Source organism: Tachyglossus aculeatus, chromosome 7 (genome assembly GCF_015852505.1).
Source record: "Tachyglossus aculeatus isolate mTacAcu1 chromosome 7, mTacAcu1.pri, whole genome shotgun sequence".
NCBI lineage: Eukaryota > Metazoa > Chordata > Mammalia > Monotremata > Tachyglossidae > Tachyglossus > Tachyglossus aculeatus.
Genome location: NC_052072.1, coordinates 18111258 through 18172205, shown reverse-complemented (window position 1 = coordinate 18172205; position 60948 = coordinate 18111258). Strand labels below are relative to the sequence as shown.

At 51.8% G+C, this 60948-nt stretch overlaps 2 protein-coding genes across 7 annotated transcripts; one reads left to right on the top strand and one right to left on the bottom strand.

Moving 5' to 3' along the window:
• Positions 1-578: 578 nt before the first annotated feature.
• PACSIN1 (protein kinase C and casein kinase substrate in neurons 1) lies at positions 579-48782 on the top strand. 5 transcript variants are annotated; one of them, XM_038749585.1, is made up of 10 exons: positions 644-706; positions 31733-31861; positions 36125-36281; positions 37899-38134; positions 38236-38391; positions 38615-38790; positions 43036-43156; positions 44131-44258; positions 46003-46190; positions 46834-48782. In XM_038749585.1, exons 2-10 carry the CDS (start codon positions 31736-31738, stop codon positions 46941-46943), a joined length of 1398 nt encoding a protein of 465 aa, XP_038605513.1. In that variant the 5' UTR covers positions 644-706; positions 31733-31735; the 3' UTR covers positions 46944-48782. The 5 variants fall into 5 exon arrangements, with proteins under 5 accessions (XP_038605516.1, XP_038605513.1, XP_038605515.1 ...); XM_038749587.1 differs by having other exon boundaries at positions 684-702; XM_038749586.1 differs by lacking the exon at positions 644-706 and adding an exon at positions 24371-24389.
• Positions 48783-54777: 5995 nt separating this feature from the next.
• SPDEF (SAM pointed domain containing ETS transcription factor) lies at positions 54778-59501 on the bottom strand. 2 transcript variants are annotated; one of them, XM_038749811.1, is made up of 5 exons: positions 59063-59501; positions 56665-56862; positions 56063-56110; positions 55348-55491; positions 54778-54956 (listed from the first exon to the last, which is right to left on the bottom strand). In XM_038749811.1, exons 1-5 carry the CDS (start codon positions 59499-59501, stop codon positions 54778-54780), a joined length of 1008 nt encoding a protein of 335 aa, XP_038605739.1. The 2 variants fall into 2 exon arrangements, with proteins under 2 accessions (XP_038605739.1, XP_038605740.1); XM_038749812.1 differs by lacking the exon at positions 56063-56110.
• Positions 59502-60948: the final 1447 nt, after the last annotated feature.

Sequence of the window (60948 nt, the reverse complement as noted above, 5' to 3'; positions counted from 1 at the left end):
AATAAGTAAATAGAGTAATAAATCCGTACAAACATATAGACATATAAACAGGTGCTGTGGGGAAGGGAAGGAGGTAAGACGGGGGGGGGGGGAATGGAGAGGGGGACGAGCACTGTACTAAGCGCTTGGGAAGTCCAAGTTGGCAACATAGAGAGACCCAACAGTGGGCTGCCAGTCAAGAAGCCCAAGGAGGAGGAGGAGGAGGAGGAGGAGGAGATGGGGGGAGGAGGAGGAGGAGGGGGAAAGGGAGGGAGAGAATTTGGGATGCTGGTTAGGAGAGGGAAGAGGCCTGGGGTGGCGCAGGGCAGGATGCGGGGGGTCGAAAGAGGGGTCAGCGGGGGAGCGGGGGGGACTCTCCGCCCCCTTGGGCGCGTCAGGCCCAGCCTGGGCCCGCATTGGTGGCTAAAAATAAAATCTGCTCTGATCCGGGCCGCCCCCCCCCTCCCCTGTCCTCCAGCCCTCCCTCCGAGGACCCGGGAGCCAAGGAGGACCAGCCGGGACCCGCCGGAGGCCGGCTCGGGGGAGGGACACCTGCCCCCCATCCCCCCCCCTCCCCCACCCGGGCAGGGGGCAGAGAAAGGAGAGGGACCCCCCCCCCCCAAAAAAAACCCACAGCCCCCCTGGGACGCGGCCTCAACCGCTCCTGGACGGGGCCAGGGAAGGGGACGGACCTGCCACCCCCTGCAAGACTCCCTGCCGGAGGTGGGTGAGTGTCTGGGGCTCTGTCTGGGTCTGGGGGTCTGTGTGTGTCTGTGTGAGTGTGTGTCTGTGTGTTTCTCTATGTGTCTATGTGTGTGTGTGACTGTCTGTGTGCTTATGTGTGTGTCTGTGTGTTTCTGTATGTGTCTATGTGTGTGTCTGGGGCTGTGCTTGTCCGTGTGAGTGTCTGTGTATTTCTGTATGTGTCTGTGTGTGTGTCTGGGTCTGTGTGTGTCCGTGTGAGTGCCTGTGTGTTTCTGTATGTGTTTATGTGTGTGTCTGTGCGTGTCCGTGTGTCTGTGTGTTTCTGTATGTGTCTATGTGTGGGTCTGGGTCTGTGCGTGTCCGTGTGAGTGTCTGTTTGTTTCTGTATGTGTTTATGTGTGTGTCTGTGTCTGTGTCCGTGTGAGTGTCTGTGTGTTTCTGTATGTGTTTATGTGTGTGTCTGTGTGTGTCCGTGTGAGTGTCTGTGTGTTTCTGTATGTGTTTATGTGTGTGTCTGTGTCCGTGTGAGTGTCTGTGTGTTTCTGTATGTGTTTATGTGTGTGTCTGTGCCTGTGTGTGTGTCTGTGTGTCTTGTGTCTGTGTGTCTTCGTGCCTGTGTGAGTGTGTGTCTGTGTGAGTATCTGTGTGTGTGTGTGTGTGTGTATTTGGGGAGGGGGCTACTGCACCCAAAGCTGGGGAGCCCGGGCTGCCGTTGGGAACCCCCTTCCCCCCACCTCCATCGGGGCAGCAAGGACACCTGGGTTCCCCCACTCTGCGGTCACCCGGGAGGCAGAGATCAATCAATCAATCAATCGTGTTTATTGAGCGCTTACGGTGTGCAGAGCACTGTACTAAGCGCTTGGGAAGTACAAGTTGGCAACATATAGAGACAGTCCCTACCCAACAGTGGGGAGATGTGCGAGGTGGGCCCCGGGGGTCGTTTAAAGCAGCCCGCCCCCTCCCCATCCGTGATGGACCACCGAGGTGGGGGATTGGGCCGGGTGGGCCTCTGGCAAGTGCCAGGGGCGACCGCCACTCCTGTCGTGACATTGACCCGGCACCCAAGGGGTGGAGGGCAAAGCGGGCACTCGGGGGGCACTGGGGTCACTCACCAGGAGGGAGCAAGGGGCTCTAAGCACCTCTTTCCCTCCTCCCCCTGTGCGTGTCCCTCACATCCCCCCTAATCCTGTAGGATCACCACATGCCCCAGTCCTCTCTCCCACCAAGATGATGGTGCTGGTATTTGTTAAGCGCTTACTATGTGCCAAGCATTGTTCCAAGCGCTGGGGTAGTTACAAGGTAATCAGGTTGGCCCACTTGGGGCTCACAGTCTTAATCTCCATTTTACAGAGGAGGTAAGTGAGGCACGGAGAAGCGAAGTGACTTGCCCAAAGTCACACAGCTGTTAAGTGGCGGGGCTGGGATTATCACAGCCAGCTCTGGGATGCTGGACGGGAGCAGACGGGGGAGGCAGTAGGAGGACCCAGGAGCAGGGGACTCTGTTTCGGGCATAATCATAATAATTGTGCTATTTGTTAAGCGCTTACTGTGTGCCAGGCACTGTACTAAGCGCTGAGGGGGATACCAGCGGTTTGGACGCAGTCCCTGTCCCACCTGGGGCTCCCAGTCTCAAGCCCCATTTTACCGATGAGGGAACTGGGGCACGGAGAAGTGAAGTGACTTGCCCAAAGTCACATTCCAGACAAGTGGTGGGGCGGGGATTCGAACCCATGACCTTCTGACTCCCAGGCCCGTGGTCTATTTGGGCAGGGCCCTGCAGAAGAGGGAGGACTGGGGCTACTACCTTCAGGAGGACAGTTGGGCTGATATGGAAGGTGCAGGCTCAGGGAGTTGTTAAGTCATTCAATGGTATTTACTGAGCGCTTACTGTGGGCAGAGCACTGTACTAAGCACTTGGGAGAGAACAAAATAACAGAGTCAGTAGACATGTTCCCTGCCCACAATGAGCTTACAGTCTAGAGAAGCAGCGTGGCTTAGTGGAAAGAGCATGGCCTTGGGAGTCAGAGGACCGGGGCTCCGATCCCGCCTCCTCCATTTAATAATAATAATTATGGCATTTATTAGGTGCTTACTATGTGCAAAGCGCTGTTCTAAGCGCTGGGGAGGTTACAAGGTGATCAGATTGTCCCATTTGTCTGCTGTGTGACCTTGGGCAAGTCACTTAACTTCTCTCTGCCTCAATGATCTCATCAGTAAAATGTGGATTAAGACTGTGTGCCGTTCATATTAACGCCCGTCTTTCATATTAATGTCTATCTCCCCCATTAGATTGTAAGCTTATTATGGGAAGGGGACAAGTCTGCTAGTTCTGTTGCCTTGCATTTATTCTTCCAGTGGTTAGTACAGTGCTCTGCACATAGTAAGCACTAAATAAATTAACAAAAATACAATAGAGGGAGAGCAGGTTAATATACCAGTCAGAATCTTGTGTTTGGGCCAGGGAGGAGAAACTGAAGGTCATGGTTGAAAGAGCAGTTTCGGAGGGGAATTTTAGGCCCAGAGTGCAGGGTGCTGGGAATGGGAAGAGGCTGAAATTAAAGAACCCGGAAGTCTAAGCGGGAGGGGACTTGGCAGAGAGGTTAAGGCGGAGTGGGCAGAATGGAGCAATTTGAAGGAGAAGGAAATTCTTGGATTTGGTGACCCATCTGTGAAAACCCGAGGCAGCAAAGGTGGCCCTGAAGTTTGGGGTGCAGGTCTGCCCACGTTAATGGGGACTCCAGGGAGGGCGGGGACTGGAGTCATCCTGGAGGCAGTGGGCGAGTCTGGACTAGAAGAGCTAGGTCAGGCATAGACGAAGAGTCTGGGGTCATTTGTACTGGTTCTAGTGTTAGAAGATCAGATAAACTCCCATGAGAGAGGTAAGGAGGCCCCCGGCCTTGGGAAAAATCACACTGAGCAGAGAGAAGAGAAGGGGAGGAGGTGGTTGTGTATCTTCCCCGATGGACAGATTAAAAACTGAGAGGAGACCTAAATTGTGCCAGTGCCATGAAAACCAAGGCTAGAAAAGGGTACCCGGGAGGGTTGAACGCTGAAGGTGGAGGAGGTTGGGAGTAGGTGCCCCTCCCTGCCATGAGGAAATCATGATTGACCTCCAGCAAGGATGATGTCTGCAGAGTGGTAAGGAAAGACGTCAGGCTAGGGAAGATCAGGGAGAGAGCGGAATCAATCCATCAGTTAATCAGGGGTATTTATGGAGCGCTTATTGGGTGCCGAGCACTGTACTAAATGCTTGGGAGAGTAGATGATAACAGAGGTGGTAGTCACGTTCCCTGCCCACAATGAACTTGCAGTCTAGCTGAAGAAGACGGCAGGGACTTCATGATGGGTGAGTTTAGATTTAGGTAGGAGGGGGGAGGTGGGGGCCAGGGGTGGTCTCTTGGGCCCCCAGGGTGAAGCACCATGGGTGTTACCCCACAGCAGGGAGTCTCCCTGATACCTCGCCTCTCCCATCTCAGGTTATAGACCTCGATCGAATCAATCAATCATATTTATTGAGTGCTTACTCTGTGCTAATGAATTGAATACTCAGGTGACTGCCCCTGGCCTGTCCGTGCCCCGGACCAGAACGTACCCGGGCAGGAGGGCCTAGTGTCCAGTCTAGGGCTAGGTGCACATGCCCAGTGCCAAGGTGAGAGTGTCAGGTGCCAAACCTGGCTGAGGAGTGGAAGTGTGATTGTCTCTCACCCCTTAACTGCCTCTCTGGGTGCCCCAAGATAACAACTTCTCACCAGGGTTTTGGGATGCCCAACACAAGCAACCAGTCTCTGCCTCTCCACCACCTCCGCCTCCTGTCCTTTCCACCTCCAGCCCAAGACATCCAGGTCATCAGCAGGGAAACTGTATGGCTGAGCAGGGCTGGTCTCTCCTTAACCTTAACCTCAGGAAACGATTTCTGGCACTTCTTTGGCGCTTTTTTTAAATGATACTTGCTAAGCGCTTACTACGTGTCAGGCATTGTACTAAGCACTAGGGTAGATACAACCTAATCAGGTTGGACACAGTCCATGTCCCACGTGGGGCTCACGTTCTTAATCCCCATTTTACAGGTGAGGGAATTGAGGCACAGAAAAGTGAAGTGACTTGCCCAAGGTCACCCAGCAGACAAGTGGTGGAGCTGGGATTAGAATCCAGGTCCTTCACACTCCCAGGCCCATGCTGTATCCACTAAGCCATGCTGGGAAACTGCAAATCAATCAATCAATCGTATTTATTGAGAAGGCTCTGGGGCTATCAGTCAGAAAGAGGATGGAGAGAGATCATTCATTCATCCATCCATTCAATCGTTTTTATTGAGCACTTTCTGTGTGCAAAGCACTGAAAGAGGATGGAGAGAGATCATTCATTCATGCATCCATTCAATCATTTTTATTGAGCACTCACTGTGTGCAAAGCACTGTACTAAGCACTTGAGAGAGTACAATAGAACAACAAACAGGCACATTCCTACCCACAACAAGCTCACAGTCCCTGTGGGTCTCCCTGGGGGAGTAGGCTGGAAGAGCCCTCCTTTCTCCTGCTGCCTGACCCCTCTCGCCTGCTTCTCCTCAACATGTTATCCAACCTAGGCTTCACGGACTCTGTCCCCTCCTGGTTCTCCTCATCTCTCTGGCTGTTCATTCTCAGTCTCCTTCGCGGGCTCCTCTTCCCCCTCCTCAAGGGTCAGTTCTTGATCCCCTTCTATTCTCCATCTATACTCACTCCCTTGGTGAACTCATTTGCTCCCAGGGCTTCAACTATCACCTCTACGTGGATAATACCCAAATCTACATCTCCTCCCCTGTTCCCTCTCCCTCCCTCCAGGCTCGCATCTCCTCCTGCCTTCAGGACATCTCCATCTGGTTGTCCTCCCGCCACCTAAAACTCAACATGTCCAAGACAGAGCTCCTTATCTTCCCTCCCAAACCCTGTCCTCTCCCTGACTTTCCCGTCACTGTGGACGGCACTGCCATCCTTCCCATCTCACAAGCCCACGACCTTGGTGTCATCCTTGACTCCGTATCCAAGCCGTCACCAAAACCTGCCGGTCTCACCTTCACAATATCGCTGAGATCCGCCCCTTCCTCTCCATTGAAACCGCTACCACGTTAGTACAATCATTCATCCTATCTTCACTGGATTACTGTGTCAGCATCCTTTCTGAACTCCCAACCTCCTGTCTCTCCCCACTTCAGTCTATACTTCACTCTGCTGCCTGGATTATCTTTCTACGGAAGTGTTCTGGGCATGTCAAAAATCCCTCCTCAAAAATCTCCGGTGGTTGCCTATCAACCTCCGTATCAAGCAAAAACTCCTTACTGTTGACTTCACCTCCATCACTTTGCCCCCTCCTACCTCACCTCCCTTTTCTCCTTCTACATCCCAACCTGCACACTCTGCTCTTCTGGTGCTAACCTTCTCACCGTGCCTCATCCTCACCTGTCCCTCTGTCGATCCCTGACCCGCTTCCTACCTCTGGCCTGGAATGCCCTCCCTCCTCAAATCCACCAAACAATCACACTTCCCCCCCTTTCAAAGCCCTACTGAAGGCTCACCTCCTCCAAGAGGCCTTCCCAGACTAAGTCCCCCTTTTCCGCAGCTCTTCCTCCCCTCCCCATCGCCCCGACTCACTTACTCTGTTCTACCCCCCGCCGCACCACAGCACTTGTGTACATATGTACATATCTATAATTCTATTTATTTAATATTAATGCCTGTTTAATTGTTTTGATGTGTACATATCTATAATTCTATTTACTTATACTGATGCTATTGATGCCTGTTTACTTGTTTTGATGTCTGTCTCCCCCCTTCTAGACTGTAAGCCCATTGTGGGCAGAGATTGTCTCTCTTTATTGCTGCTCTTTATTATTCCAAGCGCTTAGTACAGTGCTCTGCGCTCAATAAATACGATTGAATGAATGAGTGAATGAATACTCTCATGGTAACCATGGTAACCTGTATCCATCGTCCCTCAGGCTCACCCCCGGGCCCCCTGCCATCTTCCTTCCACAGACGGAAGCCCCGATCTCTGGCCTGAGCTTTCCTTTCCTTCTCCCACTCCCTTCTGTGTCACGCTGACTTGTTCCCTTTATTCATAGGCCACCCCCCCCCGCCGGCCCCACAACACTTATGTACATATCATCATTTGTTTATTTATATTAACGTCTGTCTCCCCCACTTGACTGTAAGCTCTTTGTGGTCAGGGAATGCGTCCGTTTGTTATTTTATTGTACTCTCCCAAGCGCTTAGGACAGTTCTCAGCACTGAGTAAGCACTCAATAAATATGATTGACTGACTGACTGACTAATTTTTCAGGACTCTCCCCTGCCAGAAACCAACCCCCACCAAACAGTGAATATTTAGGGTCCAGTCCTATATTGATTGATTGTAAGTTTCTTGGGAACTCAGGTAAAGGGAGTGAAGCCCCTTTAAATCCCCTCCGGGGCCCAGGCTGTATAATAAGTAGAGTAATAACAATAATGGCATTTATTAAGCACTTACTATATGCAAAGCACTGTTCTAAGCGCTGGGGAGGATACAAGGTGATCAGGTTGTCCCATGGGGGGCTCACAGTCTTAATCCCCGTTTTACAGATGAGGTAACTGAGGCCCAGAGAAGTGAAGTGCCTTGCCCAAAGTCAGCCAGCTGACAAGTTCAAGGATTTGAACACATGACCTCTGACTCCAAAGCCCGGGCTCTTTCCACTGAGCCACGCTGCTTCTCCTGTATCCAGCGTGGGGTAGCTGCCCATGCATCAGAAGCCAACCCTAGGGGTAAACACAGATTTACTTCTTGATTTGAGGCTTTTTACCTCCACCAATCCTGGGGTGCGGGGTTACCCCCCTCTAAAAAGGAGATTTAAAAGGGGAAATGACCATCCCGTCCACCTTGACCACTTCAGGGCAGAAGGGGCCTAGCTGGCAGTAGGGGTGAGATCTCCCGCATCCCAGGAGCTGGGCCTGACAGGCCGATTCGAGCCCAGGGCCCCGTGGCAGACCCGGAACTTGCCTAGCAGGGATGGGAGAGCACACAGCCATGCCCCCGCCCGGCCCAACGCCCGCCCCAAATGACGGTAAACAAGGCCAGTTGAGATCCGCAGCGGATTCCTCATCCGACCGCCTCTGATGGGACAGGATGGGACTTGCCGAGTCTGGGGCCAAGTAGACACTTGCTCTAGCCCAGATCCCTTCCCTCCTCTCCCGTACTGGGCCGACCCTGGGCTTGCCACTCTCCCGACTGTCGGGCCGGGCCGGGCCGGGCCGTCCACCCCTCATCATCGCTTTCTCTCCGGAGCCTGGGGAGGCCTGGGTGCCCTGTTACTCTCCCTCTCTCCCAGGTGTCCGGTGTCCGTGCTATCCGGCTCCATCCGACACCACGGTGGCCTGCTGCTGCCGCCGGCCGGGCATTGGGTGTCAGGCCGCCGTAACTTGGATCTGGTTACTACCCAACCCGGTTCCCCTCTGACTGTCTGCACTCCGACTCTTAATAATAATACTAACTGCGGTATTTGCTAAGCCCTTGCTATGTGTCAGGCCCCGTGCTAAGCCCTGGGGTGGATCCAAGCAAATCGGGTTGAGCACGGTCCCTGTCCCGTGTGGTGCTCACAGTCTCAATCCCCATTTTCCAGATGAGCTAACTGAGGCACAGAGCAGTGAAGCAAATTGCCTCAGGTCACACGGCAGGCAAGTGGTGGTGCCAGAATTAGAACCCGTGACCTTCTGACTCCAGGCCCGTGCTCTATCCTCTGTGCCATGCTGCTCCTCGAGCAGCATCCCTCCACCCTGGGGCTGCGGGCTCTGCTTCTAAAAATAATAATAATAGCAATAATAATAGTGGTATTTGTTAAGCGCTTACTTTGTGCCAAGCCCTGGGGTAAGTATATGCTATTTAGACTGTAAACTCCCCCTTAGACTGTAAGCTCGTTGTGGGAAGTGACTGTGACTGTTATAATTGTTATATTGTACTCTCCCAGGTACTAAGTAATAATAATGATGGCATTTATTACTAAGTACTATGCTCTGCACTCAAAAGGGCTCAATAAATATGATTGATTGATTGGATATGGTCTCTGTCCCACTTGGGCTTACATCCTAGACTGTGTCCAACCTGATTAACTTGTATCTACTCCACCGCTTAGAACAGTGCTTGGTTTATATCTCAATAAATATGATTGAATGAATAAATACTTTATATATATATATATATAGGGAGAGAGACATAAAGAGGGAACCGGTACTGAATCCCCCTTTTACAGATGAGGAAAGTGAGGACCAGAGAAGTTGATTTGCCCAAGATCACAGAGTGGGCACGTGCAGCGTGGCTAGTGAACGTATTTATTACTCTATTTTATTTGTGCATATTTATTCTATTTTTTTATTTTGTTAATATGTTTTGTTTTGTTCTCTGTCTCCCCCTTCTAGACTGTGAGCCCACTGTTGGGTAGGGACTGTCTCTATATGTGACCAACTTGTACTTCCCAAGCGCTTAGTACAGTGCTCTGCACACAGTAAGCGCTCAATAAATATGAATGAATGAATGAATGAAAGAGCACAGGCTTTGGAGTCAGAGGTCATGGGTACAAATCCTGCTCCACCAACTGTCAGCTATGTGACTTTGGGCAAGTCACTTAACTGCTCTGTGCCTTGGTTACCTCATCTGTAAAATGGGGATTAAGTCTGTGAGCCCCCCGTGGGACAACCTGATCACCTTGTCACCTCTCCAGTGCTTAGAACAGTGCTTTGCACATAGTAAGCGCTTAATAAATGCCATCATTATTTTGTTATTATCAGTCATCCATCTCAAAATGCTCCAGATCTCAGTTTCCTCACCCGTAAACTGGGGTCTCTAAAGCAGCTTTCTCAATGGACTCTCACCCTCTGGCCCTATGGGTAAGTTAAGTGCAGATTAGATGCCAAGCGCTGTGCTAAGCAATGGGATAGATCCAAGACGTTTAGGCCGGACCAATAGTTGATGAAGTATTTTTAATTCCTGTTGCCAGGTAGACTCCATCCCCATGTTGGCTGCTGCTAGTCTCCTCTGCCCCTGGTAGCCTTGACACTCTAAGACCTCGAACCCTTCCCCTTTGACTCCCCAAGTCGCTCCAGCCCTGAGCTCTGACAGCTCTACTTTTAGTCCTCCCAGGGCAGTGCTCTTGGTCTTAAGAGCATTCCCAAGCCAGATTGGTCAGCTCTTTGGGAAGAGAGGAACAGGAGGCCGGGGAAGGGAGCAGGGCAGATTCTGAAGTCCTTATGCAACAAATAAAGAGCATGCAAAATGCAGATAAATTGGCAGGCCGACTACATGCAAATCAGCACGATTGAACTGTGGGTGTTTTTTATCCGCAGGCTGCAGACTGCTCAGACATCCCCCAGGTGTTTGGGTGATGCCGCTCTACCGGATAAGGGGCAGCAGCAATGGGCAGGGGGGAAACTGGGCATTATAATAATAATAATGGCATTTATTAAGCGCTTACTACATGCGAAGCACTGTTCTAAGCGCTGGGGAGGTTACAAGGTGATCAGGTTGTCCCACGTGGGGCTCACAGTCTAAGTCCTCATTTTACAGATGAGGTAACTGAGGCACAGAGAAGTTAAGCGACTTGCCCAAAGTCACACAGCTGACAAGTGGCGGAGTTGGGATTTGAACCCATGACCTCTGACTCCAAAGCCTGGGCTCTTTGCATTGAGCCATGCTAGATAATAATAATAATAAGAAGAAGAAGAATGGCATTTATTAAGCACTTACTATGTGCAAAGCACTGTTCTAAGCGCTGGGGAGGTTACAGTGCGATCAGGTTGTCCCACGTGGGGCTCACAGTCTAAATCCTCATTTTACAGATGAGGTAACTGAGGCCCAGAGAAGTTAAGCGACTTGCCCAAAGTCACACAGCTGACAAGTGGCGGAGCCTGGACTTGAACCCATGACCTCTGACTCCAAAGCCCGGGCTCTTTGCACTGAGCCACGCTCGATAATAATAATGATGATGATGGCATTTATTAAGTGCTTACTATGTGCAAAGCACTGTTCTGAGCGCTGGGGAGGTTACAGGGTGATCAGGTTGTCCCACAGGGGGCTCACAGTCTAAATCTTCACTTTACAGATGAGGTAACTGAGGCCCAGAGAAGTGAAGCGACTTGCCCAAAGTCACACAGCTGACAAGTGGCGGAGCCGGAATTTGAACCCATGACCTCTGACTCCAAAGCCGGGGCTCTTTCCACTGAGCCACGCTAGATCTCAGTGCTGGACTGCTCCTGAGGGAGGGATCAACAATGGGTCATTGGGGTTAGTTGAATTCTGGCAGTAAGTGCTCAATAAATACGATTGAATGAATGAATGAATGAGTCACTTGAGGGACTGGTCCCTTAGAATGGACAGATGGTGAGGGAGGGGGAGAAGCCCCTGTTGATGGGGGGGACTGACCCAGACTTCTAATTCCCAGACTGAGCCCCCTCCTTCCTCTCCCCATCCTCCCCCTCTCCATCCCCCCCGCCTTACCTCCTTCCCCTCCCCACAGCACCTGTATATATGTATGTATGTTTGTATGTATTTATTACTCTATTTATTTATTTATTTTATTTGTACACATTTATTCTATTTATTTCATTTTGTTAATATGCTTTGTTTTGTTCTCTGTCTCCCCTTTCTAGACTGTGAGCCCACTGTTGGGTAGGGACCGTCTCTATATGTTGCCAACTTGGACTTCCCAAGTGCTTAGTACAGTTCTCTGCACACAGTAATCGCTCAATAAATACGATTGAGTGAGTGAATGAATGAATGAATGAATGAATGAATGAATGATTCACCCCTCTGACCCCCTCTAGTTTTCCTGGTAGGGGGGAGGCAGAAGGGGTTTCCCAGGGGAAGAAGTAGAGTGAGGTTTGGGGGCAGTGGGGAGAAGGCTTTGGGGAGCATGAAAGCCAGAGAGACAAGTTTCCCCCACTCTAGACTGTGAGCTGGTTATGGGCAGGGAATGTCACTGTTTATTATTAATAATTATATTAATAATTTATTATTATTAATAACAATAATGATGACATTTATTAAGCGCTTACAATGTGCAAAGCACTGTTCTAAGCGCTCGGGTAAGATACAAGGTAATCGGGGTGTCCCACGTGGGGCTCACAAACTTAATCCCCATTTTCCAGATGAGGTAACTGAGGCACAGAGAAGTTAAGTGACTTGCCCAAAGTCTATTGTTGTATTGTACTTTCCCAAGCGCTTAGTACAGTGCTCTGCACACAGTAAACTCTCATTTGAATGAATGAATGAATGAATGAATGAAAGGAATGAGGGGCAGGGGGGAGAAGAATCAATCAGTCAATCTATAGGATTTCTGGAGCCCCTACTGTGTGCAGAACACTAAACTAAACTAAACTAAAACTAAACTAAACTAAGTAAAGACAAAGGCCCCTTCCTCAAGTTTGTTAAGTGCTTCCTATGTGCCAGGCACTGTACTAAACACTGGGGTAGATTCAAGATAATCAAGTTGGACCCAATTCCCTGTCCCATATGGATTTGGATTTGCTCCCTTTATTCACCCCTCCCTCAGCCCCACAGCACTTTGAGCCCACTGTTGGGTAGGGACCGTCTCTGTATAATAATAATAATAATAATGATGGCATTTGTTAAGCACTTACTATGTGCAAAGCACTGTTCTAAGCGCTGAGGGGGATGCAAGGTGATCAGGTTGTCCCACGTGGGGCTCACAGTCTTAATCCCCATTTTACAGATGAGGTAACTGAGCCGCAGAGAAGTTAAGTGACTTGCCCAAGGTCACACAGCAGACATGTGGAGGAGCTGGGATACGAACCCATGACCTCTGACTCCAAAGCCCGGGCTTTTTCCACTGAGCCACGCTGCCAACTTATACTTCCAATATAATGCCAACTCTATATGTTGCCAACTTATACTTCCCAAGCGCTTAGTACAGCGCTCTGCACACAGTAAGTGCTCAATAAATTCGATTGAATGAATATGTTGCCAACTTGTACTTCCCAAGTGCTTAGTACAGTGCTCTGCACACAGTAAGTGCTCAATAAATATTATGCTCTGCACACAGTAAGTGCTCAATAAATACGACTGAATGAATATTGAATGAATGAATGAATTTATTTATTTATTTTAATCGTATTTGTTAGGCACTTACTACGTGCCAAGCACTACTCAGCGCTGGGGGTAGATACAAGATAATCAGGTTGGACTTAGTCTTAATTCCCATTTTACAGATGAAATAACTGAGATACAGAGAAATTAAGTGACTTGCCCATTTTACAGATGAAATAACTGAGATACAGAGACTTGCCCAAGGTCACACAGCGGACATGTGGCAGAGTCAGAACTAGAACTCAGGCCCTTCTGACTGCCAGGACCATGCTCTAATGAGATAAGTGAGGTACAGAGAAATGAAGTGACTTGCCCAAGGTCACATAGCAGACAAGAGGCAGAGCTGGGACTAGAACCCAGATCCCTCTGACTGCGAGGCCTGTGTTCTATCCTTTAGCCTATACTGCTTCTCAATATTTATATAAATGTCCGTCTCCCCCTCCAAACTGTAAACTCACTGTGGGCAGGGAACGGTTCTATCACTTCTGTCATTTTGTGCTCTGTATTTAGTCCAATGGTCCGCAAACAGTAAGTGCTCAGTAAATACGACTGATTGATTGATGGGATTCACAGTATTAATCCTCATTTTACAGATGAGGTAACTGAGGCTCAGAGAAGTGAAGTTATTATTATTTTGTGCTCTGTATTTAGTCCAATGGTCCACAAACAGTAAGTGCTCAATAAATATGATCGACTGATTGATGGGGTTCACAGTATTAATCCCCATTTTACAGATGAGGTAACTGAGGCTCAGAGAAGTTGTTATTATTATTTTGTGCTCTGTATTTAGTCCAATGGTCCGCAAACAGTAAGTGCTGAGTAAATATGATCGACTGATTGATGGGGTTCACAGTATTAATCCCCATTTTACAAATGAGGTAACTGAGGCTCAGAGAAGTTGTTATTATTATTTTGTGCTCTGTATTTAGTCCAATGGTCCGCAAACAGTAAGTGCTCAATAAATATGATCGACTGATTGATGGGGTTCACAGTATTAATCCCCATTTTACAGATGAGGTAACAGGCTCAGAGAAGTGAAGTTATTATTATTTTGTGCTCTGTATTTAGTCCAATGGTCCGCAAACAGTAAGTGCTGAGTAAATATGATCGACTGATTGATGGGGTTCACAGTATTAATCCCCATTTTACAAATGAGGTAACTGAGGCTCAGAGAAGTTGTTATTATTATTTTGTGCTCTGTATTTAGTCCAATGGTCCGCAAACAGTAAGTGCTCAGTAAATACGATCGATTGATTGATGGGGTTCACAGTATTAATCCCCATTTTACAGATGAGGTAACAGGCTCAGAGAAGTTAAGTTATTATTATTTTGTGCTCTGTATTTAGTCCAATGGTCCGCAAACAGTAAGTGCTGAGTAAATATGATCGACTGATTGATGGGGTTCACAGTATTAATCCCCATTTTACAAATGAGGTAACTGAGGCTCAGAGAAGTTGTTATTATTATTTTGTGCTCTGTATTTAGTCCAATGGTCCGCAAACAGTAAGTGCTCAGTAAATACGATCGATTGATTGATGGGGTTCACAGTATTAATCCCCATTTTACAGATGAGGTAACTGAGGCTCAGAGAAGTTGTTATTATTATTTTTAATAACATTTATTAAGTGCTTACTATGTGCAAAGCACTGTTCTAAGCGCTGTTATGATTATTATTATGGTATTTGTTAAGCCGGACGCTGTACTAAGAGCTGGGGTGGATACAAGCAAATCAGGTGGTCCCTGTCCCACGTGGGGCTCACAGTCTCAATCCCCATTTTACAGATGAGGTAACTGAGGCCCAGAAAACTGAAGTGACTCTCCTAAGGTCACACAGCAGACCAGTGACGGGGCTGAGATTAAAACGCTGGTTTTCTGACTCGCAGGCTGGTGTTTTACCCATTAGGCCATGCTGCTTCTCCAGTGGAACAGAAGCTGCTGGCCCTCAAGGGAGGAAAGAAACACCACCGACTATCCGATGGAATAGCGTGCACGTGTGTAGGAGTCAGGCTGCGGGAGAGGAAGAGTGGTTTTTTAATCAATGGTATTTATTGAGTGCTTACTGCGTCCGGAGCGCTGTAGTGAACGCTCGGGAGAGTAGAGAAGCAGCGTGGCTCAGTGGAAAGAGCACGCGCTTTGAGTCAGAGGTCATGCGTTCAAATCCCGGCTCCGCCAATTGTCAGCTGGGTGACTTTGGGCAAGTCACTTCACTTCTCTGGGCCTCAGTTACCTCATCTGTAAAATGGGGATTAAGACTGTGAGCCCCCCTTGGGGCAACCTGATCACTTTGTAAATTCCCCAGTGCTTAGAACAGTGCTTTGCATATAGTAAGCACTTCCCAAGTGCTTAGTACAGTGCTCTGCACACAGTAAGCGCTCAATAAATATGATTGAATGAATGAATAAATACCATTATTATTATTATTATTATTATTATTATTATTATTATTACGATACAACAGAGTTAGTAGACACATTCCCTGCCCACAAGGAACTTACAGTCGCTCTAGACACTGAGCTCGCTGCGGGCAGGGATTGTGTCTGCTGTTTCATTCTACTCTCCCAAGCGCTTAGTGCAGTGCTTTGCACGTAGTAAACGCCCATAAATCCGATTGAATGAGTGAAGTCAGGTTTTTTTTTTTTTGTGTGTGTGTGTGTGTGTCTAGTGCCTGGTTTATTTGGAGAGGATTTTTTTTCTAACGGAAAATTCCACTTCTGCCCCACATCCACACGTTCACAGTTCACCCGTAGAGTGTTAGCAGATTGCTCTGATCAGATGGGGGGATGTTTACAGAACCTCAAAATTTATCTCCTGCCTCAGGGTGCACCCCAACAAGTCCATCTGATCGACAGCTCCTCTAGACTGTGAGCTAGTTCTGGGCAGGGAATGTGCCTGTTTATTGTTGTGTCGTACTCTCCCAAGCGCTTGGTACAGTGCTCTGCACAAAGTAAGCACTCAAAAAACAACAATTGACTAAATAGCCAGCCCTGTCCTCTGACCTACTTACATCCAGCACTTAGAACAGTGCTTTGCACATAGTAAGCGCTTAATAAATGCTATTATTATTATTATTATTATCCTATTCTGGGCAGGGAACGTGCCTGTTTATTGTTGTGTTGTACTCTCCCAAGCACTTGGTAATCAATCAATCAATCAATCAATACAGTGCTCTGCACAAAGTATGCACTCAAAAAGCAACAATTGAATGAATAGCCAGCCCTATCCTCCAACCTACTTACATCCAGTGGTTAGAACAGTGCTTTGCACATAGTAAGCGCTTAATAAATGCTATTATTATTATTATTATCCTATTCTGAGCAGGGAATGTGCCTGTTTGTTGTGTCATACTCTCCCAAGCGCTTGGTACAGTGCTCTGCACAAAGTAAGCACTCAAAAAACAACAATTGACTAAATAGCCAGCCCTGTCCTCCAACCTACTTACATCCAGCGCTTAGAACAGTGCTTTGCACATAGTAAGTGCTTAATAAATGCCATCATCATTATTATTATTAATTATCCTATTCTGGGCAGGGAATGTGCCTGTTTATTGTTGTGTCGTACTCTCCCAAGCTCTTGGTACAGTGCTCTGCACAAAGTAAGCACTCAAAAAACAACAGTTGACTAAATAGCCAGCCCTGTCCTCCGACCTACTTACATCCAGCACTTAGAACAGTGCTTTGCACATAGTAAGCGCTTAATAAATGCCATTATTATTATTATTATTATTATCCTAGAGAACTTTAGGTCAATCCCAGAATCCAGGCAGACTGGAGGTGGGGTGGGGAGGCACCTCACAGGCCACAGCTGTCAATCCAGCAGGCCGTCGGGCCAATCAGAAAGCATTTATTACTCTATTTATTTTACTTGTACATATTTACTATTCTATTTATTTTGTTAATATGTGTTGTTTTGTTGTCTCTCTCCCCCTTCTAGACCGTGAGCCCGCTATTGGGTAGGGACCGTCTCTATATGTTACTAACTTGTCCTTCCCAAGCGCTTAGTACAGTGCTCTGCACACAGTAAGCGCTCAATAAATACGATTGAATGAATGAATCCCTCAGGATACAATCTCTTGGTCAAAAATCATAGCCGGCACTGGCGGAGCCATTCCAGAAGTGTCAAGCAAAATTTCTCATTCCCACCGGAGCAAATGCAATCAGGGACAGGTGGTGATAGGGCTGTTAAGAGACAGGTGAATTTGGATTTTTTTTTTTTTGAAATACGTCAGGGGTTTATTCCAGGCTATCTTGATTATTAGATGTGTGAGTGTGTGTGTGTGTCTGAGGAGGCGTGTGAGAATGTATGTGAGGAGGTATGAAAGTGGTGTGTTGTTAGTGTGAAGATGTGTAAATAAATATGTGTGGGAGTGTGTGTGTGCGTTGGTGGGTGTGGATGAGTGAATGAATAGCATGTGTGTCAGGAAGTGACGGCACAAATAAGCAAACCGTATAACTGTCCCTTGCTCTGAATTCTCCTGCCTCGGATTCACTGCTCGCATGTCTTCCCCCAGTGTGAAGACCTTCCCCCTTCATAATAATGATGGTGTTTGTTAAGCGCTTACTAGGTACCAAACACTGTTCTAAGCGCTGGAGGGATACAAGGTAATCAGGTTGCCCCACGTGGGGCTCCCAGTCTTAATCCCTATTTTACAGATGAGGGAACTGAGGCACAGAGAAGTGAAGCGACTTGCCCAAAGTCACACAGCTGGCAATTGGCGGAGGTGGGATTTGAACCCATGACCTCTGACTCCAAAGCCCGGGCTCTTTCCGCTGAGCCACGCTGCTTCTCTTCATCTTTGCCAAACTTCATCCCGCCCCTTTTTCAAAGCCCTCCTAAAAAAAAATCCACTTCAGGTTGCTCACTTTGCATTCCTCAGTTAACACCCCCCACAAACTCTCATGGTCATAATAATAATTGTGGTATTGGTTAAACATGTACTATGTACCAAAAGCAGTGTGCCTAGTGGAAAGAGCAAGGACCTGGGAATCAGAGGACCTGGTTTCTAATTCCGGCTCTCCCGCTTGCCTGCTGTGTGACCTTGGACAAGTCACTTAACTTCTCTTTCTCAGTTTCCTCATTTGTAAAATGGAGATTCAATACCTGTCCTCCCTCCGACTTGCCCATGTGAGCCCCATCTGGGACAGGGACTGTGTCCAATGTGATTAAATTGTTTCTACCCCAGCACTTAGAACAGTGTTTGATGCATAGTAAGTGCTTAACAAACACCATTATTATTACTATCATTATTATTAGTATTTACCCAGCACTGTACTTAGTTGCTCTTCCTCACAGCGCTTATGACTAGATCTGTAATTTTATTTATTTATATTGTTGTCTGTTTACTTGTATTGATGTCTGTCTCCCTCGTCCCTAGACTGTGAGCTCGTTGTGGGCAGGGATGTTCTCTATTAAGAATAATAATAATAATAATGATGGCATTTATTAAGCACTTACTATGTGCAAAGCACTGTTCTCAGCGCAGGGGAGGTTATAAGGTGATCAGGTTGTCCCATGGGGGCTCACAGTTTTAATCCCCATTTTGCAGATGAGGGAACTGAGTGACTTGCCCAAAGTCACACAGCTGACAATTGGTGGAGCTGCGATTTGAACCCACGACCTCTGACTCCAAAGCCAGTGCTCTTTCCACTGAGCCACGCTGCTTATTACTGTATTATACTCTCCCAAGTGCTTAGGACAGTGCTGTGCACTCAGTAAAGCGCTCAGTCCGCTGCCTTCTGGTCATCCCCTTTGCCGCCGCTCTTATTCCCCACTCCCGTTCCCGGGCTTCCTCCCTGGCAACTGTCCCCACGTTTTATTCCCCACGTCTCCTCCTGCCTACCTTTCCATATCAGTGCAAGGCCACATCCTCCTGAAAGCTTTCCCCCGTGAATCTCACCCACTCTCCCATCTGCCGGGACAACCGTGCCCTGAGACTTCCTTTCCTCCTCCTTCTTCCCAGCCCCCTCAAACAGATCTAGGCGTATTCCCATTCAGTGCATGTGGCCTTCCTTCTGATCAGACCCGAGGGCTGTGGCTATTTTCCCGCGCGGACCACCCGCGAGCCAGATACCCCGTCATGTCCTTACTGTTTGCCAGCACCTCGCTAGGTGACCTCACGGCTCTGGGTGTGATTGTGTGTCCAATCAATCAATCAATCAATCGTATTTATTGAGTGCTTACTGTGAGCAGAGCAATGTCCAGTGCATGTGACCGTCACCTTTCCCTCCCTCCATCCCAACTCTTAGTTCTCCTCCACCGCAGCTTCCCAGGGCTCCGGAGACCAGTGAAGTGGGGAAGGGTGGTGGTGGGGACACTGTCTGCGAGCCACTGAGAATGGGTTGTCGGAGGTGGGGCCGGGGGGCTCCGTGACAGGACAGGAAGGCTGGACCACAGGTAGAAAGCCCAGCATCTCAGAGCTAAAGCCAGATTCCTCATTCCTTTGGGAGGAATTGCTGGAGAAGCTTAATTATCCTCTGCTCTAATGATGCCGATTAGCTAGTCAAATGAGCCTCGATTTGCATCCCTTCTTGTTGGCAGAAGAGTCTTCTTTGATTGATCAGCTGTAACCTAGGCCCCGCTGAGCGAAAGAGACAGAGGCAGGGCCCCCCCACCCTGAAGAGCTGGGGGGCTCAGGCCTGCCCTCCTGAATGTCCGTACATCCTCTTCGTCCCCCGCCCCCTCTCCATCTGCATGCCTCTTCCCCTTCAGTGAAGCGGGCACTGGCGGAGGAGAGCTTCTCTTGATGCTGTCGTGGCTGCTGCTCAGAAGTGGTGCCCAGGATGTGGGATTCTGGAATGCCAGGAGAGCTCCCAGCTACCCTCCTCCCTCCCCGCCTGCCGGGATAATAATAATAATGATGGTATTTGTTAAGCACTTACTATGTGCGAAGCACTGTTCATGGCCCCTTTTATGCCCCTCTCCTGCTTTTGTTTTAGGAGGGTTTGGTATCAGGGGCGGCTGGATTGTTACTATCAATTTGTGGTTTTGTGCCCACATGTGCAAAGGAGCAGTGTGACCTAGAAGAAAGAGAACACATCTGGGAGTCAGAGGACATGGGTTCTAATTCCGGCTCCTCCCCTTGTCTGCTGTGTGATCTTGGGCAAATCACTTCTCCTCGGTTTCCTCATCTGTAAAATGGGGATTCAGTGTCCATTCTTCCTGCCCCGTGTGAAACAGGGACTGTATCTGACCTGATTAACTTTTCTCCAGCACTACTATTCTAAGCGCTGGGGGTGATACAAGGTGATCGGGTTGTCCCACTGGGGGCTCACAGTCTTAATCCCCATTTTACAGATGAGGGAACTGAGGCCCAGAGAAGTGAAGTGACTTGCCCAAGGTCACACAGCTGGCAGGTGGTGGAGCCGGGATTCGAACCCATGATCTCTGACTCCCAAGCCCGCACTCTTTCCACTGAGCCATCCTGGATGATGGTGTGAGGCCACCATTTCTCATCTCCCTTAGGGGAGGGGCCCTGGCTGGGTTACTTGTTATGCACAGTGGCAAATCCAGGATGATGTGAAGGTGGTCCTCTAATCAGTGATGCAGAGGATGCTCGAGGTGGGTGGGGAGGATCTGGGGCTGGGAGCAGTGGCAGTGGTGATGGTGATGGCAAAGGTCTTGGTGGCGCTGGCGGGTGACGACCGTCAGGGATAGTGGGGAGGTGACAATGATGATGAGGAGAGTATTGTGCGGATGATTTTGACTGTAACCTCATCCGGGCAGGGAATGGGTCTGTTACATGGCTCATTGGAAAGAGCCCGGGCTTTGGAGTCAGAGATGATGGGTTCCAATCCCGGCTCCACCACTTGCCAGCTGTGTGACTTTGGGCAAGTCACTTCACTTCTCTGGGCCTCAGTGACCTCATCTGTAAAATGGGGATTAAGACTGTGAGCCCCCCGTGGGACAACCTGATCACCTTGTAACTTCCCCAATGCTTAGAACAGTTCTTTGAACATAGTAAGCGCTTAATAAATGCCATTATTATTATTATCATTGTACTCTCCCAAGGGCTTAGTACAGTGCTCTGCACCCAGTAAATGCTCAATAAATACAACTGTTGGACTGACTGACTGGCTGCTGGATGCCCTGCCTGTAGGTTGCATGGGGAGAGAAAGTTGGGCCTTCAAATGGATTGCTTGTGTTGGGGCAGAGGCCTTAGGTGGTGGGCCTGGGACACACTACGTGGACCCCCACAGGTTTTATGTCCCAGATCTGGGGGCCCAGGCCATCCTGAGGCAGTCAAGTCCATCTTCCCCCCAACCCCTCCATGCTCCTCTCCTCCTGCTATTTGTTTTAGGAGGGTTTGGGATCAGGGGAGCCTGGATTGTTACTATCAATTTGTAGTTTTGTGCCCACATGTACAAAGGAGCAGTGTGACCTAGAGGAAAGAGAACACATTTGGGAGTCAGAGGACATGGGTTCTAATTCCGGCTCCTCCCCTTGTCTGCTGTGTGACCTTGGGTAAGTCACTTCTCTTCTCCTTGGCTTCCTCATCTGTAAAATGGGGGTTCAGTGCCCATTCTTCCTGCCCCGTGTGAAACAGGGGCTGTATCTGACCTGATTAACTTTACTCCAGCGCTTAGAACAGTGCTTGACACCCATCAATATCATGATATCATAAATAGCATCATAATAATGATGATAATCATAATATATAGACTGTACACTCCTTGTGGGTAGGGATCACATCTACGAACTCCAGGGTATTGTACTTTCCCAAGTGCTTAGTACAGTGCTCTGCACACAGTAAGCCCTTAATGAATACAATTGAATGAATGAATCTGGCTGGACTGTGTTTAGTTTGAGTTAGGGCTCTCAGCCTGGTAAGATTTGATCCTGAAAGTCCATCCCATGCCACCTTAGGGCATAGACCAGCCGAACAACCCAAATTCTCAGGATCGGAATTTCTGCAGGCTGTATCTCCACTCCTTGTGGGTAGGGATCACATTTACCAACTCCAGGGTATTGTACTTTTCCCAAGTGCTTAGTACATTGCTCTGCACACAGTAAGCCCTTAATGAGTATAATTGACTAGACTGTGAGCCCGTTGTTGGGTAGGGACCATCTCTATATGTTGCCAACTTGTACTTCCCAAGCGCTTAGTACAGTGCTCTGCACACAGTAAGTGCTCAGTAAATACAATTGAATGAATTGAATGAATGAATCTGGCTGGACTGTGTTCCGTTTGGGTTGGGGCTCTCAACCCGGTAAGATTGGATCCTGAAAGTCCATCCTGTGCCCCCTTAGGATCAGAATTTCTGCAGTCTGTATCTCCTGCCGGCTTTAGGCTGCTTCCCAGCAGGTAGCCCCTTGATGGTGCCGATGATGACAGTATTTGTTAAGTGCTTACTATGTGTCAAGCATTGTTCTAAGTGCTGGGGTAGATAAAAGGCTTTCAGGTTGGATGTGGTCCCTGTCCCATATGGAGCTCAAAGTCTTCATCCCCGTTATAAAAAGGAGGGAACTGAGGAACAGAGAGGTTGTCATAATAATAATAACAATCATGATATTTGTTAAGAGCTTACAATGTGTCAGACACTGTACTAAGCACTCCTGGAAAGGAGACAAGTAATAACAGTAATAATGATGGTATTTGTTATGCGCTTACTATGTGCAAAGCACTGTTCTAAGCGCTGGGGAGGTTACAAGGTGATCAGGTGGTCCCACAGGGGGCTCACAGTTTTAATCCCCATTTTCCAGATGAGGTAACTGAGGCCCAGAGAAGTGAAGTGACTTGCCCAAAGTCACACAGCCAGCAACTGGCGGAGCCAGGATTTGAACCCATGACCTCTGACTCCAAAGCCCGGGCTCTTTCCACAGAGCCACACTCCTTCCCCTGAAGCAAGTAAATTGGGTTGGTTGCAGTCCCTGTCCTACATGGGGCTCCCAGTCTCAATCCCCATTTTACAGATGAGGTAACTGAGCCCCAGAGAAATGAAGTGACTTCTTGGTCCTCCTGGTAGCTGCTCCTGCCTAATTGTGGTATTTCTTAGATGCTTACTATGTGCCAGGCACTGTACTGAGAGCTGGAGAAGGTACAAGATGATTGGGTTGGACATGTTGGGCTCACAGTCATAATCCCCATTTTACAGATGAGGTAACTGAGGCTCAGAGAAGCGATGTGACTTGCCCAAGGTCACACAGCAGACAAGTGGCAGGGCGGGGATTAGAACCCAGGTCCTTCTGACTGCTGGGCCTGTGCCTTATCGGCTATGCCACTCTCCTTCACCCTACTTGTGTCCCCCCAGCCCAAGAAGGCCCTACTGTGCTACACCCTGACCAGATCACAGTTATCATGTGCAGAAGCGATCCCGTGAATGGTTAGCATGTGCGCAAGAGATCCTGCGAACAGTTAGCGTGTGCACAGATGATCTTGAGAACAGTTAGCATGTGCACAGGCAAGCCTGCGAACGGTTAGCATATGAGCTTGACAAGTCCAGGGCAGGTTAGCGTGTGTTTCATGGGTGTCTTGTTTAGAATTAGCATGTGTCCACGGGTAATTTGTGATAAGTTCATGTGTTCCCGACAAATTAGAATGCACCCAAGGGACCCTTCTGCAAGAGGCCAGTCTGTACGTCGCTCTGTTTTTTGGGTTCCCGTGGGTATGCATGTGCGTATTATGTAGAGATGCGTACCATGAGATGTGTAAGAGGCACAAATCCAGACATAGTGAGAAGGTTGTTAAGCTCGCGTACGGCCAGGGGAGTTTGTGGTGACCGGAAGGATATGACTGTTGATCTGTATGGGAGCTACATACTCATGTATGTGGAGCTGCTTGTGTATGTAGTAGGGTGACTCGCTACATGTGTGTGCCGTATGGAGGACACGAATGGAATTATATGACAAAGGTGCCATGCAGCAGAGGCAGCATGGCCTAATGGATAGAGCACAGGCCTAGGAGTCTGAAGGACCTGGGTTCTAATCCCAGCTCCGCCACGTGTCTGCTGTGTGACCTTGGGTAAGTCACTTAACTTCTCCAGGGTTCAGTGACCTCATCAGTAAAATGGGGATTAAAACGGTGAGCTCCCTGTGGGACAGGGACTGTGTCCTACCTGATTAGCAGGACGCCAGCGTTTAGAACCTGGAGTAAGCCCTTAGCTAATTACCATCATCATCATCATCATCATCATCATGTGGAAGACATGGACTCGTGTTGGGGCGCAGGGAGCGGGGAGTAGGGGTAGGAGAGTCTGCCTTCCTTTCCCCCCCCCCCACCCCCGCCACCCCACTTCCCTAATGGCAGGAAGACAGGCCAGGCTGGAGCAGAGGGGAGGGGGGGATATGATGCAGGAGCATTCCCCAGTTGCCATGGAAACCATCAGGCGGAGCTGGAGAGTGGGAGCAAAGTGGGGGAGGCGGGAGAGAGAGGAAGAAGGAAGGGGAGGAGGATGAGAGGGGAAAGAGGGGGAGATAACTACAGGAGGGGGGAGTGGGATGGATGGAGGAAAGAAAATGGAGCGGGGAGGGGTCCCTGCTGCTGAGGCCCCACCATCACTGGCCGGTCCGGCCAGAAGCTGGCCTCAGTGCTGTTACTATGACAACGAGGGGGGTCAGGGGAGGGAGCCGGAGCAGCGGCCTTGGCCCTACCACCCCCAGCCGGGCCCAGGTAGGTGCCCAGTCAACAGAGGTCAAGGCGGCGGGAGATGGAGGCTGGGAGAGGAGTGGACCGGGGCTGGAGGATGATGGGGGCCAGGACATGGTGCAGGGTGACTTCACAGGGTCAGGGACAGTGCAGAGAGAGTGATTTGGCTGCAGTGGGTTAAAGGAGGGCATGACTTTGATTCCCATATCCAGAGGACAAGCGAGCAGGGATGGGCCTGGGTGATCCCAACTCCTGCTCCTGGCTCTCCCCTCTTCCGTCCCATTGCGGCATTTATCTTAGCAGCCTCCCAGTCCATAATCAAGCACTCAATCAGTTGCATTCGCGCTTACTACGTGCAGAGCACTATACAAAGCACTTGATAGAATACAGTACAGCAGAGTTAGCAGGTACATTCTGTGCCCATCACGAGCTTACAGTCTAGAGCAGTCTAGAACCGTCTAAAAAAAGTACCATAAAACATAAGCATCCAGTTGGTGGGTGCTAGCATCTCTTCTACAGTTGAATGGGGTAGATTTTCAGGGTCAGCCATCACAAAGTCAAATCCAATCCCACTTGCATTTACCTGGGGACAGGGGGATTGGGCCATGGGTGCCCTGAGGGGTGGGATACAAGGCTGGTGGTTCTCCGGTTCCCTGGGAACACCCACAAATGCACCGGAAGACTTCCTGGAAGTGAGCACCGGGTCCGTTTCCAACCCGAGCAGAGCTAGAATATGGCGGTGCCAGGCTTCACCCGGACTCAGTGGGTCCCTTGCCAGGCCCAAACCTGGTCTGGCCTCCAGCTTGGGCCTGGACCAACCTGACCCAAGCCTTGGATGGAGATTTCTCAGGACAGCCTGAGCACAGCAGGCGCTGGAAAAGTCTTCAAGACCTCCCTTTTGGGTTGGGAGTTGCGGACCACGTCCCTTTCATTCATTCATTCAGTCGTATTTATTGAGTGCTTACCGTGTGCAGAGCACTGTACTAAGCGCTTGGGAAGTACAAGTTGGCACCATATAGAGGCGGTCCCTACCCAACAGCGGGCTCATAGTTTAGAAGGGGGAGACAGACAACAAAACAAAACATATTAACAAAATAAATAGAATAAATATGTACGAGTAAAATAAATAGAGTAATAAATATGTACAAACATATATACATATATACAGGTCCCTTGCACCAAGCCCTTGGGGGCTTCTAGGATTTCTTAGTACCGGCAACTTTCCGCCCACCCCGGGCAAGCCCTCAGTGCCTCAGTTCCTTCCCGCAGGACTCCTGACAAACCTCACAATTACAGTCAAGGAAATGCATATGACATCACATGAGTGCGATACCACAGGCATCAGTTTGTGGAAGTAAACCCCAGTTTGACCACCCTAGAACCTGTCCCTGCCAGCTCAACCCCATCAGTTGGTCCATTCATTTGTTCAGTCGTATTTATTGAGTGCTTACTGTGCGGAGCCCAGCAATAAAGAGTGACAAAGAGCTCACGTTCTAGAAGGGGGGAGACAGACATCACTGTAAATAAATAAATGACAGATAGATGCATAAGTGCTGTGAGGCGGGGAGAGGGAAGAAGAGCAAAGGGAGCAAGTCAGGGCAACGCAGAAGGGAGTGGGAGATGAGGAAAAGTGGGGCTTAGTCTGGGAAGACCTCTTGGAGGAGATGGGCCTTCAGTGAGGCTTTGAAGGGGAAGAGAGTAATTGTAAGGTCGATTTGAAGAGGGAGTATATTCCAGGCGAGAGGTAGGATGTGGGTCAGGGGTTGGTGGCGAGACAGGCGAGATGGAGGAAGAGTGAGATGGTTAGCACCAGAGGAGTGAAGTGTGTGGGCTGGTTGTAGAAGGAGAGAAGCGAGGTGTGGTAGAAGGGGGGCAAGGCGATGGAGTGCCTTAAAGCCAATGGTGAAGAGTTTTTGTTTGGTACGGAAGTGGATAGGCAACCACTGGAGATTTTTGAGGAACGGGGTGACGTGTCCTGAACGTTTCTGTAGAAGGATGAGCCGGGCAGTGGAGTGAAATAGGGACCGGAGTGGGGAGAGGCAGGAAGTTGGGAGGCCAGCAAGGAGGCTGATGCGGTCATCTAGGAGAGATAGGATGAGTGGTGGTATTAACGTGGTCTAGATTTGGGAGATTTCCTCTCCACCCCCCAGGGCTGGGTGGGCGCCAGCATTACGTCGGAGCTGTGGACTCACAGCAGGAGACACAGCATAGGGAGGCTTGCTGCTAAAAAAAACCCCAACGAAAACAGAAATATAAAAGTGACGGGTTTTGTATCAGCACAAGACAAAAGGCCAGCTGAAACCAGATTGCCTCGGAGAAAGTAGGGGGATGACAGGCCACCCTGGCTACTATCCTTCGATTTCCTTCGATCGCCCCTGTCCTCCGAGCTCTAAAAGGCAAGAGTGGGGAAGGGGTGCAGAGTGTGTGTGTTTGTGTGTGTGTGTGTGTGTTTTTGTGTGTGTGTTTTTGTGTGTGTGTGTGTGTGTGTGTGAGAGAGAGAGAGAGAGAGAGAGAAAGGCTGCCTAGCTCAGTGCCCTATCAGTTTAGTAGGGTTCTCTGCACACAGTAAGCGCTCAATAAATACGATTGATTGATTGATTGATTGATTGAATAAATATCAGCCCTCCTTCTCGCACACAAGAGCCCCAGACCACCCAACGAAGGAGTCCCAGGTCCAGACCCCAAAACTAGACGTGCCAGCCCCTCTCCTGATTTGTTGATGGGGAGGAAAAGTGAAATTCAGCTTTGAAATAAACTCATACCTTCACTTCATTCATTCAGTTGTATTTATTGAGCGCTCACTTCTGGCTACCTCTACGGTGGTTTATGGAGCAAGGTGAATATCAGACTGAGAGAGTCCCATGGGTCCAAACCTATTATCTCGTATCTACCCCAGCGCTTAGTATGGTACTTGTCACAAAGTAAATGCTTCATAAGCACCATTTAAAAACAACCACCCCTCAAAAGAAAAAATATGTTTTGCACTTTTCTGGAGGTAAAGTGGGGAGCGCCACCACTTCCGTCCAGAAGCAGTGTGGCTTAGTGGAAAGAGCCTGGGCTTGAGAGTCAGAGGTTGTGGGTTCTAATCCTGGCTCCACCACCTGTCAGCTGTGTGATTTTGGGCAATTCACTTCACTTCTCTGTGCCTCAGTTGCCTCATCTGTAAAATGGGGATTAAGACTGTGAACCCCATGGGGGACAATCTGATAACCTTGTATCTACCCCAGCGCTTAGAACAGCTCACATAGCGCTTAACAAATACCATCATCATTATTATTATTATTATTATTAATCCCTCCAGTCTCTGGAAATTTTTCCTTTGAAAGACCTGGTACTCTGGGAAATCATCCAGCCTACTGGGTGGAAGTAGGCCAATCCCACTTGAACCCCCCAAAATACCCCTTCATGGATATTTTGTCACCCCACAACCCTAAGCCCCTCACAAAATAGAGGGATCTTAGATTCAAAATTCCCCTAGCACCTCTAGAGGATCCCCGGGACAGCTGGATGCTTCCTTCAGCTTCCCTGCACACGGACAAACCCAAGCGGCAGTTTCCGTGCATCTCAAGGCCCTTCTTTTTATTCTATTTATTTTATTTTGTTAATGTGTTTTGTTCTCCGTCTCCCCCTTCTAGACTGTGAGCCCACTGTTGGGTAGGGACCGTCTCTATGTGTTGCCAACTTGTACTTCCCAAGCGCTTAGTACAGTGCTCTGCACACAGTAAGCGCTCAATAAATACGATTGATTGATTGATTTTGGGAGGGCCATGGCCATGTCAACTATTGGCGCTAGAGCTACTAGCCCTGCCCACTGGGATTATTGGCTCAGTGTGTGGAAGGAAAGGCTGAGGGCTGAGATCTTGGGCAGGATAAGCCCTCCCCTACCCCTTGAGACAGTAGTCGTGCCTTGCTAACCTCTTACAAAATATTTTCTGGGTGTCTAATCTCAGTCCATCTCTCACTCCTGGTGCAATCCAGGTCCAGAGTAGCCAAAGGGAAACCGATAAGGGTCTCAGATGTCTTGGGATCCCGGGCCCAGCTCTTTCTCTCACCCAGCTCCTAGGCCAGAGCCCAAGGGAAAGATGGATGGACATCCATCCCATCCCCTGGAGGTCCCCAGCTGTGAAGCCTGCAGCCCGGCCTGGCTTCCCTTCCTCCACCTCCCTCTGGAGCAGGGCTGGGAGTGGAGGAGGAACAAGGGAAGGAAGCAATTTTATATTCTCTGTTGCCTTTTCTGTGGGCAGCTTGGGGTGGGGGCAGCGGCTCTTCCTTGTGACGGATATCCAGAACCGCAGTGGCCGCCCTCTCTACACACTCCTCATCCCACAACCGGCCGACACTCCGCCCTGCTCTGAGAGTTGAATGGAAGCATCACTGATTGAGGCAACTAATTCATATTATTACGATTATTATTTTTGTTGAGTGCCTACTGTGTGTAAAACACTGTTCTAAGCACCAGGGTAGATACGAGGGGCTCACAGTCTAAGGAGGAGGGAGAACAGGCACTGAATCGCCATTTTACTATGCAGGAAACCGAGGCACAGAGAAGTGAAATGACTTGCCCAAGGTCACCCAGCGGACAAGTGGTGGAGCTGGAATTAGAACCCAGGTCCTCTGAGTCCCAAGCCCGTGCTCGTTCAACTAGGTCACTCTAGTACCCTCCCTAGTTGGTTAGTTATGGTGTTTATTAAGTGCTTTCTATATGCCAAGTGGGGAACTTGGCTCTGCAGCGTAGATACTGCCTAATCAGATTAGACACGGTCCCTAAGAGGTAACTCCATTTTACAGATGAAGCCACTGAGGTACTGAAGCAGTGTGGCTCAGTGGAAAGAGCACGGACTTCGGAGTCAGAGGTCATGGGTTCAAATCGTGGCTCTGCCAATTGTCGGCTGTGTGACTTTGGGCGAGTCACTTAACTTCTCTGGACCTCAGTTACCTCATCTGTAAAATGGGGATTAAGACGGTGAGCCCCCATGGGCCAACCTGATCACCTCCCTAACGCTTTGCACAGGGTAAGCACTTAATAAATGCCATTTTTATTATTATTATTAAGTGACTTGAGGTCACAGGCAGGCCAGTGGCAGGCCTGGGATTGACCCCAGGGTTGCTTGACCCGCATGCCCTTCTCACTAGGCCACACTGTCTCCCCTGTTCCCCTGACCTTCAAGCCCCCATTGTAGTTCAGGGCTGTTAATGATAGCTTCTCATTCCTTATGGTCAGGGTTATGTTCATCATCATCATCATCAATCGTATTTATTGAGCGTTTACTGTGTGCAGAGCACTGTACTAAGCGCTTGGGAAGTACAAGTTGGCAACATATAGAGACAGTCCCTACCCAACAGTAGGCTCACAGTCTAAAAGGGGGAGACAGAGAACAAAACCAACCATACTAACAAAATAAAATAAATAGAATAGATATGTACAAGTAAAATAAATAAATAAATAAATAAATAGAGTAACAAATATGAACAAACATATATACATATAAACAGGTGCTGTGGGGAAGGGAAGGAGGTAAGATGGGGGGGATGGAGAGGGGGACGAGGGGGAGAGGAAGGAAGGGGCTCAGTCTGGGAAGGCCTCCTAGAGTAGGTGAGCTTTCAGTAGGGCCATGTTCACCAACTCTGCTGTAGAGTAATAATAATAGTAATAGTTTTGGTATTTGTTAAGCGCTTACTATGTGCAAAGCACTGTTCTAAGCGCTGGGGAGGATACAAGGTGATCTGGTTGTCCCATGTGGGGCTCACAATCTTAATCCCCATTTTACAGAGGAGGGAACTGAGGCCCAGAGAAGTGAAGTGACTTGCCCAAAGTCACACAGCTGACAAGCGGCGGAGCCAGGATTTAAACCCGCGACCTCTGACTCCCAAGTCCGTGCTCTTTCCACTGAGCCATGCTGCTTCTCTACTCTCCCGAGCCGTTGGTACAGTGCTCTGCACACAGTAAGCACTCGATAAGTCAATCAATCAATCAATCGTATTTATTGAGCACTTACTGTGTGCAGAGCACTGTACTAAGCGCTTGGGAAATACAAGTCGGCAACACATAGAGACAGTCCCTACCCAACAGCGGGCTCACAGTCTAGAAGGGGGAGACAGAGAACAAAACCAAACATACTAACAAAATAAAATAAATAGAATAGATATGTACAAGTAAGATAAATAAATAAATAAATAGAGTAATAAATATGTACAAACATATATACATATATACACCATTAAGTACCATTGATTGACTTTCCCACCTCATCTGGACTCCCCATTCATTCATTCATTCAATTGTATTTATTGAGCGCTTACTGTGTGCAGAGCACTGTACTAAGCGCTTGGGAAGTACAAGTTAGCCAGGGCTGCTCCCCCCGTGCTGGCTGGGTGGGAGGTCAGAGGTCAGGACTGTATTTCCCACTTATCCTGGGCATGGGTAAAAGCAGCTTAAATAATAAAAATAATGATAATAATAATGATAATATATTATTGTCATTGTTCTTATTATGGTACTTATTAAGCAGTTCCTATGTGTCAAGTGCCGTTCTAAGTGCTGGGGTGGATTCCAAGAGAATCAGGTTGGATACAGTCCCTGGCCCATATGGGACTCATTGTCTAAGTAGGAGAGAGTAGGATTTAATCCCCATTTTACAGATGAGAAAACTCAGGCCCAGAGAATAATAATAATAATAGTGGCATTTGTTAAGCGCTTACTATGTGCCAAGCACTGTTCTAAGCGCTGGGGTGATACAAGGTAATCAATCAATCAATCAATCATATTTATTGAGCACTTACTGTGTGCAGAGCACTGTACTAAGCGCTTGGGAAGTACAAGTTCAAGTGCAAGCCACGAGAAGCAGCGTGGCTCAGTGGAAAGAGCCTGGGCTTTGGAGTCAGAGGTCATGGGTTCAAATCCCAGCTCTGCCACTTGTCAGCTGGGCGACTTTGGGAAAGTCAGTTAACTTCTCTGTGCCTCAGTTCCCTCATCTGTAAAATGGGGATAAAGACTTGTGAGCCCCCCGTGGGACAACCTGATCACCTTGTAACCTCCTCAGCGCTTAGAACGGTGCTTTGCACATAGTAAGTGCTTAATAAATGCCGTCATTGCAAGCTGGCAACATCTAGAGACGGTCCCTACCCAACAGTGGGCTCACAGTCTTAATCCCCGTTTTCCAGATGAGGGAACTGAGGCCCAGAGAAGTGAAGTGGCTGGCCCAAGGTCCCGCAGCAGCCCAGGGGCAGAGCCGGGATTAGAACCCAGGTCCTCTGACCCCTAATCTGTGCTCTTTCCACTAGACCACTCTGCTATAAGCGCTGGGGCTGGGCTGGGACTGGTCTGAACTGGGCTGGGGCTGGACTCACGACTGCGTTTTCCTTTCCAGTGAATGAGTCCCAGTGCTCTGTTGGCAGCAACCGAGTGCCCCTCTGGGCCCCTGACCCCTGGCACCATGTCTGGCTCCTACGAGGAGGCCGCCCCAGGGCTGGAGGAGACCACCGATAGCTTCTGGGAGGTGAGATTTCCCGCCGTAGCTCCCTTCTCCTCACCCCTGATCCGCTCCCGACTCCCACCCCTCCTCGTTGCTCCCCCATCTCCTTCCCTCTGGCCCCAGTGCTCTCTGTTGCCCGGTGACCCCTCCTCCGGCTGGGCAAATAATAATAATAATAATGGCATTTATTAAGCGCTTACTATATGCAAAGCACTGTTCTAAGCGCTGGGGGATACAAGGTGATCAGGTTGTCCCACGTGGGGCTCACCGTCTTAATCCCATTTTACAGATGAGGTAACTGAGGCACAGAGAAGTTAAGTGGCTTGCCCAAGGCCCCACAGCTGACAAGTGGCGGAGCTGAGATTCGAACCCATGACCTCTGACTCCAAAGCCCGGGCTCTTTCCACTGAGCCACGCTGCTCCCCACCTCCTCTTCAGGCCCTCAACTCCTCTCCATCCCTCACCCTACCTCTGCTCCTTCCTTCCCAATTTCCATAGCTCATCACACTCCCACTGCAAACACAGACACACAGGCACAAATAATATTCATTCAATCGTATTTATTGAGCGCTTACTGTGTGCAGAGCACTGTACTAAGCGCTTGGGAAGTACAAGTCGGCAACATAATAATAATAATAATGATGGTATTTGTTAAGCGCTTACTTTGTGCAAAGCACTGTTCTAAGCACTGGGGGGATACAAGGTGATCAGGTCGTCCCACGTGGGGCTCACAGTCTTAATTCCCATTTTACAGACGAGGCCACTGAGGCACAGAGAAGTTAAGTGACTTGCCCAAAGTCACACAGCCTATAAATGGTGGAGCTGGGATTAGAACCCATAATAATAATAATAATAATAATGACATTTATTAAGCGCTTACTATGTGCAAAGCACTGTTCTAAGCTCTGGGAGGTTACAAGGTGATTAGGTTGTCCCACGGGGGGCTCACAGTCTTAATCCCCATTTTACAGACAAGGCCACTGAGGCACATAGAAGTTAAGTGATTTGCCCAAAGTCACACAGCCGATAAGTGGTGGAGCCGGGATTAGAACCCATGACCTCTGACTCCCAAGCCCGTGCTCTTTCCACTGAGCCACGCTGTGCACAGACACACCCACGCACACTCACATGTGCACCCATGTATGAACACATAATAGTAATAATAATAATGATGGCATTTATTAAGCGCTTACTATGTGCAAAGCACTGTTCTAAGAGCTGGGGAGGTTACAGGGTGATCAGGTAGTCCCACGGGGGGCTCACAGTCTTAATCCCCATTTGACAGAGGAGGTAACTGAGGCACAGAGAAGTGAAGTGACTTGCCCAAAGTCAGCCAGCTGACAACTGGTGGAGCTGGGATTTGAACCCATGACCTCTGACTCTAAAGCCGAGCTTCTAACATACGCAATCAGATTCAGATGCAGCCACATTCTCAAAGATAGTCCTACCACAGACCCACAATCTTCATCATCATCATTAATGGTATTTATTGAGCTCTTACTATGTGCAGAGCACTGTACTAAGCGCTTAGGAGAGTACAGTACAACAGAGTTGGAGAACAACAGAGTACAACAGAGTTAGAGAAGCAGCGTGGCTCAGTGGAAAGAGCATAGGCTTTGGAGTCAGACATCATGGGTTCAAATCCTGGCTCCGCCACTTCTCAGCTGTATGACTTTGGGCAAGTCACTTAATTTTTCTGTGCCTCAGTTACCTCATCTGTAAAATGGGGATTAAGACTGTGAGCCCCCTGTGGGACAACGTGATCACCTTGTAACCTCCCCAGCGCTTAGAACAGTGCTTTGCACATAGCAAGTGCTTCTAGACTGAGCCCAATATTGGGTAGGCACCGTCTCTATATGTTGCCAACTTGTACTTCCCAAGCGCTTAGTACAGTGCTCCGCACACAGTAAGCGCTCAATAAATATGATTGAATGTATAAATGCCATCATTATTATAATTATTATTATAAGTTGGCAGACACGCTTCCTCCTGCCCAAAATACACACTCTTAGGTACACAGAGTGTCACACACATGCCAAAACACGTGCACATTTTCGGCTTCTCCCCAGCCCACCCCCCTACTCGCATTCACACCCAGTTACCACTCACAAAAGTGTGGCTCAGTGGAAAGAGGCCGGGCTTTGGAGTCAGAGGGCATGGGTTCAAATCCCGGCTCTGCCAATTGTCAGCTGGGTGACTTTGGGCAGGTCACTTAACTTCCCTGTGCCTCAGTTTCCTCATCTGTAAAATGGGGACGAAGACTGTGAGCCCCCCGTGGGACAACCTGATTGCCTTGTAACCTCCCCAGCGCTTAGAACACTGCTTTGCACTAGTAAGCGCTTAATAAATGCCATTATTATTATTATTATTATTATTATTATTATTATTACTACATACCCTCCCCACCCTTGGCCGAGGGTCATGCCCGGGCCCGCTGGGACCACGAGGGGGCGCCCCGACCTAACTCTTGAACTCCATCTGCCTCTCACCTCCCAATCCAATCAATCCATCTCCTGTTGTCTCCCAAATCTCTTTTGTTCCTCTTTTCTCTTCCCAATAATAATAATAATAATAATAATGGCATTTATTAAGCGCTTACTATGTGCAAAGCGCTCTTCTAAGCGCTGGGGAGGTTACAAGGTGATCGGGTTGTCCCACGGGGGGCTCACAGTCTTAATCTAGACTGTGAGCCCACTGTTGCCCGCCATGGGACAACCCGATCACCTTGTAACCTCCCCAGCTCTTAGAACAGCGCTTTGCACATAGTAAGCACTTAATAAATGCCATTATTATTATTATTGAGAAGCACTGTGGCTCAGTGGAGAAGAGCACGGGCTTTGGAGTCGGAGGTCATGGGTTCAAATGGGTTCAGATGAGTTACCTCATCTGTAAAACGGGGATGAGGAGTGTGAGCCCCCCGTGGGACAACCTGATCACCTTGTACCCTCCCCAGAGCTTAGAACAGTGCTTTGCACATAGTAAGCGCTTAATATGTTGCCAACTTGTACTTCCCAAGCACTTAGTACAGTGCTCTGCACACAGTAAGCGCTCAATAAATACGATTGATTGATTGATTAATCCCCATTTTCCAGATGAGGGAACTGAGGCACAGACAAGTGAAGTGACATGCCCAAAGTCACACAGCTGATAATTGGCGGTGCCGGGATTTGAACCCATGACCTCTGACTCCAAAGCCCGTGCTCTTTTCCACTGAGCCACGCTGCTTCCCCATCCTCGAGTCCTCCTGTTCTCTATTCCTCCGTTCCTTCTCTTCGCATCCCTTCGGCCCTTTCTGGGCAGTTTCTTCCCCTCCCCACCCATCGCCCCCTTGCCAACTCCCTAGACCTACTGGGACCCATTCTGCACAGAGAGGGGGTGTCTTCGGAGCAGAAACAGGGAGGCCAGGATTGGTGGAGCGGGGTGATGCGGGTGGATGGAAGGAAAATGGGGAATGGGATGAAGGGGGAAGGAATGAGGGGAGAAGGAAGATGGAAAGCAAGGATACAGCAGCAAGAGATCAGAGAAAGCGGGGTTGGGAGGGGATGGACAGACAGGAGAGGGAGATACTCCCAGCTCTGACTCCCGGCTCTGCCAACTGTCAGCTGTGTGACTTTGGGCAAGTCACTTCTCTTCTTTGTGCCTCAGTTACCTCATCTGTAAAATGGGGATGAGGACTGTGAGCCCCCCGTGGGACAACCTGATCACCTTGTATCCTCCCCAGAGCTTAGAACAGTGCTTTGCACATAGTAAGCCCTTAATAAATGCCGTTATTATTATTATTATTACTCCATGGAGAGCTAGGACTGGGGGCACAGGGGAAGCAGCGTGGCTCAGTTGAAAGAGCCCGGGCTTTGGAGTCAGAGGTCATGGGTTCAAATCCCGGCTCCGCCAATTGTTAGCTGTGTGACTTTGGGCAAGTCATTTCACTTCTCTGTGCCTCAGTTCCCTCATCTGTAAAACAGGGGTGAAGACTGTGAGCCCTGTGTGGGACAACCTGATTGCCTTGTAACCTCCCCAGCACTTAGAACAGTACTTTGCACATAGTAAGTGCTTAATAAATGCCATTATTAGGGGGTGGGGTGGGGTGGGTGGCAGCTCCTCTGGGGGCAAAGCTCTCCTTGGCACCTCCATGCCCAGCATGAGCGGTGGAGCGTAGAGAGCAGCTAGGCACCTGGAGAGGATGGGGGGAGTTGGGGAGGTTGCTGGGCCCATAGGAGGGGGGAGAGGCCTAGAGACCAGCCTCAGCGGCCCATGGGCTCTCCTCACCCCCGCACACCCTGGCCTCAGGTGGGGAACTACAAGCGGACGGTGAAGCGGATTGATGACGGACACCGGCTCTGCAACGACCTCATGAGCTGCCTGCAGGAGCGCGCCAAGATCGAGAAGGGCTACGCACAGCAACTCACCGACTGGGCCCGGCGCTGGCGCCAGATCATCGAGAAAGGTGCTTCCCACCCCCCTGCCGAAGAAGTGGTCTTCCTCCCTGACCCCCGCCCCAGAAAGGAGCCTCTCCCCCCAAATCCCCCTGGAAAGGTGCTCCCCAATTCCTGGTAAAGTGCTCTTCCCTCCTGGAAACCTACGCATCGAGCAAAAACTCCTCACTCTCGGCTTCAAGGCTGTCCATCCCCTCGCCCCCTCCTACCTCACCTCCCTTCTCTCCTTCTCCAGCCCAGCCCGCACCCTCCGCTCCTCTGCTGCCGCTAAGCTCCTCACTGGGCCTCGTTCTCGCCCGTCCCGCCGTCGACCCCCGGCCCACGTCCTTCCCCTGGCCCGGAATGCCCTCCCTGTACACATCGAGCAAGCTAGTTCTCTTTCTCCCTTCAAAGCCCTACTGAGAGCTCACCTCCTCCAAGAGGCCTTCCCACACTGAGCCCCCTTTTTCCTCTCCTCCTCCCCATCCCCCTCGCCCTACCTCCTTCCCCTCCCCACAGCACCTATATATATGTTTGTACAGATTTATTACTCTATTTTACTTGTACCTATTTAATATTCTATTTATTTTGTTAATGATGTGCATCTAGCTTTAATTCTATTTGTTCTTTCGACTTGACACCCGTCCACATGTTTTGTTTCGTTGCCTGTCTCCCCCTTCTAGACCGTGAGCCCATTGTTGGGTAGGGACCATCTCTATATGTTACCAACTTGTACTTCCCAAGCGCTTAGTACAATGCTCTGCACACTATAAGCGCTCAATAAATACGATTGAATGAATGAATGAATGGAAAGGCACCCCCGCCCCCACCCAAAGCTGCTTCTCATCCATTCATTTGATCGTATTTATTGAGAAGCAGTTTTTATAGAGAAGTATTTATAGAGAAGCAGTGTGGCTCAGTGGAAAGAGCCCGGGCATGGGAGTCAGAGGTCATGGTTTCTAATCCCGGCTTTGCCACTTGTCTGCTGTGTGACCTTGGGCAAGTCACTTAACTTCTCTGAGCCTCAGTTACCTCAACTGTAAAATGAGGAATAAGACTATGAGCCCCACGTGGGGCAACGTGATCACCTTGTATCCCCCCAGCGCTTAGAACAGTGCTTTGTACAAAGTAAGCACTTAACAAATGCCATCATTATTATTATTATTGAGCGCTTACTCTGTGCAGAGCACCGTACTAAGCGCTTGGAAAGTACAATTAGGCAACAGATAGAGACAATCTTCTAGACTGTGAGCCCGTCGTTGGGTAGGGATGGTGTCTATCTGTTGCCGAATTGTACTTTCCAAGCGCTTAGTATGGTGCTCTGCCCACAGTAAGTGCTCAAGAAATACGATTGAGTGAATGAATGAATTCCTGCCCAACAATGGGCTTCTCCCTTTCATCCTCTTACCCCTCCCTGTACCCCATGCTGTTCCCCCCAACCACAAGGAAGCTTTACACTCCTGCCTCAGTCAGACCCAACACCCTCCATGCCCGTGTGCTCAAGGGGTCAGCACGGCCTCGATGGAGTCGCCCGGGGTGACCGCCAAGAGGGCCAGGGCAGGAGGGTGCCAGCCCTCCTGGTCTGTCCGGCCTGGAACTGGGGGTGGGGGGCCCAGGTGCCAATACTCCTGTGTCCCCGGCACCCACAGGCCCTCAATACGGCAGCCTGGAGCGGGCATGGGGCGCGATGATGACGGAGGCAGACAAGGTGAGTGAGCTGCACCAGGAGGTGAAGAACAGCCTGCTGAGCGATGCCCTGGAGAAGGTCCGCGCCTGGCAGAAGGAGGCTTATCACAAGCAGATCATGGGCGGCTTCAAGGAGACCAAGGAGGCTGAAGACGGCTTCCGGCGGGCGCAGAAGCCCTGGGCTAAGAAGATGAAGGAGGTATGGGGTGGAGGGAGGGCACGGCGGGGCGAGGGATGGGAGGGCCCGGTTCCCCCACGCCCCTGACCAGGCCTGGCTCCGTCCCCCTCCCCGCCTGGCAGCTGGAGGCGGCGAAGAAGGCGTACCATCTGGCCTGCAAGGAGGAGAAGCTGGCCGTGACCCGTGAAGCCAGCAGCCGGGCGGAGGCATCGGTGGGCGGGGACCAGCAGAGGAAACTGCAGGACAAAGTGGACAAGTGCAAACAGGATGTGCAGAAGGTCTGAGCCTGGCTTGGGGACCCCTGGGAAGGGCCGGGGGTTGGGGGAGGAGAATCGATGGGGTGCAGGGGGATTGTTGAGGGGACAGGGAACAGGTGGATGAGGCCGAAGGTGGAGGGGAGCCATGGACTAGGGCCAGGAAGAATAGGAGAATCGGGAGGGATTGGAGACGTGCCGCCCTCTCCCCTCCGCCGTACACCCTCCCTGGCCCCCTGGCCCAAAGACCCAGGAGCGGTACGAGAAGGTCCTAGACGAGGTGAGCAAGGTGACCCCAGCGTATACGGAGGGCATGGAGCAGGTGTTTGAGCAGTGTCAGCAGTTCGAGGAGAAGCGGCTGATGTTCCTGAAGGACGTCCTGCTAGACATCAAGCGCCATCTCAACCTGGCCGAAAACAGCAGGTATCGGGGGCACGGGGGAGAATCATGGGCAGCCAATCCCCAACCTCTAACGTACCTAACCCCAACCATAACCCTACATAATAATAATAATAATAATAATGATGATGGCATTTATTAAGCGCTTACTATGTGCAAAGCACTGTTCCAAGCGCTGGGGAGGTTACAAGGTGATCAGGTTGTCCCACGGGGGGCTCACAGTCTTAATCCCCATTTTACAGATGAGGTAACTGAGGCCCAGAGAAGTGAAGTGACTTGCCCAAAGGCACACAGCTGACCATTGGCAGAGCCGGGATTTGAACCCATGACCTCTGACTCCAAAGCCCGGGATCTTTCCACTGAGCCACGCTGCTTCCCTACATAAACCCTATATCCTGTATCCTAAAACCTGACCCAAATCCTAACCTAACCTCAGACTGTGGCCCAAGCTATGACACCACAACTCCCAAACTCTAAACCTGGACCTCCAAAATAATAATAATAATGATATTTGTTAAGCGCTTACTATGTGTCAAGCACTTGTTCTAAGCACTGGGGTAGATTCAGTCATTCAATTGTATTTATTGAGCGCTTACTGTGTGCAGAGCACTGTACTAAGCACTTGGGAAGTACAAGTTGGCAACATATGGAGACGGTCCCTACCCAACAACGGGCTCACAGTCTAGAAGGGGGAGACAGGCAACAAAACAAAACATGTGGACAGATGTCAAGCTACAAGCTAATCAAGCTGGACACAGTCCCGGTCCCACTTGGGGCTCACAGTCTTAATCCCCATTTTACAGATGAGGGAACTGAGGCCCAGAGAAGTGAAGTGACTCACGCAAGGCCACACAGGAGGCAATTGTCAGAGCCTGGATTAGAACCCAGGTCCTTCTGACTCTCAGGCTCGGGCTGTTATTCACTAGGCCATGCTGCTTCCCTTAAACCCCAGCCTAGCCTTAATTATGACCCCAAACTCCAACCCCAATGCTCACTCTAATAAACCCGGGCCCCTACCCTAACCTTAGACCCTGGTCCGTAAATCTAACCTTAAACCATGACCCATTATTGTTATGTTGTTCATTCGATCGTATTTATTGAGCACTTACTATGTGCAGAGCACTGTGCCAAGCACTTGGGAAGTACAAGTTGGCAACATATAGAGATGGTCCCTACCCAACAGCGGGCTCACAGTCTTGTTCTCTCCCAAGCGCTTAGTACAGTGCTCTGCACACAGCAAGCACTTAATAACAATAATAATAATAATAATAATAATAACAATGGCATTTATTAAGCACTTACTATTTGCAGAGCACTGTTCTAAGTGCTGGGAGGTTACAAGGTGATCAGGTTGTCCCACGGGGGGCTCACAGTCTTAATCCCCATTTTACAGATGAGATAACTGAGGCCCAGAGAAGTGACTTGCCCAAAGTCACACAGCTGACAAGTGGTGGAGCCGGGATTTGAACCCATGACCTCTGACTCCAAAGCCCAGGCTCTTTCCACTGAGCCATGCTGCTTCTCTAAATTGATTGATTAATTAATTAATTAAATTAAATTAATAAATACAATTGAATGAATGAGTGAACAAACATGATTCCAACCTTAACCCTAACCCTAAACCCTGACCTCTTCCCTAACCTAAAACTATGACCCCCCATCTCAAGTCCAAATGCTAAACTGTGACCCCTGACCTTAACTATGACCTCAAATCTAACCCAATCTCAATGCTAACTCTAAAGCCTGATCCCAACCCTAACTCTAACCTCAGACTGTGTCCCAAACTATGACCCCCAGCTCCCAAATTTGAAACCTTGACCTTAATAATAATAATAATAATAATAATAATGGCATTTGTTAAGCACTTACTATGTGCAAAGCACCGTTCTAAGCGCTGGGGGGGATACAAGGTAATCAAGGTGTCCCACGTGGGGCTCTCAGTCTTAATCCCCATTTTACAGATGAGGTAACTGAGGCTCAGAGAAGTTAAGCAACAGACATGTGTTGATGATGGTGATGATGGTATTTATTAAATGCTTACTATGTGCAAAGCACTGTTCTAAGTGCTGGGGAGGTTACAAGGTGATCAGATTGTCCCACGGGGGGCTCACAGTCTTAATCCCCATTTTACAGATGAGGGAACTGAGGCCCAGAGAAGTGAAGTGACTTGCCCAGATTCACACAGCTGACAGTTGGTGGAGCCAGGATTCGAACCCATAACCTCTGACTCCAAAGCCCGTGCTCTTTCCCCTGAGCCACGCTGCTTCTCTTCAATAATAATAATAACATTTGTTAAGTGCTTACTATGTTAAGTGCTTACTCAGAGAAGCAGCGTGGCTTAGTGGCAAGAGCACGGGCTTTGGAGTTAGAGGTCATGGGTTCGAATTCCGGCTCCTCAGCTTATCAGCTGTTTGACTTTGGGGAAGTCACTTAACTTCTCTGTACCTCAGTTACCTCATCTGTAAAAGGGGGATTGAGTCTGTGAGCCACCCGTGGGACAGCCTGAGTAGCTTGTTTCTTCCCCAGAGCGCTTAGAAGAGTGCTTTGCACATAGTAAGCACTTAATAAATGCTATCATTATTATTATTAGCAGTAATAGTAAGTGCTTAACAAATACCATTATTATTATTATTTGCCCTTAAACCAAGACCCTAACCACAAACCTAACTCTAAACCTTGGCCCAAACACTAATCTTAAACTATAAACCCAATCACAACCCTAACCCTGAATCCTGACCTAAATCCGGGTCCCCAACTACAACCTTAACCCTGAATTTTATTCACTAAGCACTTAGTACGGTGCTCTGAATTAACCCTGAATTTTAACCTTAAACCATGACCCCAGCCACAACCCTGATCCCATCTCCAGCCCTAACCCTAGAACTAAATTCCAGCCCGAAAGACAGTTGCTTTATTTCTGAATTGTCCTTTCCAAGCGCTTAGTACAGCGCTCTGCACACAGTAAGCACTCAATAAATACGATTGAATGAATGAATGGATTGATGAATGCCGTCGACTGAGATTGTCAATGGGAGGGGTAGGACTTGTTCTGGCCGGGCTGTGCTAGAGGGGAGGAAGTGGGAGGGCAAATCAGGGATGGCTTCCTGGAGGAGAAGAAGGTCTTGGGTGGCAGTGGACAGGAGAGAGAGCAGGGAAGTGGTGGTCAGGAGCAGGAAGGGGATTAGTAGGGATGGGAGCTGGGGGCAGGGAAAGGGAACTGTTCCATCATCAATTGTATTTATTGAGCGCTTACTATGTGCAGAGCACTGTACTAAGCGCTGTTCCAGGTTATAATGGATGGTTTGGAGTCCCCGCGGGAGGTCTTGGGAGACATTGAACTCTGACCCCTCCCTGGCCCGCTAGCCCACCCTCTGGTCCCCGGAGATGCCGTCGCCCATCTCAGCGAGTGGCCCGTGGGGGACTCCCGCCGTGTCCCCCTCATGTGGGCCGTTGGGAGGAATGGTCGGAGGATGGGAAAGATGGAGCAGCCTGGCATAGTGGATAGAGCGCGGGCTTGGTCATGGGTTCTAATTCCAGCTCTGCCACTTGTCTGCTGTGTGACTTCGGGCAAGACACTTCTCTGGGCCTCAGTTACCTCATCTTTAAAATGGGGATTGAGACTTTGAGCCCCAAGTGGGACAGGGAGTGTGTCCAACTCGATTTGCTCGTATCCACCCCAGGGCTTGGTACAGTGCCCGGCACAAAGTAAGCACTTAACAAATACCATTATCACTATTATTATTAGGAGAGGGGGGGTCCTGAGGAGTTGAGGGCTGGACAAAGGGGGGAAAAAACCGGGATGGTGGGGGTGGGAAGGATCCCCCAGGTGAGCAGCTCTGAGGGCCACGATGAGGAGCTCGCCTATGACCCAGAGCAGGCCGGGGCCTGGGGGTGGGGACCGGGAGAGCAGATCTCTCTCAGGTTGAAACAGGTTACAAGTAAAGCAAAGATGAAAAATGAAGAGCAGATGACACAGAACTGGGAGTCAGGAAGTCTCATGTCCTCCCCCTGGCCTGGAATGCCCTCCCTCTGCACATTTCATTTTGCTAACATGTTTTGTTTTGTTGTCTGTCTCCCCCTTCTAGACTGTGAGCCCGCTGTTGGGTAGGGACTGTCTATATGTTGCCAGCTTGTACTTCCCAAGAGCTTAGTACAGTGCTCTGCACACAGTAAGTGCTCAATAAATACGATTGAATGAATGAATGAATCTCCCGTCAGCTTGCCCCGGGCAAGCTGGTGAGAGCCTGCCCATTCCCACCCCCACCTCAGCTATATCCTCGTCTACCGAGAGCTGGAGCAGACCATCCGGGCAGCGGATGCTCAAGAGGACCTCAGGTGGTTCCGCAGCACCAGCGGCCCTGGCATGGCCATGAACTGGCCCCAGTTTGAGGTAAGGGTTTGTGATCATGGGAGGGAGGGAGCCGGGGGCACAGGGAAGGAGGAGGGGGATGCTCAGGGCCGGAGGGCGGGGGAGGAGAAATACGAGGCACTGAGGGCTGGCTGACTGTGCCCAGAGGGTAATAATAATAGAATAATAATTAATATAATACAATTATATTTAATACTATAATAATCATAATACTATAAAAATAATAATGGCATTTATTAAGCACTTACTACGTGCAAAGCACGGTTCTAAACGCTGGGGAGGTTACAGGGTGATCGGGTTGTCCCACGGGGGGGCTCACAGTCTTAATCCCCATTTTCCAGATGAGGGAACTGAGGCACAGAGAAGTTAAGTGACTTGCCCAAAGTCACACAGCTGACAATTGGCAGAGCCGGGATTTGAACCCATGATCTCTGACTCCAAAGCCCGGGCTCTTTTCCACTGAGCCACCGGCCAGCCGGGCTAGGCTCCCTCTCGTTCATCTCATCTATCTTGCCGCCGACCTCGCACCCACATCTTGTCTCTGGCCTCATCATCATCATCATCAATCGTATTTATTGAGCGCTTACTGTGTGCAGAGCACTGTACTAAGCGCTTGGGCCTCCCTCCTCGCATCCAACAGATAACTACTCTCCCCACCTTCCAAATCTTATTGAAAGCACATCACCTCCAAGAGACGTTCCTTGACTGAGTCCTCTTTTCCTCTTCTTCCACTCCCTTCTGCATCACCCTGACATCTTCCCTTTAATCATCCCCACCCCCCAGCCCCACACCACATATGTACATATCTGTAATTCATTTATTTACATTAACGTATTTCTCCTTCTTCACCGTGGGCAGGGAATGTGTCCGTTATACTGTTATATTGTACTACCCCAAGCACTTAGCACGGTGCTGTGCACACAGTAAGGGCTCAATAAATATGATTGACTCACTGACTGGCTCCCTCCTGCTCTGACCTTCCCCTGCCTCCCCAGGACTGGAACCCAGAACTGACCCACACCGTCCCCAAGAAGGAGAAGGTGGCCAAGAAGAATGAGGGGGTGTCGCTGACCAATGCCACGGCGGGGGTAGAGTCTGCAGCCCAGGCTGGAGATCGGGGCAGGTGAGTCCCCAAAGAGCAGGGAGGGGAGATATCTGGCTGCCACTTCTTCCGTGGAGAACTCTAGGGACTTTGGCCAGTGCCTGGACCCCCAGAAGCTCCAGTTGTGGGGAGAACCTGCTCTCTGTTGCCGCTACACCCCCAGTCTGGGAGCAGTCCCGAACTGGAATAAATTTGTGGACGATGGACCTAGATTTAATTATTGGAGAGAAAATGAAGGATGCTAGGAGAATTGAGAAGCGTGAAATGGAAAAATGGTCACTAAGTCTAAGATGGAAACCAGGTAGAAACCATGTGAGTGGGAGCAGGTCTAGAGAGAGAAAAGGGGCCCGAGGTTAAGCGTAGGGGCCCGGGAAGGAGCCTCGGAGGAAGGGAAGAGGAGGTGCTGGAGGAAGAAGCGATGAGAAGGAGCCGTCAGAGAAGTGGAAAGGGAAAAACCCCAGAGGAGGAAAGTGCGGTCAGTAGTGTGAAATGTGTAGCAGTCCCCAAGGATTTGAACAGAGAAGCGATTCCTGGAGTGAGCAGGACAGTGGTCCCCGAGGATAACAGGGAAGTGATTCCTGGAATGACCAGAACAACCATCCCCGAGGGTACAAAAAGAGACGTGGTTCTTGGAGTGAGAAGGAGGTGACCCCTGGAGACCGTAGCAAGAGCAGAAGCAGGAGGAGAGCGCCCAAAGAACAAGCCACAGGGACCAAGGGGAAGAAGGGGGAGCGAGATAGGAGACTGACCACCATGACTGGGAAAATATTCAGACATGAGCAGGAGGAGAGCTGACTTAGAGCTGGAAGAGACAGCTTCTAAGGAACAAGGAGACTGGGGATGGTTTAACTGGCTGAGGTGAAAGAGAAGCAGTGTTGCCTAATGGCTAGAGCTCTGACCTGGGTTCTAATCCTGGCTCTGCCACTTGTTTGCTGTGTGGCTTTGGGCAAGTGACTTATCTTCTCTGTGCCTCAGTTATCTCATCCGTAAAACGAGTATTAAGACTGTGAGCACTACGTGGGATATGAACTGTGTCCAACCCAATTAGCTCGTATCTACTCCAGTGCTTAGTACAGTGCCTGGCACATAGTAAGTGCTCAACAAATGCCATTAAAAATATGAAAAAGGAGAAGCCAATGATACTGGGGTTGATGGTGGGGAGGGAGACAAGCTGCTCAGAGCTGGAGATGGGAGTGATATTGCAGAGGAGAGAAGCGTCTTCCTCCAGTTACCAGGCAGGCAGGAGGGGAGTCTGGGTTTCTGAGAGAGATGTGGGTGGGGAGGAGGGAGATCTGGGTCACCAGACCCTCTCATTTCTCTGGGATGGAGGTGGATGGTTCTAGGAGAGGAGGGAAGTGACCATCTGGAGCAGGCAGGGCCTGCAGCATTGCCTAGTAGTGGCAGGGGCCAAGTGGGAGATTGGGAGTGAGAATTGATAATGACCGAGGTTGGCATGGAGCCTGCTGGTCCTTCCCCCAGAACTGGACAAGCCCAGGAGGGATGAGCACAGCATCTAGCAACTGTTGTCACCTCCCGCCTCCTCCTCTCCTCTGCTAACCCCGAACCCCAGCCCAAGATCTCCCGCCCCTTCTTCCAGAGACCCTTGACTCCCTTCCCCATAGCCACTCCCTGGACCAGCTCCCCAGCGGTGAGCAGGCCGAGGAGGGCAGCGGGAGACGGGCCTCTGCACTGGGATGGTTTTGGGAGCCGACAGGATCTGATGGAGGCTAACGGGGCCCTCCTTCCTCTCCACCTCCCGTCTCAGCGTCAGCAGCTACGAGCGGGGCCAGCCCTACGCTGCCGAGTGGTCCGACGACGAGGGCGCCAACCCCTTCGGGGCAGGCGAGGCCAACGGGGGTGCCAACCCGTTTGAGGATGACGCGAAGGGGGTCCGGGTGCGGGCCTTGTACGACTATGACGGGCAGGAGCAGGATGAACTCAGCTTCAAAGCGGGTAGGGGTCAGGGCCCCGTGGGGCAGGGCACCAGGGTGTGGGAGGGATGGGCCTGATGGGGTGGGGCACCAGGAGATTGGGGTGAGGGGGACCCAGGCTTGCCGGGGCGGGGCACCAGGAGGATGGCGGGCGGGGGTGAGGGCACCAGAACCAGGGACCCAGAAGGCTTGGGTGAGCAGAGAAAAACGGGGAGCACGTGGAAGCGTAAGGATAATAATAATAATAATAATGACATTTATTAAAATAGCGCTTACTACGTGCAAAGCACTGTTCTAAGCGCTGGGAAGGTTACAAGGTGATCAGGTTGTCCCATGGGGGGCTCACAGTCTTCATCCCCATTTTACAGATGAGATAACTGAGGCCCAGAGAAGTGAAGTGACTTGCCCAAAGTCACACAGCAGACGTGTGGTGGAGCCGGGATTTGAACCCATGACCTCTGACTCCAAAGCCCGGGCTCTTTCCACTGAGCCATGCTGCTTCTCTGGTGGCTTCTCTAAGGATCTGGTGGGGGGCTCTGGGGGAGCGGTGGGAAGCCAGGAGGGCTGAGCGGGAAGTTCTGGGGAGAGCAGGGACTGGGTCTTTTCCCCCACGCCTCCCACCAGCCCCCCACTAACTGCCCTCTCCGGGCCTCCCTTCCCCACAGGAGACGAGCTGACCAAGCTGGGCGAGGAGGATGAACAGGGCTGGTGCCGAGGCCGCCTGGACAGCGGTCAGCTGGGCCTCTACCCCGCCAACTACGTGGAGTCCATCTAGCTGAGGGGCCTCCCCTGCCCCCGACCTCCATCCCCCGCCAGGCTCCCACTCCCCCCCATCCCGACTCCACCTCCCCCATCGCCCTCCCACCCCCGCTCCATAGAGTCCAGACATATTTTCCAATCAAGCTTTTATTTTTTTAAAAGTCGTCTTGGGAAGAAAAAAACAAAAAACAAAAAAACAAAACCGAGGATTGGCAGGAGAGCAGTGCAGAGGCCGAGGTGGGGTGAGGGGTGAAGGGGTGCTCGGGGTGCCACCCTGGTTTCCTGGAGTGCGGAGAGCCGGAAGGACTCCAGCTGTGCCCATCCCACCAACGAGGACCTCCTGGGCCCCCAACCTCTCCGTCCCGGGGTCCCTCTCCTGTCCCCAGGTCCCCTTCCCCACTGTCTCCTCCCAGAACTCTTAGCACTAAGACTTCCCTCTTCCAGGCCCCGTGGTTTTCCTGCCCAGTCTCCTTGCTCTCTGCCAGCTCCAGCCAACCTTCCCCTTCCAGGCTCCAAACAGCAAAGGCCCCTCCTCAGAGCCTGTTTCCCTCCCACCGAGGCTCTCCAAGATCCCCCAGCCTCCCTTCTCCAAAGCCGGGGGAAGGGGACGGCCAGGGAATGATGGGACAAGCCAGGCATCTAGAAGCAGTCTGGGGGCCAGCGATCCCTTGAGTCCAGCCATTCTGACCCCAGAAGGGTAAAGTCTGTGCCTAGAGAGGGGCTAGGGGAATCAGGAGAGGCTAGCTGAATCTTTGAGCTAGTAGTGGACCTCAGCCCCCTACTTTCTCTTTCCTCAGTTGCTGCAGTGTTCAATCCTGCCTAGGGGCCAGAGGGAACCCCCGCCACTTAGACCCCAGGCCCCAGGCCTGTCCTCAGAGAAACAACCAGTCGCGATGACCGGCAGCTGGGATGATTGGCAGCTGGGGAGATCTGAAGCAGGGGAGGAGGCCAGTTCTCAGTTTCCATCCGGACCCCTCCCAGGAGGCAGGAAGAGTTATTTCTGGCTCCATTTTCCTGCCTCCAGGTGTCACTTGTCTATTCCCTGTCCCTCTGCTCTCCAAGGTGTTTATGGCCCACCCCCTGCCCCTCTGCTCCTCCAGATTTTCAGGACCCATCCCCTGCCCTTCTGCTCCCTAGGTATCTGCAGCCCATCCCCTGGCCCTCTGCTCCCCTAAGTGTCTGAGGCCCAACCCCTGGTGCTCTGCTCCCCCCTGCCCCTCTACTCCTCTGGGTATCCACGGCCCATCCCCTTCCCCGCTGCTCCCCTGCCGGTGTCCCCAGCCCATCCCCAGCCCCTCTGTTTCTGACTCTGAGGAGGCATTGGTGGTAGGCTGCCCCATCCTGTAGGAGCAGTGAGTTAGCAGTTGGCTTGCCCGTGGCTGGTCCCGCAGGGCAGGGATTGGCATCCTGTCATTAAGGTAATGGCTGCTGCTTTTCCCATGGGCAAATTTGGCTGTCCCTCCTCCGTCCTTCTCTCCATTGCCCTTCAGCCCTTGCCCTCTCCCAGTTGCAGGCGGGGCACAAAACCTGGGATTTGGTCACCCACAGAAGGGTGTGTTCCTTGGCACTGGGGGGCTGTAACCAGAGTGAAGGGTGTGAGGGTTTGGGGAGCTCCTACCATCCCCATCCTCTCCCAATCCCACCCCAGCTAAGAATGCCAGGGACACCTTTACTTGGGAGCAAAATCTCTAGTTCCACCGCTGCCTATGGGGGTGGGGAGGTGGGTGGGAGAGGGAGATGGATGGGCTCTGAAGCCATCATTCTCCATGAGAGACAAGGCCCCAGGGTAGTGGCACGGGAAGGGAAGAGGGCAGGAGACGGGGCAGGTGCTTCTTCTCTTCCTTTTCTCTTCCCTTCCCTTCTTCTCCCTGTGCCCCCTTTCCCTTCTCCTGCCTTCCTCCCCTCTTTTCCCCACCATCCTCTCCTCCTTCCTCCAGCCCCTCTGGTCCCTCTCAACCAGGGCTTTGGGGGCACCGATGGGGCCTCAAGACTAGAAGAGGGGAAAGTGGATTTGCCCCTCAGGGGCACCATCTCCTTGGACTCCCCCGACCCCCAGGGACTGGTCCCCAGGCCCAGCCAGAAGCGGAGCCCTGTGGAGCTAGGATGGGGTGAGGGTCCTGGGGCTTCCTGCAGATGGCCTGACTCTACCAAAGGCTGACGTCCCTAATCCTCCCCCGTCGTCTCTGCCGTCTGGTGCTGCCGCCACTTCCCCTGCAGAACTCCCAGGGGCAGAGTCCCATTAGCCTGGGATTTCAACAACATCCCCCTAGAGAGACCCAGAGGCCCTCTCCCAGGGGACACCTCCCCCCAGCTACAACGGTCCTTCCCTGGCACCTTCTGTTAATAATAATGATGGCATTTATTAAGCGCTTACTATGTGCAAGGCACTGTTCTAAGCACTGGGGAGGTTACAAGGTGATCAGGTTGTCCCACAGGGGGCTCACAGTCTTAATCCCCGTTTTTCAGATGAGGTAACTGAGGCACAGGGAAGTTGTGACTTGCACAAGGTCACACAGCTGACAATTGGCAGAGCTGGGATTAGAACCTCTGACCTCTGACTCCAAAGCCCGTGCTCTTTCCACTGAGCCACACTGCTTATGTTGTCCCCTGAACAGACTAGAGACAGAAGAACTAAGGCCAAGGCCTCACCCTCCAGCAGCGGGCAAGGCATCTCAGCTGACCAGGCAGGGCAGGAATATTGCCTCCTGTATACAGGCAGACTCAGGGGTTCTACAGACTTCCCATGGCCACTTCCTGCCTGCTTCCTCCCTCCTGGGCCTCGCTGCTGGGGGGATCCCAAGCCTGGGCCTGCTCCCTGGGGGGTGGGGGACGGGGAGAGAAAGCTTCAACTGTTTCCCCTGGGATCCCTCGGGCCCCACCCATTCCCCACGCAGGGTCACCCCAGCCAGAGGAGCCCTAGAGGTGTCCGGGAAGCGATGGCCAATTCCAGGAAACCACCCGGCAGCGCCCTCGGATCCCCTGGCTGCTGGGGTAGGGCATCCTGGAGCTGGGGGCTGGGAGATGAGGGGCAGGGCAGTTTGATCTGGTGGATTGCAATTGGGCGGTGGTCTCTGCCATCTTTCCAGCCTCTCCCTCCCTCCTCGCCCCTCCCAGCCTCTCCTCATCCAATACGGTCCTGGGCCCTCTCCCGATTCCCCAACCTGACCGTGCCAGGCACCGCAACTGGTCCCCCTACCCTGGAGCTGGTGCCCAGGGGCACTGAGCCTCCAGCCCACCAGCCCTCAGGTTGGTTTGGTTTCCAATGGAGAAAGCACTGGCCCCTGTCTGGGGCTCCCTGACACCTCCTGCCAGGTGGGGCCCCCATGGCCGGATCCGGGAGCAAAGCTAAGCGTCATCTCGGCTCTCCCTCCGCCTGCCCATCTCCCCGAGCTCCTCGGCTTCCGGCCTTCCATTCATTCTGGCGCGTGTGATTCTCCCCTCCAGAAATGCCGTGGTCTCAGCAACGCACCTGTTTTGTACCCGACTATGTAATTTACAGGTCAGTATTGTGATTGTATTTCTGTGGATAAAACCAGAACCGTGTCCCTGTGACTGCAGCCTCCTCCTCTTCATTGGATGCTCAGGACTTCCTCTCACCTGGTGTCATGGCCCCCGCCTTAGCTCTCTGACTGGCTGGAGGGTAGACTTGCTCTCTACCCCAGCTCTGGTTGTCCCTTCTGTCCCATAGCCCACGAAGCTGTTCCACTGCCCCCCTACCACCCACCACTGTCCAGCCCACTCAGTAAGCTGGTATGCCGAGGGCACCCTTGCTTAGGAGCAAAATTTCTAGTTCCACCCTTGCCTATAGGGAGGTGAGTGGGAGAGGCAGATGGATGGGCTCCGAAGCCATCAATCTCCATGAGAGACTAGGCCCCCAGGCTGCAGCACAAGGAGGGAGGACGGCAGGATAGAGGGTAGATGGTGGATCCCAGAAGAGCTGTCTGCAACTTCTCTTCCTTTCCTCTTCCCTTCTTCTCCCAGTGCCCCCTTTCCCTTTTCCTGCCTCCTTCCCTCTTCTTTCTACCATCTTCTCCTCCTTCCTCCAGCTCCTCTGGTTCCTCTGGTCTCCTTCGCAGAACACAGAATCTCAGGTATTTGAGCGGACACCAATGCCCTCCCCATTAGAGTGTAAGCTTCTCAGGCCCGGGACCTAACCTTTTTGCTTCTAGTGTACTCTGCCAAGCAGTTAGTACAGTGCTCTGTACATAGTAGGAGCTCAATAAATACTACAGACTGATCGGGAAAGACCCACATGAGAGAGGGGGCCTCTAGCGTGGGTGTTGCTTCATGCTTGCCAGGGGCTGCGGTGTCCCTTGACCCCAAAACTCAGAGGGGGAAAGCATCAGGGGCTTGCCCCTAGCCTGAGCCCAGGTGAGTTTCTCCCAGAGTTGTCCCGGACCCTAATGGACTCTTCCGTGGCCTGAATCTAAGACCTGGGCCGGCCCCAACCTCCAGCCTGGACCTCATCTGTACAACCACCCATCCCAGACTCAGACCCTCACTTCCAGCCTCCACCCGGCCTCCTCCTACAGCCTCTGACCCCTGCTTCCTCCCTCATCCTCCAACCCACAACCTTGGGCTCCAGCCTAGATCCTGTGAACTCTGAACTGAGCCTCGGAAAGAAAGAGACGCAGAATGAGCAAGATAACAAGACAGAGGCAGGCAGTGACTGGGTTAGCCAGGAGAGCAGCCTCTACATCCGAACTTCCCCGAGGATCTCATTTCCAGAAAAGTGTGGTCCAAGCCCAGGTCTCCCGCGGGCCCTGGGGTTCACAGTCCTAGGGACCAGGTCGCTGTGAGGGTCACTTACTGTGCCAGCCTGGGCACCTATCGGGGCAGCAGCAGTGGAGGGAAACGTGTCTTCCAGCTCTATTGTATTGTACTTCCCCAGGAGCTTAAAAAGATGCCTTGCACACAATAAGCATGAATAAATACCACTGATTGACAGATTGATTGGAAGAAACCACAATGGTGGTGGCGTTAGAGTGGGAACATGAGTGTGTATGCATGCACGCATGTGTTTGTATGAATGCATTTGTGTCTGCACACACATATACACACATGCATAAACATCTATGCATATGCAAGCACACCCATACTGTCCGTCACACCCTCGCTCATTCCCATACAACTCCCCCCTCGTTTACACACAGACAGAAGCACACATTGCAATGACACACCCAGAGATACACACATTTGTAAACAAACTCAATTCACCGACTCACAAATGTATCCATATACGGACACATATGCTCAATGACATACATTCACGTTCATATGTTCAGACGCACACCTATGCTTCACCCCCAACACATATGAGCAAACAGGAGCACACATGAGCACACAGGTATCTTCAGATGTACTGAATGCTGTTCCACCGGATTTAGGACCAATTCTGTTCATGAGCATCTTTAACAGCGTGTGGTCCGGAGGAATCAAGAATGAATTGTCAAGCTTACAGGTGCCCTGAAATTGCCCCGGGCAGCGAGGCTGCTATTGGAGGAAATGCATGTGCCAAGGCAGGAAGCAAGACAGGGTGAATGAGGCAATGTGGTGCAACTAGGGATGCCCCCCAAACCAATCTGGAGGGGGGCAGAGAGTGGACCAGTAGGCCAATAGAGAACACCGGGGGTCTCCATCACTCCAGGGTGACAGCAATACAGGCCACGGAAAAGGTCAGTCCAGTCCCGGATTGGATGATGCATGGCCACTTCCTGCCCTGCAGAGTTTCCCCATGAGAAGTGGGGGCTCAGGGCCCCTGCTCTCCCCTAAGACTTTTTGGGGTCACTAGGAAAGAGGGCCGCAGTTGTGTTCTTCCATGAAAAAAAACTGGAGAAGTGGCTTGGAAAGACCATGGGCCTGGGAATCAGAAGACCTGGGTTCTAATCCCAACACAGCCATTTGTCTGCTCTGTGACCTTGGGCAAGACACTTCATTTTTCTGTGCCTCAGTTCCCTCATCTGTAAAATGGGGATTTGATACCTATTCTCCCTCCCACGTCGACTGAGACCCCTCTGTGGGTCAGCAACCACATCCAATTTTATTATCTTGTATTTACCCCGGGGCTTAGTATGGTCCTTGGCACACAGTAAGCGCTTAACAAATACCTCAATTATCATTATTATTATTATTAATTATGGTGGGAGGAAGTGATGGCTGGGAGTTGGGGGTGGCACAGTCAGTCCCTTTCTGCCGTGCCACCCTGGAGGCAATCCACGGGGCCCTAGTCCCTGGCTGTGGGACCCTCTGGCCCGGAAGCTGGGCTGGGCTTTGAAAACACACACATGCATACATGCATATACACACAAGCACACTCCCCCCACCCCTGACCATCCCTCTTCCAACCACTTTTGCAGCCCACTCTGGCCCTCCTTACCCATTTCTCCCCTATCCCCTACTCTCCACCCCCTCGGTCTGGTTCAGCTGAGAGGTGGGGGCAGAGATGGGGTTGGGTTACAAACCTTCTGTATTTCTCCAGGAGCAAACACAAAGGTTCAGGAGCAGGTTCCTGCCAGCCATTCAGGGGCCAGGAGTTGCAGGCCACCCCTCCCTCACCCCAGCCAACCCACACAAGACAATAAGGTACAAAACAGAGAAACACAACTAGAAGGGATGGTTGGCCACCCAGTGTTCTCCCTCTCCCTTCACCCACCCCTCCACCTCCTCCTTCTCCTCCCTTGGCCTGGCTCTGAGCCCAGGGCCCCTGGGGCCTTATCTGGCCCCATATCCAGATGAGTGGCAAGTCCTCGCAGTCCCCGGGACAGCAGAGAGGGAGGACCAGAGCAAGACCAGAAGTGGACCCCACAGCAATTTTCCATGCTGCTTCCCTGGATCCATGGAAGGGAGGCAGTTGTCTCAGCGTTGTCAGCCATTGGGAGGGGGCAGAGGGTTGGACCACAGAGGCTAGTCAAGTCCTGGAGGCTCCCTCCCTCCCCCACCAGCCACGTCCCTGGGGTGGGGGGTGGAGAGTGAAGACAGACTAAGCAGAAAGAGAGCCAGAGCTGTGCAGGGAGACTTCCTCTTCCTCAGCATGACAGCTTCCAGCTCCACAGAACCTGCAGCAGTCCTTGGGGGCAAGGAAGGGGCAGGGACCACAATCTTTGAACACTTCTGCCCCTCCAGACCCCCCATCCTGGCCTGTCCTGGGCAGCAGGACATGCTGGCAGGGCTGGGAAGTGGGCAGCGAGGCCAGGTGGGACCCATTAAGAAGGGACATCAGGAAGGAGTAGGGTGGCTCAGTGGACAGAGCAGGGGCTGAGAGTCAGAAGACCCGTCTCTACCGAATCCTGGCTCTACCGCTTGTCTGCCATGTGACCTTGTCTCGTAACTTCCCTGGGCCTCGGTTTCCTCATCCTTAAAATGGGGACTCAATACCTGGTCTCCATGTGGGACAGGAACCGTGTCTGATAACCTTGTATCACCCCAGCATTTAGTACAGTGCTTAGCACTTAACAAATACTATTATTATTGTTGATATTATTATAGTATTATTATGTTAGGAGTCATCTGGGAGGGAGTGGGCCTGGAACCTACAGATCCCAGGGTCCGGGGATGGGGAGAGGGGTCTCCCTGAAAGACTCTGTCCCTTCCCCAGGCCCCTCCTGGATGGGGCAGTCAGGCCTGAGATCAGCTGCTCCACCAACTAGGCCCTGGAGCGGGCAGCCCTGGAAGAGGGCACTGGGGGACCAGCACCTCGCTCTCTCTCTCTGCAGCCGCGGGCTGGCACCTCCCTGTAGTCTGGCTGGCACGGGGTGGGGGCCATCAGAGGAGCCCAGCCTGGGGGGAGAGCAGTCCAGGACAGGGGCTGCCCCTCCCCCTGCCCCCACCGGTGCCCCCCCGCTGTGCCCCCCTCAGACCGGGTGCACGAACTGGTAGACGAGGCGCTGGGAGATGTCGGGCTTGCGGATGATGCCTTTCTTGTAATACTGGCGGATGGAGCGGCTCAGCTTGTCATAGTTCATGGCCGGCCGGTTTTTCCGGATACCCCAGAGTCGGGCCACCTGGGCCGAATCCTCGATCTTGAAGATGCCTGGCCCGGTTGAGGGGGTAGGGGGGTGGCAGCGGGGGGCAGAAGACACAGTCATGGAGTCAGCGGGGTGGTCTGTGACTGGAAGGGCCTTCGGGAGTCTACCGGGCCGCCTGAACTCTTGTCTCTTGGCAATGGGACGCCCCCCACCTCCTTGCCCCCTTCCTTAAAAGCCTCCCCCTGGCTCCCGGGACAAGCACGGTCTGGAAGTCCTTCCTGATGTCTGGCCTAGCCCCCTCCTGCTGCCATGAAACTTGGTCTTTCCCTTGTCCTGAAGCTGCAGGGCTTGGCCGTAGCCCGGACTGTCCCCTTCCTGCATGAAGCAGCTCCCGGGGGTCTCCCAGGCCTCAGCCCTGGGCCCCGGCCCCCGCCCCCAGGTCCCGGCCCAACCCACCTTTCTCTTTGTTGAGCCAGCGGATGAAGCGGCCGTAGCTGTGTGGCTTGAGGAGCAGCTCTTTGAGGAACTGCCAGAGGTGGATGGGCTGCCCCGAGCAGGAGGAGTCCACCTCACTGTCCGTCCAGCTCTCCTCGCTCCCTGCTGTGGGCAGCGGGCCATCAGCCAGCTAGGAGCCACCCCAGGGGCCACATCCTCACAGCCCCCACCTTTTCCTTCCCTTCCTTTCCCCTTTTCTCTCTTCTTCTTCTCCTCTTTCTCCTCCCCTCCCTTCTCTCCCATCTCCTCACCTCCCTCCTTCCTCCCTTTCCCTCATCCCCTCTCCTCCCTTACACTCCTTCCCTCTCCACCCTTCCCCTTTCATCTCCTCCCATTCTCTCCCCTCTCCTCTCTTCCCTCCCATCTCCTCCTTTACCTTCCTTCCCCTCTCCTCCCCTTTCCTCTCTTTCTTCCCTTTTCCTCTCCTCCTCTCTCCTCCCCTTTCCTCCTTTCCCCTCTCCTCCCTTTCCTTCCCTTTCCTTCTCTCTCCTCCCCTCACCTCTCTTCATCTCTCCTTTTCCTTCTCTCTTCTATCCACTCCTTTCTTCCCTTTTCCTCACCTCCCTTCTCCTCGACCTCCCCTCTTCTCCCCTACCTTTCCTTTTCCTCTTCCCTCTGCACCCCCTTCCTCTCACCAAAGCCCCCTCTTCTGCGGAGCGAGCGGAGCCGAGCTTACCACAGTACTGCATCTCCCCGGGGGATGTTCTTTCTTTCATCCAAGCCGCTACAAGAGATGCAAGGGCTAGTCAGTCTCAGCGTGCAGGACAGTGTTCTGCCCTCGATCAATACCAGCGACGGATTGACTGATCAATGGTCAAAGGCGTGGATAAGGGACAGGTGAGTGGGATGGGCCAGGGGAGGGACTGGGGGACAAGAGGGAAAAACGCTTTGGCGGGTTGGGAGAGGGGATAGGACAATGAACACATGACAACACTATTTCCTCAGCCACCCAACCAGCCCCTCAACTCCAATCCCACTCAGATGGAGACCCTAACCCAACAAGAGACAAAGAGACAGAAGCAGACTGGCTCGGGACAGTTGAGCTTGCGTCCTCAACACTCTGGATGAGAGAGCAGTGGGAATAGGGGGAGAGATGGAAAGTGCCCAGCCCGCAATGGGGATGGAAAGGGTTAGGATGTTTCAGGCAGGGCCAGGCAGAGCCAGGAAGGGCCAGGAAGGGCGAGAGCCCAGCATTCCACCTTGGCCGGTCCCATTCCTCCCTCTCCAGGCCCCCTGGTCCAGGCCCGGCCTCCCACCTCCCACCCCGGCCGCCTCTACCTGACTTCCAAATGTCCAGGTGGGCGTGAAGGACATCCCCGCTGAGGGGGGAGCGTTGGCGGAACTGCTCCTCGGACATGGCACACAGCTCCCGGCCGGCCAGCTCCTGGAATGCCCGGCCCACGGGGGGCAACCGGTACTGATGCTCCGTCCACAGGATCCACTTCTGGACATTCCCCGGACTCCAGTCAGCTGGGTCTGTGGGACGGAGCCCCGGACCCCCGGACAAATCCCTCCATCTGCCAGGGTGCCGGGGGAGGTGCCCGACCCCAGGCAAGGGTGGGGACGGGGACCTAACGAGGCGTTGGCATTAAATAAGCACACCTGGGTGTCACCCACTTCCAAGCCAAGAAAGTCCACCGGCCTCTCGGTTTGTGAAGAGGGCAGAGTCCCGAGGTGGCCAGGGCACTGCAAGGAGGGGTGGAGTGTGGGGAAGAGTCAGTTCCTGCCAGGGAGGAGATGCCCTGGGGGGCAGAAGTTGGGCACAGACACAGAGAAACAGCGTGGCTCAGCGGAAAGAGCCCGGGCTTTGGAGTCAGAGGTTCAAATCCCAGCTCCGCCACTTGTCAGCTGTGTGACTTTGGGCAAGTCACTTCACTTCTCTGAGCCTCAGTTACCTCATCTGGAAAATGGGGATTAAGACTGTGAGCCCCCCCCGTGGGACAACCTGATCACCTTGTAACCTCCCCAGCACTTAGAACAGTGCTTTGCACATAGTAAGCGCTTAATAAATGCCATTATTATTATTATTATTATAAAGGACTGGATGACCGAGGAAGAATGGTGGAAGGAAAAGACAGCACCTCTGCCCCAGAGAAACGGACAGTCCGATGGGGGAGGCAGAGCAGAGACAGGTGCCCCAACGCAGGCAGACAACAACCCCAAAGCGCAGGGCCATGGGTGGAAGTCGTCAAAAAGCCGAGAGATACCCACCCAAAAGGGAAGCCCACACCCCTGACAGAGATTCCCTAAATTCTGGGGGAAGTTGCATCCACGTGACTGCTTTCAGGAGATGTCAGTCTGGGGAGACTTCCGAGAGGAGGTGGGCTTCCTTCCATTTTGCAAGAGGGGATTAAGAGGCGAGGGGAGGGCGTTCCAAGCAGGGTGAATAGGCACAAGCAATAGTGGACTTGGAGCTGGGTACTGGGCTCGAGCCTCGGACCCTCCGACCCATCCCGGGGGGTGACCTTCTCGCCCCATGTGCTGCTCAGTAGTCCGTTACACCCCGATGTCAGAGCCATCTGTTCCAGGCTCCATTGTTCACCCGGCAGCAGGCAGACTCCTTCTCCGGCCCGTGGGAGACAGAGGGCCCGGCGGCTCCAAGGAGTTGGGGGCAAAGAAGGGAACGGCCTGCCCAGGATCCCCCCGCCCCCGACAGAGAGAGGCACAGGGAGAAATGGGCTGGAGGGGGCCGGGGAGTTGGGGTGGGTGGTAGAAGGATGGAGGGAGCCTAGCGGGTGTGGGGTTATAGGCCTAGACCCAATAGATTTGGGTCGGTGGTGGAAGTCTTAGATTTAAGTGACTTCTCTGGGGATTTAACAAAGTCTGGATTTACAGAGAGACAGAGATTCTGAGCGGGAACACCCCTAGAGAGACACGCACACCACACACACACACACAGAGACAAACGCAAAGATACACAGGAACACACACCAACACTCACTGTCCCAGGCTTGCACCCTGGCACACGTACACAGTATTGTTTTGATGACTTGGCACCGGTCCACATGTTTTGTTTCGTTGTCTGTCTCCCCCTTCTAGACTGTGAGCCCGTTGTTGGGTAGGGACCGTCTCTATATGTTGCCAACTTGTATTTCCCAAGCACTTAGTACAGTGCTCTGCACACATTAAGCGCTCAATAAATATGATTGAATGAATACACATACGCACATATCCAGGCACACCCACATGCAAAACCAAACACTGACACATCCAGTGAAAGACAGACCTACGCGAACACCCACAGATACACACACACACACACACACACAAACACACACGTCCCCACAAATTCACACACCTCCCCTGACCCTCAGCTTCACAGCTCCAAGCAGAGAAGAAGCCCGTGAGGAAGAAGGCCCTAGTCTGTCTGGAAGAACAGGGCAACTAGGGAAGGGGGTGAGTCCAGATGGGGTTGGGGGAATCTAGGAAGGGGTTGGGAAGGGCTCGGGGAGCGGCGGGGGGGAATTGGGGAGAGAGGTCTCTTCACAGAAAGGGTGGCCCCTGACTCTCCTGGTTTGAGGCTCCCTTGTGAGGGTTCCGGTGGGACCTGGGTCCCTGGGACTACTTTCCCCCAATCCCCACTCTCTGCCCTCTTCCCACACCCCAATCCCAAGCCTGGGAGCCACCGCCGTGGTCCAGGCCGGGCCCAGATCCAGCCAGGGCTGCCTCCACCCACCTGCTGTGATGTTGAGCAGTTTGCAGGCCGTCTGGATGTCCTTGAGGACCTCGCCCACCACCATGGACTGCACTTGCTCCAGGGAGGCCTCCTCCAGAGGCAGGCTGGGAGCACAGGGCAGCCCTGGCCCCCCCTGCCCTACCCCCAGCCCCGGACTGTCGATGATGGGGCACTGTTCCGGCTCCTTCGGGGCCGCAGAGCTCCCGCCCCCGGGGGGGCCCTGGCCCGAGCCCTTAGGTCCCCAGCCTCCATCCTCGGGGTACAGCATGTCAAAGTAGGAGAGGTAGAAGGCCGACAGGCCCTGCTCAGGGCTGGCTGGGGGGCTCCAGCTGGGCCTCTCGGCCTCCGTCGCCTTCTCTGGGCCGGTCAGCAACACCGCGTCAGGCAGAAGGAGCCGGGCCGGTGGCAGCGTGGTCAGTCCAGGCCCGGCGCTGCCCATCCCTCCACACGGGATCACCCCGGCGTCTGCAGCCCATGGGGTGGGGCGGTCCGGGGCGGGAGAGGGGGCGGGGGGAGACAGAGACACGGACATTCGTCAGTGGGCCGAACCTCGGCCGTGGCCTGCACAGTGGAGACCGCTAAGCCTGTTAGGTGGGGCAGAAGCCCCCGCCCTCTGGCTTTGGGGGGGGCAGGTGGGCCTGTTGCTTCTGGGTCACCGGGCAGCGTGGAGACTCAGACGGCTCCAGAGAGCCCCAGGTGGCTTGGGGGAACCACGATCCCAGGCCTGGGATCATACCGGTCACTCTGGGCAAGTCACTTAACTTCTCTGCACCTCAGTTACTTCATCCATAAAATGGGGATTAAGACTGTGATCCCCCTGTGGGACAACCTGATCACCTCGTAACCTCTCCAGCGCTTAGAACAGTGCTTTGCACATAGTAAGCGCTTAATAAATGCTATCATTATTATTATTATCCTGGAGGAGCTCCCGAGGGAACCAGAGGTGGAGGAGAGGCACATCTCCAAGTGACGAGACCAGGGTAGGGGAGAGCCCAGTCTGACCATTTGTCCATGAGAGCAGATGGGGGGTGGCCAGCCCACTCCGTCCACACCAGGCTCATCCCGAGGGTGGAAAGGGTGGTTGCCTGCTCCCAGGGACCAGATGAAGCCTAAGGGACCCCAGCCCTGTGGCCCCTTAGCCCTGGGTCCTTCAGTCCCCCAGCTCCCTGGCCCCTTTAGTCTCAGGTCCCTCAGCTCTTCAGCCTCTGAAAGCTCACTCCTTGAACCTCTGGTCCCTTAGCCCCTTGTCCCTCAGTCCTCCTACCCCCCAGCCCCCCGGCTCCTCGGCCCCCAAAAGCTCACTTCCCGGCTCTCTGGTCCCTTAGCCCTGGGTCCCTCGGTTTCCTAGTTTTCTAGCCTCTGAACCCCCAGGTCCCCAGAGTTCACTCCATGGCTCCTTAGCTCCCACCTAGTACCCTCCGTTCTTCTCGCTGCTGCCAGGGCAGAGGCTTGGGAGACAGGACCTTGGGAGACAGGGAGGACTGGGGGCTAAGAGATGGGGGCAGAGGATGCGGGGAGGCCTGGCAGAGGTGGAACTGAGTCTCAGCTCCTCATGAGAAGCGGAGAGAGCCCGGGCTTTGGAATCAGAGTTCATGGGTTCAAATCCCGGCTCCGCCAATTGTCAGCTGTGTGACTTTGGGCAAGTCACTTAACTTCTCTGGGCCTGAGTTACCTCATCTGTAAAATGGGGATTAAGACTGTGAGCCCCCTGTGGGACAACCTGATCACCTTGTAACCTCCCCAGCGCTTAGAACAGTGCTTTGCACACAGTAAGCATTTAATAAATGCCATTATTATTATTATGATGATGTCCTCATTAGACAGAGGCAGTTCTGGGAGAGGCCTGACTCTGCCTCAAACCCCTGACACCCCCCACTCCCAATCCC

Excerpts from the sequence above, each read along its gene's own strand:
- PACSIN1 (XM_038749585.1), top strand. The coding sequence starts at position 31,736 with ATGAGTCCCAGTGCTCTGTTGGCAGCAACCGAGTGCCCCTCTGGGCCC. Across the intron at positions 38,791-43,035 it reads AACCTGGCCGAAAACAGCAG|CTATATCCTCGTCTACCGAG; the intron begins GTATCGGGGGCA and ends CCCCCACCTCAG. Across the intron at positions 44,259-46,002 it reads CAGGCTGGAGATCGGGGCAG|CGTCAGCAGCTACGAGCGGG; the intron begins GTGAGTCCCCAA and ends CTCCCGTCTCAG.
- SPDEF (XM_038749811.1), bottom strand. The coding sequence starts at position 59,501 with ATGGGCAGCGCCGGGCCTGGACTGACCACGCTGCCACCGGCCCGGCTC. Across the intron at positions 56,863-59,062 it reads ACTGCTCAACATCACAGCAG|ACCCAGCTGACTGGAGTCCG; the intron begins GTGGGTGGAGGC and ends TCCGTCCCACAG. Across the intron at positions 56,111-56,664 it reads CCTGGACATTTGGAAGTCAG|CGGCTTGGATGAAAGAAAGA; the intron begins GTAGAGGCGGCC and ends CATCTCTTGTAG.